We start from the raw sequence: 72089 nt of genomic DNA, 5'->3' as shown, positions 1-72089 counted from the left end.
TTTGATGTGGCAAGAAGAAATGGTACAATACGCAATAAAGGGTTTGTATGTTTACACTCCAATCTGTCTGTACTGCAATGGTAACAGCGCTCTTGCGTTGGCATTATTTTGCCACACTACCTTAAAAAAAACCCAATGCATCACTCATCATAAACGATTTCATTGGCTATACTTATTTTCTTACCGCTTTCGCTTCGAATTGACTTCAGTACCTTTTTGCACAGCGACAAGATCGGACGTGTTTTTTTTTTATTCTGCGGCTGGTCGCTACACTACTGTCAACAAACCCTGAATTTACAACCAAACAATGTGTTACACATTGTAAGTGACTTCATTGGCTAACCGATATTTTACAATTCTGTCTCTATTGATGTGAGTGTGCTTGTCAAAATGTTTGAGTAAGATTAAAAATGTTTGTCAGTTTCAAAACGCGAACCAGTACTGTGGCCGTTTAATATTTGACGTGGCAAGAAGAAATGGTACAATACGCAACAAAGGGTTTGTACGTTTACACTCCAATCTGTCTGAACTGCAATGGTAATAGCACACTTGCGTTGGTATTATTTTGCCACACTACCTTTAATAAAACCCCAATGCATCACTCATCATAAACGATTTCATTGGCTATACTTATTTTCTTACCGCTTTCGCTTCGAATTGACTTCAGTACCTTTTCGCACAGCGACAAGATCGGACGTGTTTTTTTATTCTGCGTCTGGTCGCTACACTACTTGCCCTGAATTTACAACCAAACAATGTGTTACACATTGTAATTGACTTCATTGGCTAACCGATATTTTACACTTCTGTCTCTGTTGATGTGAGTGTGCTTGTCAAAATGTTTGAGTAAGATTAAAAATGTTTGTTAGTTTCAAAACGCGAACCAGTACTGTGGCCGTTTAATATTTGATGTGGCAAGAAGAAATGGTACAATACGCAACAAAGGGTTTGTATGTTTACACTCCAATCTGTCTGTACTGCAATGGTAACAGCGCTCTTGCGTTGGCATTATTTTGCCACACTACCTTAAAAAAAACCCAATGCATCACTCATCATAAACGATTTCATTGGCTATACTTATTTTCTTACCGCTTTCGCTTCGAATTGACTTCAGTACCTTTTTGCACAGCGACAAGATCGGACGTGTTTTTTTCTATTCTGCGGCTGGTCGCTACACTACTGTCAACAAGCCCTGAATTTACAACCAAACAATGTGTTACACATTGTAAGTGACTTCATTGGCTAACCGATATTTTACAATTCTGTCTCTATTGATGTGAGTGTGCTTGTCAAAATGTTTGAGTAAGATTAAAAATGTTTGTCAGTTTCAAAACGCGAACCAGTACTGTGGCCGTTTAATATTTGACGTGGCAAGAAGAAATGGTACAATACGCAACAAAGGGTTTGTACGTTTACACTCCAATCTGTCTGCACTGCAATGGTAATAGCACACTTGCGTTGGTATTATTTTGCCACACTACCTTTAATAAAACCCCAATGCATCACTCATCATAAACGATTTCATTGGCTATACTTATTTTCTTACCGCTTTCGCTTCGAATTGACTTCAGTACCTTTTCGCACAGCGACAAGATCGGACGTGTTTTTTTTATTCTGCGGCTGGTCGCTACTCTACTTGCCCTGAATTTACAATCAAACAATGTGTTACACATTGTAAGTGACTTCATTGGTCAGTCGATATTTTCCACCGCCTTAGCTTCAAATTGGTTTCACTTGTTATTCGCACCGTGAGATGATCAGACACGTTTTTCTGTACCTGACCATTAGTCACTTCACAAACAATAAAACTAAAACACAAATGATCACGCCATGAGCGGCTCATGGAAATTATGTTAGTCATGTTACGAAATATAGCACGACTTGTTTGGATGTACTTTTCTGTGGTCACTCTTCAATTACATGCGTCTTCAGTTCACTCTTGTGATATTTTTTGTAAAGGATGTATTTTTTCTATGGATGTGATTGTGTAATGTTCTATATGTTCTTTTATGTTTTCAGTGATTTTACTTTATATCTATATTTTAATTTAGATGTATAGACTATGTAGTCTGAAATAAAGAATTCTTCTCTTATCTTATGTAAATGGAATGAGTGTTTCTTTGAAACTTTCATAAGGAAAATGTGCCATAAAAACAAACGTACGTGTCGTCATATTTTTAAAGTAGGAATACATGATCTCTCTCTCTCATTGTAGTTTTGATTTATACCCTAATGGAATATGTTACCGTTTGAAGATACCTCTCCAAAATTGTGATCAGTAGTCACCATAATTACGTGAACTGTTCGTCATGTCATTTTTTTCAAAAGTTTACACTCTAAAAAATTGTAGAACGATTTTTTTTCTTCCATCAGTAAATCTTTGTATGAAATAAAAGCTTGAGTTTGCACAATTCTGGTATCTTAACTTTAGCAGCAGAGGGGCTGTACAGACCGAAACTTTTTGCACAATAAACCCCTCCAGGAAACTATTCCTCGATAGAGGGCTTATTTCGACGAAATAAACCCTTCTATTCAGAATACAGGACAAAAAAAAATGTCCCCCGAAAACTCGAAGAGTTTCCAGGGACAAACTCGTTGAGTTTGCACTGACAACTTGGGTTACTTCAATAAATCTGAAACAGTTTCCGTGGCGGGGTCGTTATTGAAAAATCCATGGGTCGGGTCCATCCCCTCTGCTGCTCTGGGAAATGAGTTTCCAAGGAAAAACATTTTTATGTTAGCGGAATTAAATCATTGACAAATAAATAATGGCAAATATTGGAGAAGCACATACGACTAGATTAGCTCGAGAACGTCTCGAAGCAATTCAGAAATTTCTTCCTGTCCGTGATAGTGTCAGACAAAAATTACAACTAAGACAGCAAGCACGGGAAGGCTTTGCAGAGACTACGGAGGAATTATTTAAACCCGTGACCAAAGCTACTGAAAAATCCGCAGCTGTTACCAAAGAGGCTTTAATAGAGCAAAGGAAAATTTTACAGGATATTTCAGCTGGACTTAAACCCCCGCCTCCACCCGATGAAGTTGTTGTGTCAGTACCTGCTGGTAAGCGAGTAACAGGGAGAATTACTGACCCCGCCAAAAGATTTACGCCGGATTATATTGAACTTCTTAAAAATGTACCAGAAGAGAAATTACCTGAGACAATACTGTTAGGATTGATTAGAAGAGATGTGTCTTTAAACCCAGAACACGGTTCTATGACAGATGATAATTTTATCAAATATTCGTATCGTATACGTGAAAATAAAAAACAAATCAGCAGGGACGATACAAAATACGATAGACTTGTAGATGCTATACGTAAACTTGAAATTCCACCATCGCAACCTCAAGAAGAAAAATCACCGTTGCAACACACAGAACGACAACAATATCCTTCACGGCGAAGAGCAATAGATCCTGACCTAACTCCGTTAAGTGAATACGAGGCTGCATCTGAAGGAAGTCCGCGGGGCCAAAAATTCAAACAAACTAGGTCGCCGATAATTAGCTTAACAACATCTTCTGAAAGTTTGCCTCAAGACATTTTATCCCCAAGAATTGTACCATCAACAGGGGAGGGTTTAGGATCCGGTTTTATTGCCTGCCCTAATAATATCATCGATGATGTATCACGGTTGGAAGTTCTCATCGGAGGAAGACGTGCCGGAAACAATTCTCCGGAAATTATAAATGAAGCCGCAGATATCTGTCAGAGACTATTTCAGCGTGGCATCATGGATATCAGCATCTACCGGGGGCTCATTGATGAACTCGCAGACGGTTACCACAGCGACTAATAATTAAATTTGCTAGCAAATTCAGTTAGATAAACAATAATTAAATAAAATGATACTACACGATTCTTTTCGCAGACCAAGAAGTGTCAGAGTAGTAAACTCACGATTACCAGTATACGAGGTTGTTTACGGAGATGGAGTCGGTGATGTTGTTAGGGATTTAGTCACAAGAATCGCTCCGAAAGCTGGACCGTTAGCAAAACAATTCGCGATGAAAGCCGCTGATGTTGTCAAGGATAAAGCCATTGGCACTGTTGGTAGTCTTGCCGGGAAAGCATTTCAATCAATCAAGGATCGACTAGCACAGCTGATACGAAAAAAAAACCCAGTCGAGAGGTTGGTGCCAGTAAAACTACCATCCACTGAAGCTATGCCGGCAAATGTTAGTAGCGTAGTAAATAAGGCCGTAAATCAGAAATTAGCTGAGATCGCAACAGCAGGAATTACCTCCAAAGCGTTGCAAGATAGTGTAACTGCTAATTTGATAGCTGGTAGTGGTTTCCGGTGACGATAACATTTTAATTAGATCATCACAAATAATAATAATGTTTGCACGAAAATCCAATGACGCGTTTGATATGTCCAAACCAGTACTTAAAGATGATTCTGTACGTGATTTTCAATATTATTCTTATGAAGCACGTGATCCTAACCAACGCGGAAGAATTGAACTACAGGTCCAGGATACAAGTAGATACTTCTTGCCCGCTGAGGCCTTCATCGAAGTTGAAGGTAGGCTTTTAAAGAATGATAACACTAACTACGGAATCGGCGACCGAGTTGGATTTGTTAACAACGGCATCATGGCGTTATTTAAATCCGCTATTTACATGATAGATGGAAAAGAAATTGAAACAATTCATGATAACGTCGACGTTGCCACAACAATTCTCGGGTTGGCGAGATACTCGGATGATTACACCAGATCAGCCGGACCATCAATGATGTTTGCAAAGGATATAACCGACAGCCCCGAGAACAGGAATGTAACAATGAATAATGCCGGTGACGCAGTTGCATCGATGAACGAAAATTTTAATTTGGGTTTTGCAACACGTAGATCGATGTTAAGTGGAGATGAAGAGTTCTCAGGTGTGATTCCATTGTCTCACATCTTTGGATTCTGCAGAGATGTCCACAAGGTCATATTCGGTGCCAAACACACAGTTGTACTTGTGCGAAAACCTGATGATAATGACGCTATCTGGCGAGATGCTGCTGTTGCCCCTGGTCAGGTAATACTAACTAAACTGTGGTTGTGGATGCCAGTGTTGTCTCCGTCAATCACCGAAGAACAACGACTGTTGTCTTTCATGGACACGGGCGGTAAATCACTGCTATCCTGGAAAACAACAACCACAGACGTTATTCAGGGTGATAATGGTGGGTTGTTTACATGGCATATATCATCGCAACAAGGAGTATCAGCACCACGACATATTTTCATTGCATTTCAATACCGTGCTAGAACAGATAGCCAGGAAAGAAATCCAATGGTATTTGATACACTTGGAGTTTCTGAAGTTTCGTTGAGAATAAATGGGCATCAGGAGCCATCTGAGGATATATTAATAGATTTCGAACATCATCGTGTCGCACGCGCGTATCATCGTCTGATGTCATTTATGGGGCGCGACCTTAATGTAGACACTGGCCTGCAAATATCACAGCGAGACTTTATGAGTTTATATCCGATTTATTACTTTTCGCTGGAACATCTTGATCTGGTTAAACAATCTGTTGTCGACCTACATTTCCGAGCTCGTGTAGGTGTTCCTGCTGGTGGTTACAGAGCGATTGCTGTCATACTCTCCGATAAAGCAATGCTGCTTGAAGGTGTTGGCGGACGAATGAGGGTCATCGACGCTCCAATCGAGAATATGTAACGCAATTAAAATCAAACTTAGGATATAATGTCATACAGTCATGTTAATGTCACCTTGACTTCCGGTCAAACGAAGAAATTGCAATCAAAGAACGCAAGCACGTGCGGGACATCAATAACACTAAAACGAGATCAGATTACTGGTGGTCCAAACAAATTGTCGTTGACTAATACTCAGCTTAAACATTTTAATAAGGCACTAACAGCAAAAACCGGTGTCCGACTTGATTTCTCTGCTGCAGCTATCAAGGACATGACTAAAACCGGTGGAATATTTCCTCTTCTCGCAGCAATACCGGCGTTGATTGCCGCGGCAGCACCAGCCGTAGCAAAAGCCGCAGCACTCGGTGCAGTTGGAACTGCAGCTGGAATGGCACTAAAAAAGGCAACGGGAAAAGGATACAAGAAAAAAAAGGGACGCGGTCTAAGACTACCAGGAACTCCACCATCATGGTATCCAAAAAAATTCTAACGCCGTTGAGCAATTTTGATTTACTCGATGCTGTTAAAAAATTGCGTGTAAAACATTTCAGAGGCGTATTTATGCGAGATCAATTACCGCAACGACCGAATAATCCAGAAACTGGCATTATCAATCTCGACAACAAAGATGGTCCGGGAACTCACTGGGTTGCTTACGCGATCGATCCACGTGGAATTATCTATTTTGATTCGTACGGTTTAGCACCGCCAGTTGAGTTTCTCAAGTATGTCAGCAGATTTTCTAATGTTCCAGTGTGGCAGTCGACGTTACCAACACAAACATTAATTGATCCGCCCATTTGTGGGAGGGAGGTTTTAAATGTTCTTGATGCAATCTCAAGAAATCCAGCAACTCCTCCTCATAAAGTAGTGTATGAATATACCGCATCGAGAAATGCTAGCATTTGAAAAACAGCAATAAGAATAATGGTGGATATTTACGGAAGACCTTTCACACGAGGAGGTAAACCAAGCACAGATGCTGATCTCTCAAAATATGCGACCAAAGATGAAGTCGATAATCTTTTGAATATAGCTGGAGTTGACCCAGATGAAGTTGCTATTTTCCAAGACAGGCAAGGAAAACTAAGAACGAGCAACATTAAGTGGAATGATATAATTCGCAGAGTTCTTGGAGCTACCAAGGATAACTTCGTTGCATTTAGTGATGGCGGCCGGATCAAGGACTCGAATATATCAATCGCAAGCATCAAAGACAGTATTGATAAAGGTGTTGATAAATGTGTGAAAAAAGCCGGTGACACGATGACAGGCGAACTCAGCATGAGCGGCAACAAAATAACCGCGTTAGCGAATCCCGAATCCGACCAGGATGCGTCAAACAAACAATACGTGGACATCGTCAACGGTAAACTAAATACGCTGCGTGCAGAGCATGATGTTCACGTGGGCGCGTTTACAAGATTTCGAAGAAACTTCGTAAAAACTGATGAGGTCGTGGATAAGTTCTTTGGGACTCCTCCAGTCGTCGATGTAAAACTCGCTGATGTAAAGACCGACATTAACACGATCAAACAAACACAGCAGGATATCGTATCGGGTATTCCTGATATCGTTAACAAAACCAGTTTGATTAAAGTTCCCACTGGAGTTACTCCGGGGCATATCACCAACATCGTATTCACGGTATCATCGGGATTCGCAACATGGTCACGACAAAATAACACTATCAAATATACAGCAACAGCCACCGGTGTTTACAGGTTGTCTGTGTTTTCAGCCGCTAAATTTGAAATCTTCACAACATATCCTTGGAGACATTCCACCGATAAGTATTCCGGGGTTTGCACTGTAATACTAAACAGCGGAACCGAGGAAACATTTATGCTTGAAGCCGAGGACGATAGTTTAACAGCAACATCTTACTGGTTTTGTTTGGAATTCGTCGCTGCAACGCCTCAATTGGTTACCGCGTAATTGAATAATGTCAACGACGCCAGATGCTCAACAATATCGATACAATCAAGTCCGTGAGTGGCAATCTGAGTTAAAAACTGTCATCGAAGTAACTAGTCAAAAAGTAAAAAAATACAAGCGCCGCATAACAGTGCTGGATATTATGGTTTATTCAGTATCTGCCGTTGTTGCATCTGCCGGAGCAATACTATCAGCGGTCACTCCGGTAACTGCAGCAGTCGCCGCCACGATCTGTGTTTCCGCGGCCACAACAACAGCTGGAGTTTTCGGCATCATAGCAAAAAAAATATCATCATGTGCTAACACAAAATTACACGATTACACGACAAAATTAAATACAGCCACGACCGCATATCAGAAATTATCATCGCTGATATCATCATCGTTAGACGTGCAAAGTAGCGACGCTACGATATCAGATTCTGAATTCAAACTAATGTCAGATGCGTACAATGACTATTTGAAAACTAAACAAATAAATAATGTCAATAGAACTGCTTCAACAAATAGTCACAAACACAACACCGGTAAGGACCACAATGATCTCAGTGTCCTCGACGACACCAGAATTCGGTATTAATTTTCGAACTCCAATTCCAGTGAGTGAAATCGCGTTAGCAAAGCTCAGTGTGAATCACAGCTGGCCCAATGTTAGGTCGGCATCATTTGGTGGTCTGCAGCCAAATAATTCATTCGTGTTCGGGAAAAGCAAAGCCGACTCCGGCGAACAGGGTGAACTTGACTGGAATACAATTACACTTCCCACTGGGAGTTATCAGATCGAAGAAATCAATAATGAGATACAACGCCAAATAAAACGAATCACCGGCAAGGAAGCCAAAATATCTATAACAGCTCATGAACCAACGCTGTCTGCGGTCATTGAAATCTCAACGCCAGGATACGCCGTGGATATTTATAACAGCTCAATCCGAACATTATTAGGATGGCCAAAGGCCCCCGAGGTTAAACCTCGTCCACCAAAACCTGAAAAATCGGATTTTATGACCTATAAAGAAGCACTACACGACCTCGAGTACAATTATTATTTACTCCTTGCAGATCAATTACTAGCAAGAAAAAGTACTTTAATGCCCGATACTTGGAGTATAGAAGCTCCACGTGTTAAGGGGGGGCAGGAGCTCCGTGTTTACCGTCTAGATGATATAGAATCTGAATTATTTATTCCGATCAATCTAGTACATAAACAACAGCTACAACTCCTGCGAGTATATTTCCAAGATTATATTTCTGATTTAACAAGTCCGCGTGATAATATTATCACAACCATAGAAAAACTAAACAAACTCGCATCGGCCATGGAAACTATAAATCTAAGAATAATTCAGGCTTTACTGGATCTTAAAGACTATATCGATGATAATTATAGACAGATAGCCAGAGCAGATTTTGCAATTAAATATGGTATTCAAGTGAATGATATTTCAGATTTTAAATTTCCTGGATATAACGTGCCCGAGCTGAGAAAATCAGTCTCTGATCTCATCGATCAATCTTTCGAAGATATTCTTGCCGCGTACGAACGAATAAAACCACAACCTGTTATTCTCAAGCACGACAACAGTACAGCATCCGATGGCAGACACATCTCACCCGGGATCGTAAATATCACAGATGTTATTGCGGTCAATCTTGTATGTGACGTCATCGATGGCAGTTACAGCGCATCAGATACTACGACGGCACAACAGGGGTTTATCCTGTATACGTTCACACCAAGAGACCCCCCTGGTTTTCTGATTGTGCAAGAACCAATCAATCCGGTCTATCTACGGTGTCATAACCCGTGGTTGTCAACGATAAATTTCAAACTCACCGACCAGAGGGGGAATTTGTTGGACCTGCGTGACGAGACTGTTAGTATAAACTTACTGGTGAAGTCCTAAGTCAAGGGATCCATAATATTTGTAATAGTTTTTTTTTCTGCACTGATCCATTTTCGTCATTTTATCGTGCAAATACCCTATCAAAACCAGCATAAGTTATCGTTGAAAGTGCTAGCACGCATTTAAAAAAAAACGGTTGTGTATAATGTATCAACCCGAGTACATTCATGCACGAGTTCATATTCATGATAAGCAAATTCTTTACGAGGCAATAAAAACCGCATTTCAAATACAGACATTCCCAGAACAGTATTTCCCCGTTAAAATAGTTATTGACGTGTATGGTGACGAAGACTTCTTGTTAACTCCGTCACAATTAACAGAGCTACAGCAAAATCATATGATCATAGTTTGGTGTCAACGAGAACAGATTATGAACTATTCTCATTCCTGTATTGATGTTGAAACGCTTAAGCAAATCCTGAAAATCTGAAAGCGCCCTTCACTTGAGAAACTCTTTGAGTTTCCAAGGGCAAAAAAAATAATACACTTTTTTTTTTACCCGTGGAAATGTGCTTTACACTCCAAGCGGGGGGGGGGGGGCGCTAGCGTTCTCAGGTTCTACTTTCACTTTGTGCTGTGAGTCACACGCTATGCGGTTTATACTTCCTTGTCGGCCTCGTAGTCAGAAACACTAGTATTTTTGTCAGAAATGCAAGGCATTTCCGTGTCTAGATTCTTTATATAACCTTTTAACCGTCTCACCCTGGTGCTAATTAATTTTCGAGTCTCATACTCTTGTGACAATCCAAGACGAATCTTCTCAACTGCACGGCACAGTGGAATAAATTCAGATACCTGATTTTCAGTTATCCCGGCAAGTGATCTGTAAACACGATCTTGCAAACCCTTAATGAACCTATAACGAGCAGGGAGATTGTTCTTCCCCAAGCGTGATAGCTCATTCAAGGATTCAAAATCTGACATAATTGTTTCAGTGTCTAGTAAAATATTAAAACCTCGCTGTTGTAATTCTTTAATTTCAACAAGTATGGTATTTATATTTTCGTGATTCATATTATTATATATTTTTATATTTTTAATAGAAACACTTTGCATGAGAAACGCTAGCTTTCCAAAACAAAACGAGACAGTCGGAAACATTTATCCCCTGCAAGGGCCTAGATCGTCAAATAACGTTCTAGAACCCCACGAGGACTGCTTCCGACATGACAATACAACATGTAACACGAAACACTTTATCCCCTGCAAGAGCCTCTAGATATCTATAGGCTCAAGAGGACGTGTTTAGTGAATTGACAAGGACAAACATATAACACGTAACTTATCCTAAGGACGGACCCCTCTGACTGCCAAGTGACTCAGAGGCACATTTATTTACAAGACGAGACAGCCCTGGCTTCTAGGATCGAGTTCTCTAGCAGGCCCGGCAAACATTTATTTGACAACACAAACAACCTTTACCTCTGATTCGAGTATCACAGCAAGCAAAGGTACAATGAACATGTAATCTTATCCTAAGAGACGGTACAGAACAGACAACCTTTACCTCTGATTCGAGTATGACAGCAAGTAAAGGCACAATGAACATGTAATCTTATCCTAACTTATCCTAAGACCTTATCCTATGACGACACAAACATACACAGGTGGGTCATTTTCTACGGTCAGCAGCAGAGCAAAACCATCCATTGAATCGACCATTGGATGGTGCACAAAAGACACCCGCCATTGGCGGATTAAATTTATGGTTTTGCTTGCGCGTGCTGACTTTCGATCGACCCAAAGGTCTTAGGGAGCGATTTCGTATATAACCCAACTGTTACTTGCGAGTTGGAAATTCGCTCTAGCAGTGGGCGGGACTTGTTTAAAATATTTTAATTGTATGTTTTCTTAAGCGCGGTCATATAACAAGCACAGAAGAGCAAAACAGTCGGATATATTCAGTAAAACGAGGATATTGTTTGTAAAAAAATATATATTCTACGGTAAATAAATGATTACATGTTATGAACTCGATAAAATATTTTATCAAGGTGGCTTTCTTAGGGGGAGCAAATCCTCTGACCAGCAACGACAACTCTGCAAAGCGTTACACACTCTCGGAGGAGTTATCGTCGTTTGTGTCAACGATAAGAGTTATATAACAGAATGAAATCTTCTGTTTGAGCTTCTTTGAAAATGCTGTTTTGTAGATCCCATCTGCGACATGCTGTACAGAAGGTGGACAAATACCGAAATACCTACCGGCTGCGCTCATTGATTGAAATATTATTTCTTCACGAGTCTCAACATTCACAGATTTCACTGCTCTTCTTATAGCTGTTTTACATTTAACTCTTCCTCGTATGGTATTCTTGCTCTGAGTGATCGCTTGAAGGTTTTCAATACTGTTATCAAGTCTGTTCCCGTTAATATGATCAATGACAAGGCCTTTAGGGATCTCTCCGTTAAAAACCTCATAGACGAAACGATGACATAAATACCTCCCTTTCCTAACAGTAAATCTTAAATAACCAGCATTATCAACTGTACCAACTTGTTTCCTCAGCCTGTAGTTTCTCACTATGCCATCTCGGTTTGCCTCATAATTTGGAATAGTTGGATGTCGGACGAATTCTTGATTCATTATACTATAAGCAAATCATTGTCTAATTCATAATTTGTCTGAAAACTTATTTATGTAATCACGCTCGCATTTGAGAGCGTTATCACAGTCTGGATTTTTTTTATCATAATACCGTTTTAGTTCTCGATAGCGTTTTCCACCACACGCTGAACATAATTGCGTTTTTCCTCGTACTCCAATGCCGCATCTGATACACGGTATCGGTCCTAGACTCCCACCGCGGACCTGTTGAGCATGTTGTCCACAGTATTCGCCTCTGCAGGGTTTGCTACACGGCGCTGATGAATTTAGTTTGATCCACTTGCATTGGTTCATCATATAATATATTTGTCTATTTAAATATTTGTCTTAATTATAATAATGGGTTTTGAAAGACTATCCAGAATAAAACCCATATCAGGTTCTAGATTCGATCTTGACCGGTTAACCGCTGATCCACGACGAAGAGAGTTAGCAGAGGTAATTGGTGTTATCAAGAATGCCAAAGAAGAGTTTCGTCGTGATGGTGCCGCACACACGTGGTCTTCGTATAAAATTATCCTCGGAAACGCGAGCATTTCTCGTGACCGTATCATTGATGCTACCATGAACGATACAATCGCGCGTAACATAATTGGGTATCTCGACGATAGAAGATATTTCGTACAGATAAAATTTATTGTTGGAGTCGGCGAGGGAACGTGGATTATCAGAGACAAACTAGACCCTGTTCTTGATGCCAGAGGCGTTCGTGGAAAAACCGTTCTGTTAAGTAAAGACTCAAAACCGGGAGTACTTGTTGGGATTGATATACCATATTATGCCAGAGCGTATCCTGTGACCGCAGTTGTTTATGGAATTTATCCGATGAAGAAACCACGCGTTGATAAACTCAAACCGATGAAGGTGTCGGTGTTGAATTGTGTAGCTGAGCGAGTAATGGAACATTTTAAAAATGCAATGCGAGGAAACGGCCTAACACCGCTAAGACAAACTAAAATAACAGCGTGGGCGACACGAGTAGCGGATAAAGGAGCGTCAATAAATGATGTTGCTGAGCTAGAGCGATTACTAAAATTTCCTATAACGGTTTCATCGTTAACCGGTGAGGTATTGTATGAGTGTAAATACAATTCCCGTGGAACACCAATAACTATTATCGATCATAACAGTCACGCCTGGACTGACTCGGTTAGGATATTTCCGCAAGACCGTGTTGTGAAGTATTATCCGGAATTGCAAAGCAATTCTGGGAGCATGTTTGATTTTATTTATCAGATAAGTAAAACCGATCCAGTGTCTGTGTGGTTATTCAGAAGTAGCGAAGATGGAGAATATGATCAGTTTGTGAGACCCAACGGGGAAATATACAGAACAATGGCGTTACAGCAGGAAATGAAAAAACTCGCAGAAAAATATCATGCTGGCAACACTGATACGTTACTGACACACTGTTTTACTGTCCCGGGTGTTGTCGCGCATGTAGCCCGGGAACGAAATTCATGGAGACCAACTCCGAAAAGTTTTCTTGCTGATATCCAGCAGAGCTGTGTCGAATACGGACACGGCGGTTTGTGGAATACTCAGTATGATCACCGCGGTATGATATCCGTGGACATGACGGCGTGTTATCCAGGAAGTTTCCTTGGGCGTGGAGAATGCAGCGAATATTTTAAACGGTTTGGCCACGCTGGCAATACCATGACAAGAGTAGCTGTCAACGGTGTTTTACCCGATTTTGACTTGACCGGATTTGCTTGTGTGTCGTCGTTTAAATTCGCTAAGGATTTACATCCTGTGTGTTATGTTTGGTTTGGCAGACATTTCGTTGAGAAGCGATGGGCACCGATAGTGTTATTGCGATACATGCTTGACAGTCGAATACTGTTGTCGCTGACGGTCAGCGAAGCGATTATATGTTATTGTCGTCAAACCGAAGTTTGGTTGCCAACTCCAACGCCGGTTACGTTAGAAGAAGTCATCGAAGATTGGTCACGAGAATATCCAGAAACTTCTATCGACGCTATCATCAAGAAAGCTCCTGAAGTACTTAAAAGCAAACTCAGAAATGATGAAAGCACAGCAAAAGAGCTAGGACGAAGAATAATAGGGAAATTCACTCAAGGTGGAGCGTATGATCATAAACAACATCACAGTCGATTAATCATGGACAAGACTGAATTGGATCTTATTGTCGCTGATGCAGCCACGAACAACATGTTCTGTAACCGCAAAGATGTGTTTCTGTCAAACGGGGAAAAACTAGGGACTGTTTTTAGTTATATTGACGGAGAATCATCTCAGTACACACATTTGAGATCTTCGATGCTAGCTTATGTATCCATAAATTTGTTGTCGATGATTAATAGATTCCCTGTTGTCGCAGTGAGAGTTGCAACGGATTCATTTTATATTGATAAAAAACACTCAGCGCTGTTGGATAATGTTATATCGGATGATCCATCGTGGGGCTCGTGGAGAATAAAGAATGAAATGTTACAAGGATATTGTGAATCAGCTGACGTTGAAATCGTGGATGAGTATCGCAGCGCAGAAATGTCTTCGACGGTTTCGTTGTCTCCGCCGGTGCACGATCCTGTTACAAGACACAAAACAGTTTATCTGAACGGCCCTGGTGGTTCTGGTAAGACAACTCGGGCGATTGAATTATTTCGCGGTTCTGACTTGGTCGTGCTGACTCCCACACACAGACTTGCCAGGGAGATGAGACAACGGGATGTTAACGCGTGCACGTATCACAGTTTTTTCAAATACAGCGGCGGCACGTGGACACCTGAACGAATGGGTAAGAAATATATTCCCGAGAAAATCATCTGGGATGAGATAGACACTGTGCCGTTAGATATATTAAAACAGTTTCTGGATTGGTTGCAAAAGAAAAATACCGCAGTGGTGATGTGCGGCGATCATGGTCAACCACCCCCATTTACAGGTGAATCTCCACACGAGTGGCTGAAAACTTTTGTAGATTATTATGAGGAAATAACTAACGATGTTAGAGCACTCGATGAAACGCTGAAAGAGTTTAAGGCACTGATCAGGCTACAAACCAATAAAGTCCAGTGTGAGATAATGCGTGAAATAATTCCAGAGACTTCGCTGAGCGACTTTTGGGAAACGTGGAAACCAGGTGATTTAATTGTGGCAAGTAGAAAGATAGTCAGGGACACACTTCAGCAGCGGTTATTTCAGTTACATCAGAAGAAATTTCCCATGTTGCCAGTGCCGTTGTGTTATAGACCAGCTGATACGCGATTGCAGAATATTGATGTTGATATTCCAGGGCGCCTGACTGCGTCGGGTCCGGAGAAACAGAATTTAGTATTAAATGATATTGTCACAGTTGATGTTGATGCTGTTGAACAGGCACTGAAAATGAGCAAATCCCCGTGGACGCTAGGATACGCTATGACCATCCACAGTTCGCAGGGACTAACTATTTCAGATACAACAGTTTGGATTGTTGATGATCGCATCGAGTGGTCAAATTTAGTTTATTTAGCCGTGTCAAGAGTAAGAAGGATAGGTCAGTTACGAAGAATTGTATTAGATGATGTTGTCAACGACAGCTCAATCGCTGATGACACAATAAGAAAGAAATTAGCCGGTTACAAACAGAGCGACAAAAAAAATGGTAGAGAGTTTGATCCCAAACAAAGTTTGGATGTTGAATTTGTAATACAATTACAACAACAGCAGAATAATCACTGTGCGAGTTGTAATTGTTTATTGCTGTGGCAGTATTCGAAAAACGACCCAAGGCAATTCACCGTAGATAGAATAGATAGCAGTCGCGGTCATACACGTGAAAATGTGATGTTGACCTGTCTTGAGTGTAACCGACGCAGAGGTGTTGCTGCAGTTATTTAAATGATTGAATCACTTCAGTGCGGATCACTTTAGTGATCGGGGTGGTAATTGTGTATCCTCGGGAATCACCTGAAGTTGCTCGCGTTTAAATCCGCGTTGAGGAGCAGTCGAATCTAATCTGTAGATTGCGTTTCTCCCAGTTGATCTGGTTATGCTGGATATCTTATGTGTAGTAACACTCCATGTGGGATCGGTTGCTCTTTTTTTTCCTCCTTCTAGTTCGCCTGGTTCGTATAAATACCTAACGGTGACATTACCCAGCAGTGGGGACGCTAGCGTCCCTGGCTGCGTTGAAACATTTTGTTGCTGTTGTCCGCGTTCACTGACGCGGGGTATATATTTTTTTGTGATTGCATTTACAGGTCTCATGTTTGTTGTTCTGGTAATTTCATTATTCAGTGCGGCTATCACGTTTGGCAGTCTTGCAACCCATTCACGAGATCTCGTATCGTAAATGAATTCCCTCGCGTACTGGTATCCGAATAATCTCTCAGCGAGTGTTCTATTAAATCGCTCAACAATTGCCTGATCCCGATGAATTTCAGTATGTCCTCGTCGTATGGTAACGTTATGCTGCTTTGTCAGTGATGACACCGCGCCCTGAAATTCCTTGCCAGGATCAACTTGTAATAATCGTGGCCAGTTTAGAGGTCCTCGTTGATAAATTCGTTTAAACGCAGAGGCGACTTCGGACGCTGTTTTAGTCGCTAACGGTTCTGCTTCTTTGTATCTACTGGCAACATCAACTACTGTTAGCGCGTATTTGTATATTTTTCTACGGACAGTATCATGAGGCAGGAATAGTATGTCAGCCTGATGAACTTCATTGGGCACACTAACATCAAAATGTGCAAAGTTGATTTGTCGAGGTGGTGGTAAGTAGATTTGCCATATTGCTTGTTTTGATAGCCAATTTTTGGCAACCTCGCGTGTTACTGATGCCGCGTTGGCGAGTTTATTAATTGCTGAGTTACCTCTCCAGTATCCGATTGGGGAATAATAAATCGCTTGCATTTTTATTTAATTATCCAGCGCCTAATACTAATTTAGATTTCATCGCTGATCTTACTAACCAATTAGCGAGTGACTCCTTAAATGATTTATTTTTTATGGCGCTTAGTGCATGAATTAATTTCACATCCGCGATATGCCTGTCTTGTAGATCTTTACTTCGATAAGCAACATCATGTATGTGACACGCTGCGTCGATAGCGTTTATCGGATACTCTCCCGGTTTTGGTTTAGATTGTTCATCAAGTCTGATATCTAGTCGGGTCCCTGGACCGCAGTAATTGTATCCTGGGAGATGTTTTTCTCCGGGATACTTTGCCCAGGGAGTTCCGGGGAGCTTTCCAAGTTTGGCTGCAATGTCACCTCCGCTAAATTCTCGCTTTTTTTTTGAAATCTAAATTTTTTTGTGCCACATCGCGTACACTTACCAGAAAGTGCTTGTCTGTTATTTTTTGTTGTAATGGTTGTTAGATCATTCGTAGGGGTTCGTGCCTTACACTTCACACAATATAGATCCATAATTATTATTCTTTATATACAAATGGAAATTACAGATTTTTCTGCGACAAAAAAGAAAGAGCCAGTTAAGCATAATTCAGTGCTACCAAACTCTATCCGCGCGATTATAATTGGGCCATCCGGTTCAGGTAAAACACAGCTGTTGCTGAACTTGATAATGAAGTGGATGAAATGGGATAAACTGTATTTGATAGCTCCATCTGTAGATGATCAACGATGCTATAACGTTATAAAAGATTTTAATGAGAGTGCAAGCGCGCTGAGTAAAGACGGTGAGGATGTTGTTGAATTTATCACTGATATCGAAGAAGCCCCCAGCGTCGAGGATCTTGATGAATCAATTAACAACCTAGTAGTGTATGATGATGTTATGTTGGACAAGCAAAAAAATCCCGCAAGAATATTTTCCCGGGGACGTCACAAAAACACTGATGTGATTTATGTTACTCAGCGTTATACACAAATTCCTAAAGTAATCAGGGATAATTGTAATCTTCTTGCGATATTCAATGGAGTTGATACACATACACTGAGAAATATTCATCAAACCTGGTGTGGTGGCGATATGGATTTAAATAAATTTAAAAATTTCTTCAGTCATGCTCAAAGAAAACCTCACGGATTTGTGACAATAAATTTACACGATCCCAGAACAAGATACCGTATTGGACTTGATACACTATTTGCAACATAAAAATGTTTTTCCTTGGAAACTCATTTCCCAGAGCAGCAGAGGGGATGGACCCGACCCATGGATTTTTCAATAACGACCCCGCCACGGAAACTGTTTCAGATTTATTGAAGTAACCCAAGTTGTCAGTGCAAACTCAACGAGTTTGTCCCTGGAAACTCTTTGAGTTTTCGGGGGACATTTTTTTTTGTCCTGTATTCTGAATAGAAGGGTTTATTTCGTCGAAATAAGCCCTCTATCGAGGAATAGTTTCCTGGAGGGGTTTATTGTGCAAAAAGTTTCGGTCTGTACAGCCCCTCTGCTGCTACTTTATCCGGTTTTGGAACTGCAATATGTCACGCAATTTTTTTCTTTTAACGTTAGATTTACAGTTTTTCAGAAAAAAGACAATCACACGGCTTTTTTTAAGAATGAAACAAATGACATTGCACTGTATAACCCTGCCTATGGTTAACTCTGAATTCTAAAGTCAAAACATGGTTTCAGGAAAAAATGTAACAATGTTTGTCCTATATTCTCTCAGTTTACACTGAGGATAGGACGAACATTGTTACATTTTTTCCTGAAACCATGTTTTGACTTTAGAATTCAGAGTTAACCATAGGCAGGGTTATACAGTGCAATGTCATTTGTTTCATTCTTAAAAAAAGCCGTGTGATTGTCTTTTTTCTGAAAAACTGTAAATCTAACGTTAAAAGAAAAAAATTGCGTGACATATTGCAGTTCCAAAACCGGATAAAGTTAAGATACCAGAATTGTGCAAACTCAAGCTTTTATTTCATACAAAGATTTACTGATGGAAGAAAAAAAATCGTTCTACAATTTTTTAGAGTGTAAACTTTTGAAAAAAATGACATGACGAACAGTTCACGTAATTATGGTGACTACTGATCACAATTTTGGAGAGGTATCTTCAAACGGTAACATATTCCATTAGGGTATAAATCAAAACTACAATGAGAGAGAGAGAGAGATCGAGAGATCATGTATTCCTACTTTAAAAATATGACGACACGTACGTTTGTTTTTATGGCACATTTTCCTTATGAAAGTTTCAAAGAAACACTCATTCCATTTACATAAGATAAGAGAAGAATTCTTTATTTCAGACTACATAGTCTATACATCTAAATTAAAATATAGATATAAAGTAAAATCACTGAAAACATAAAAGAACATATAGAACATTACACAATCACATCCATAGAAAAAATACATCCTTTACAAAAAATATCACAAGAGTGAACTGAAGACGCATGTAATTGAAGAGTGACCACAGAAAAGTACATCCAAACAAGTCGTGCTATATTTCGTAACATGACTAACATAATTTCCATGAGCCGCTCATGGCGTGATCATTTGTGTTTTAGTTTTATTGTTTGTGAAGTGACTAATGGTCAGGTACAGAAAAACGTGTCTGATCATCTCACGGTGCGAATAACAAGTGAAACCAATTTGAAGCTAAGGCGGTGGAAAATATCGACTGACCAATGAAGTCACTTACAATGTGTAACACATTGTTTGATTGTAAATTCAGGGCAAGTAGAGTAGCGACCAGCCGCAGAATAAAAAAAACACGTCCGATCTTGTCGCTGTGCGAAAAGGTACTGAAGTCAATTCGAAGCGAAAGCGGTAAGAAAATAAGTATAGCCAATGAAATCGTTTATGATGAGTGATGCATTGGGGTTTTATTAAAGGTAGTGTGGCAAAATAATACCAACGCAAGTGTGCTATTACCATTGCAGTGCAGACAGATTGGAGTGTAAACGTACAAACCCTTTGTTGCGTATTGTACCATTTCTTCTTGCCACGTCAAATATTAAACGGCCACAGTACTGGTTCGCGTTTTGAAACTGACAAACATTTTTAATCTTACTCAAACATTTTGACAAGCACACTCACATCAATAGAGACAGAATTGTAAAATATCGGTTAGCCAATGAAGTCACTTACAATGTGTAACACATTGTTTGGTTGTAAATTCAGGGCTTGTTGACAGTAGTGTAGCGACCAGCCGCAGAATAAAAAAAAACACGTCCGATCTTGTCGCTGTGCAAAAAGGTACTGAAGTCAATTCGAAGCGAAAGCGGTAAGAAAATAAGTATAGCCAATGAAATCGTTTATGATGAGTGATGCATTGGGTTTTTTTTAAGGTAGTGTGGCAAAATAATGCCAACGCAAGAGCGCTGTTACCATTGCAGTACAGACAGATTGGAGTGTAAACATACAAACCCTTTGTTGCGTATTGTACCATTTCTTCTTGCCACATCAAATATTAAACGGCCACAGTACTGGTTCGCGTTTTGAAACTAACAAACATTTTTAATCTTACTCAAACATTTTGACAAGCACACTCACATCAACAGAGACAGAAGTGTAAAATATCGGTTAGCCAATGAAGTCAATTACAATGTGTAACACATTGTTTGGTTGTAAATTCAGGGCAAGTAGTGTAGCGACCAGACGCAGAATAAAAAAACACGTCCGATCTTGTCGCTGTGCGAAAAGGTACTGAAGTCAATTCGAAGCGAAAGCGGTAAGAAAATAAGTATAGCCAATGAAATCGTTTATGATGAGTGATGCATTGGGGTTTTATTAAAGGTAGTGTGGCAAAATAATACCAACGCAAGTGTGCTATTACCATTGCAGTTCAGACAGATTGGAGTGTAAACGTACAAACCCTTTGTTGCGTATTGTACCATTTCTTCTTGCCACGTCAAATATTAAACGGCCACAGTACTGGTTCGCGTTTTGAAACTGACAAACATTTTTAATCTTACTCAAACATTTTGACAAGCACACTCACATCAATAGAGACAGAATTGTAAAATATCGGTTAGCCAATGAAGTCACTTACAATGTGTAACACATTGTTTGGTTGTAAATTCAGGGTTTGTTGACAGTAGTGTAGCGACCAGCCGCAGAATAAAAAAAAAACACGTCCGATCTTGTCGCTGTGCAAAAAGGTACTGAAGTCAATTCGAAGCGAAAGCGGTAAGAAAATAAGTATAGCCAATGAAATCGTTTATGATGAGTGATGCATTGGGTTTTTTTTAAGGTAGTGTGGCAAAATAATGCCAACGCAAGAGCGCTGTTACCATTGCAGTACAGACAGATTGGAGTGTAAACATACAAACCCTTTATTGCGTATTGTACCATTTCTTCTTGCCACATCAAATATTAAACGGCCACAGTACTGGTTCGCGTTTTGAAACTAACAAACAGTTTTAATCTTACTCAAACATTTTGACAAGCACACTCACATCAACAGAGACAGAAGTGTAAAATATCGGTTAGCCAATGAAGTCAATTACAATGTGTAACACATTGTTTGGTTGTAAATTCAGGGCAAGTAGTGTAGCGACCAGACGCAGAATAAAAAAAACACGTCCGATCTTGTCGCTGTGCGAAAAGGTACTGAAGTCAATTCGAAGCGAAAGCGGTAAGAAAATAAGTATAGCCAATGAAATCGTTTATGATGAGTGATGCATTGTTTTATTTAAAAGGTAGTGTGGCAAAATAATGCCAACGCAAGAGCGCTGTTACCATTGCAGTACAGACAGATTGGAGTGTAAACGTACAAACCCTTTGTTGCGTATTGTACCATTTCTTCTTGCCACATCAAATATTAAACGGCCACAGTACTGGTTCGCGTTTTGAAACTGACAAACATTTTTAATCTTATTCAAACATTTTGACAAGCACACTCACGTTGTCGAGTAGCGTAGTTTTCTGGAGTACGTACGTGTCCCAGCGACACAGTGCCGTCTCTAGCTCTCTTGAAGACACCAACTGTCTGTTTTATTTTTCTTGCAACTATTTTCTTTTGTGGTAGGGTTTGAATCGAAGGGTCGTCAAGATGCATGAGGTGTTTAAGACGCAACGCTGTCGTTGGGTTCCTATATGCTTGGCTTTCACTTGCCTTGTGAAATATACCAAGTCATTGTCACAACGAGAGGTAGAGAGGGTATATATGGAAAGAATGAACTTGGTTAAATCATTTCTGAATCAGCAATCGAGATGAAACGATCGCACGATTTCAGTGAGAGAGAAGAAGAACGTAAGAGGCAGCGAAGTGACGTATCGCCTCACACACGAAAAGAAGTGTTCGCTCAAATAGAAGACATGAGCGAACCTGAACCAACACCTTCCACGTCTGCGACCAGACAGAGAGAGTCTACTCCAAACCAAAGTTCACCAGTCAACCCTGAAAAGTACTATCACATTCGAGAGACGGAAAAGCGCTCCTCTAGAAAATTTAGAACCACGGCTTACACCTACACGGTGAAGTTTAAAGATTTCAAGTCCGACGTACCGTTGGAGAAAGCAGAAGGGTTCATCACCGAGATGTGGGATTCTTTGCTCACCACACTCAAGCGACAATGTCAACCCAAAGAAGACGATCGCTTGACACTATCCATACAACACGACAGCTTGAAATCCCCTGTTTGGATCGAGTTTAGCAGACCCGCAGAACTGACCCCTTCCAAAGTCATGGACAAGATACAACAGGTGCAACAATCCAATGACAAGTTTGTCATCACCGATAGTAAAGCCACACTGAAAATGGCTCACGTCTCTCTTCCTCAAGGGACAGGACGCAAAAAGGTCTTATTGGTGGACGACCTTCGCAACACCAAAACAAGTCTCGTCCGAATTAACAACCCTCATGACCAGATGTGTTTAGCCCGTGCCATCGTGGTGGGACGAACCTATGCCAACAAGAACGACACGGTAGAATGGAAAAGAATCTGGAAAACTATTCAACAATCCGACCGAGCCAAACAACGAAATGAAGCAGAACTCCTGTTACAACAAGCCGGACTGTCCAAAGACACACCCTGTGGCATTCCTGAGATGCAAAAATTGCAAGATGCCCTAGCTCCACGCTACACCTTGAAAGTGCACCCTCAAGAAATGCGCGGGCCTCTGTTGTTTCGAGGCCAACATTTTAAGGACGGAAAATACATTCACCTTTATCATCACGATGAACATTTCGATACCATTACCAGTATCACTGCATTCCTGGGATATGTTTATTATTGTGAGAAATGTGACTATGGTTATAATAATCGAGAGCAACACAAACATTGTGGATGGAAATGCTCAGGATGTTTGGCCTCTCAACCCTGTCTGAGCGAAGAACCAGTGCCTTGTTCAACTTGTCTGCGCACGTTTGTCAGTCCTACCTGTTACCAACAACATTTGAAGACGCAAGGTTCACAGAAGAAATGCGCTTGTCAACTGCTGAGATTGTGCCCCGCGTGTGGACAAGGCATACGTACCAATAGCGTCAAGGCACACGTATGTTCAGGAAAGAAAAAATGTCACATTTGTCACCACATCGTGGACTTGGAACACCAATGTTACGTGCAAAAATACCAACCCCCACCAGAGAAAGAGGCCGGTCACAAGAAGAAAGGCAATTTCATCTTTTTCGATTTCGAATGCATGCAAGAGACTGGCATTCACATTCCTAATTTCTGCGTGGCTCATCGAGCGTGCGAGAAGTGTATTCAAGAACCTATCTTCAGTTATTGCCCTCACTGCAGCAAAATTCCTGGAGGGCGTGAAAAAATCTTTCGAGGACCAAAGACGCTAGACGATTTTGCCAAATGGGTCTTAGACCCCATCGACAAGACATGGAGCAAAGAGGACATCGAACGTTACCGAGATTGTCATCGCCATGCCACAGTGATGGCTCACAATTTCTCCGGATACGATGGACAGTTTCTTTTGAGGTACTATACGGAACATGGCACCGAACGTCCTAAAGTCACTTTGAACGGAGCCAAAATCATTTTCATGCAAGTGGGACAAGTGCAGTTTAAAGATTCGATGAGTTACTTGGCCATGCCTTTGAGTCGAATGCCTAAAACGTTTGGAATGACAGAAATGGCTAAAGGGTACTTTCCACACTTTTTCAATACGGAAGCCAATCAACATGCCGTTCTACCCCATTTGCCTGAGGCTCACTATTACGACCCCGACAACATGCGTACCGAACAACGAGAAGATTTCTACGCTTGGTACCAGGCTCATGCCTCTGACCCCTTCGACTTTCAGGAAGAAATGTTAAAGTATTGTCGTTCCGACGTGGACATTTTACGACGTTGCTGTGGAAAATTTCGAGAACTGTTCATGGAACACGGAGGGGTCGATCCTTTGAAAGAAGCTTGTACCATTGCCAAAGCGTGTTCCTTAGTGTACCGCCAACGATTCATGCCTCAAAAGACCGTGGCTGTCATCAGTCCTCAAACGACCAACTATGTCAAGCGTCAATACTCGGTCAAAGCCCTACGCTGGTTACATTACTTGTGCGACAAGGAAGGCAAATGGATTCAGCATGCCCGCAACGGAGGAGGCGAAAGGACCATCGGAACGTATTCGGTCGATGGCTGGGACTTAAAAAACCCCAAGATCGTGTATGAGTTTAACGGTTGCTTATTTCACGGATGTCCCGTCTGCTACCCTGACCGTGACACTAAAAATCAGTTTTTACAACGGACCATGGAAGACCTGTACCAGGACACTTGTCAGCGACGCTTGAAGTTAGAACAGCAAGGATACCAAGTGGTGGAAATGTGGGAACACGAATACGATCACCGTTTGAAAATCGATCCCGAGTTTAAACGTGTCGTGGAAAGTTACCAGTTCATGGACCCGTTGAACCCGAGGGATAGTTTGTACGGAGGAAGGACCAATGCCACCTGTTTGCTGTACCAAGCCGACGAAGAGAAAGGAGAAGAAATCAAATACTTGGATGTGTGTTCGCTGTATCCCTACGTGTGCAAATATTGTCGCTTTCCTACAGGGCACCCGCGATTGCTGACGGAACACATCGACCTGGTCAACATTCGACAATACGAAGGCTTGATCAAGTGCAAAGTTTTGCCTCCCACGAACCTATACCATCCCGTCTTACCTCACCATTGTCCAGGCAAACTGATGTTTCCCTTGTGCCGTACTTGTGCCGAAACGTGCAACCAAGATCAGCCTTGTCAGCACACCCAGGAAGAACGTGCCTTGACGGGAACCTGGGTCAGCGTAGAATTGTTCAAAGCTATGGACATGGGATACCAACTGTTAGAAGTGTACGAAATTTGCCACTTTCCCAAGACACAACAATACCACAAGGGTGACCCTACTCAGAAAGGCATTTTCGCAGACTACGTGGATGCCTTTTTGAAACTGAAGCAAGAAGCCAGCGGCTATCCTTCCTGGTGTCACACTCCCGAAGACCAAATAAAATTCAAAGAGAAATACCTGGAACAAGAAGGCATCACTTTAGACCACATCGAGAAAAACGAAGGCAGGCGATCGTTTGCCAAAGTGATGTTAAATTGCTTGTGGGGTAAAATGGCACAACGACCGTGTTTACCCAAGACGGAATATTTGACAGAACCTTCCCGCTACTTCCAGATGATTCACGACAAAACCAAATACATGAAACACGTGGACGTCGTTCGAGAGAATTTGATCTTGGTCAATTACGAAGAAGATCTGGACTTTGTACAAGACGACCCTTTTGGAAATGTCATCATTGCGGCTTACGTGACAGCTCATGCTCGCTTAAAATTGTACGAATCTTTAGAACTGTTAGGGGATCGCGTCCTGTACTTTGACACGGACAGTTGCATCTACATCGATCGACCGGGTCAGCAACACCCTAACATCGAAGGAGACCGTTTAGGAGCCTGGACAGACGAACATCCTGACGACAAGATTCTAAGTTTCGCGAGTGGCGGTCCTAAAAATTACGGCTACGAATACCGGGACCCACAAGGAGAAGTGCACACAGAGTGTAAAGTGAAAGGATTGACTCTGAATTATCGTACCAGTCGTGTGGTCAACTTTGGCGTATTGAAAGAAGCATTGCAGTCTGGAGAGGATGCAAAATTTAAAGTGACCACCTACCAGCCGAACAAGATTGTACGTTTACCCACTCACCACATCGTCAGTCGACCCTTGGAAAAAGTCTATCAAATCGTGTACCAGAAGCGAGTGCGACTTCCCAACCACTTTACTTTGCCGTACGGTCACATCAATATTGGTCAGCATATAAAAAAGGACAACGTCCAAGACCAACAGTTCATTGTCACTACTAAGACCAATTGAGAAAAAATGAATCCCTTCAAACAGCAAGTATAGAGCGTAAGACTCAAGTCCAACGAGAAACTCAGGTGTGATTCTTTGCCTCACTATCACATCACCAATGCAGTAACACATCTTAGTTATTTATGTACTAACGCCATGACAAACTACGTGCAGCTAGTGAAACTTCCAGACCACAAAACTTTACCTTATGGACATACTGATATCACCCAGTATAAAAAGGGACGACTTCCAAGAACGACACTTCATTGCGAGGACAAGCAACGAGAAAGATGAATAAATATACGCAGATGAAAAAAGAGAAGGAACAAACATCACTGACCTCTTTCACTACCATACCGTCACAGCAAAGTGCGTCCAAGAAGGGAAAGGATTCAGTAGACCTACAGGAGTATTTTAGCATCCAAATGACTCAGACAGCGACCTCAAGAAAATTTAGAACGACAACTTACACCTACACGGTGAAATTTAGAGACTTCGCGTCTGACATTTCAGCCGAGGAAGTAGCAGGTTTCATTACGGACCTACTTGACTCACTGTTAGAGGAACTCAAATGTCATTGCCAAGTCAAAGATCGAGGTCGTTTGAGCCTATCTATGTATCGCGACAGTTTGAACTCACCTGTATGTCTCGGATTTAGCACACCTGCAGAAATAACTTCGTCCAAACTTTTTAGGGCTATTGAAGACGTGCAGTCGATGAGAGGAAAATTTGACATCAACGAAGGACAAGTAACCATTCATATGGTATACATTGTACCTCCATGGGAAGAAGACGATGACTGCACTTGATCTGCTTACTGATAAGTGTACCTAGCACGATGGATATAACAACCGATTTATGAATGAAACGGATTAAGTGATGGGAAATATCTACGCTGGGACACAAGTGCTAGCTGACCAGATTTTTAACAACGTGTGAGACGAATAGAGAGAGAGAGAAACATGAACTTTGTCCTATTTGATTGCATGTTACTTGTTTTGTGTTAGCTTTTTCTTATAAATGAACATTAAATGTAAACAGGTTTACTAGAGCCAAGAACTAAATAACTAGTAAATAGGTTTGTTTGATGTAGAAATGTTTATGTATTAAATGGATAGTGCTTAGACCAAAGCACAGGCCAGAGAGCCCATGTATATACTTGAATAAATGTTTTGAACCCATACAATAGACTTTTCTTTTTTGAGCCATTATTCTCTCTGTGAGGCTTGTTTTAGAACATTTCTGTCGTCTTTTCTGTGTGTTTAAATGTGTATTTGTATGTTTGTCCCTATCTACCCTTTGTCCTTACAAATACATTAAAATCCCTATAAAATGTTTTTGACCCTATAAACCTCATGACGTCACCCAAAGTTCAATTCCCATTGACATCCAGGTGACATTCCCATGTTCAATTTCCATTTACGACAAAGTGCAAACCCCATATTTTAACGTTAAAGTCCCATTGACGTTAAAGTACTGGTCCTGTTCAATTTCCATGTTCAATTCCCTTGACGCTCTACAGTTCCATCCATGTTAAAATTTCCCATGTTAAATTCCCCTTGACGCCAGAGTGAATCGACTGTTTTTGCATGGTAAGTCCACTTGACGCTAGGGTGACCCCATATACTACTGGCATGGGTCTATAACAGTTATAGTTCCTAAACCGGTGTTTTTATGCCTTGGGTACCAACTCATAACCATTCAATATAGATTCTTAAATAACATCGTAATCAATACCTTGCAGTAGCGACAGGGAAGTATAGACTTCACATGCCTTGCCATTAAGTACATTTTGTAATAATAGGTCCAGTGCTCTCTTGGTCATTTCAAATTTTCAGGATTTTATTTCTTCAAAATGTGGATAATATTTATCTTCTTTTTCTTTAAAAAGGGGTAATAACCTAATATATTTGATAACATCAAAACCTGAATTTTTGAGTAAAGTGGGGGAGTGTTTTCCGCTTGCCAGTTCTAATCCTTTTCATCTAAACTGAATTTTCCTTTTTTCCTTTTCTCTGCAACAATATTTGCAGTTTGGCTTTGCATTTGCGTTAACCTATCCATTCTTTCTCTCTTTTCTCTTTCTGCCATTGCAATTGTCTTTTGCCTCTTTCTGAAACTGCGTTTCTCTTTCTTCTTTTTCTTGCTGCATTTGTCTCTCTCTCCTCTTTCAGCAACTGCATTTGTTTCACTTTCTCTCTCTGCAACTACATTTATATCTTTCTCCTCTTTCTATAGTTGCATTTGTGTCTCATCTTTCTCTTTCTGAAGCTGAATCTTTCTTAGCTCTATTTCCATTTTGTCTTTAAATTTAAATTCTCTTAGTTTCATATCAGAGCCAGACAGAGACTTACGAATCAAATCCAAACACTTTCCTCGAGAAAATTCTTTCCTGCCAAATACTGAACTAAAATACTTTTAAAAAAAATGTTTCTATGTTTATTAAAGAAGCCTTCGCCTCAGAGAGTTCACATTTGTTTATAAGCTGGAGCAATTCATCCTTTTTCAAGGACTCAGGTGAAGGCTAAATACTGCTTCGTTCGGAATAACACACTTTCGTTTTCTGAATCTAGATTAGACAGGAAAACGACATCACAAGCAGAACGTTAGTTATGCTTTAGATAGGGGTCGGTAGCCTATTTTACAAAGTTTGCGACTTTTTCCTGGATTAATTACAAAATGAACGAGCGTGTGCCACCTATAAGAGAGTAACACTGATAAAATCAAGATTTTTGTCTGCCTTTTGCGTGTCATGCAAAACATCTTGACGTACCACCTTACGGCACGCGTGTCCTAGGTTGCCGACCCCTGACATAGGTACTTGGTTACGGCAGAGGCATATGCGTGCTTCTAATTGCGTCAAAGGTCCAGCATAATCATCTTGGGCAATATAGTAATTGACAAGAAAAGAAACAACAAAAGTTACAATGATCAGTTACGGTGTACTGCTCTATTATTTTAATGTTGGCACATACAAATATTAGAATATTAGAATATCTTTCTCTTTACTTCACGAATGAAAAGGACGAATACGAATTTGTTCGCAGAGAGAGAGAGAGAGAGAGAGAGAGAGAGATACCGAAGGTCGTCAAAAGGATCAAATAGCTCAGGTCCATAATGAAAAGATATCCCTGAAGGTTAGGCCTATCACTTCACAGGAATCTCAACTTTACAACAGCACGCCCGTAAGAGTTCGTCTATTCTGAAAGCTGAACTATTGATATAAAAATGCAGAGCGCCTCAAAGTTTGCAATACTGGGGTTAGTAGGACGTACCTATCAGAACGCGTGTAATATAAATTTTCAAGACCATGTTTTATAGCTTAAAGAACTCTGGTACCCTGACCGTTGACCACTTCTATACTGTTTGTTGTGAGTGAAAATGAGATCTTTAAAGTAAACCAGACTACCTTTTAGATAGACCATGGCGGACGAGTAAACTCGCTCCCTGTTATCGACAAATAATTTTAATATGTTTTCATTCCCATATTTTCACACGTGAGTAATCCTTTAAATAAAAATTTTCTTGCCTAAATATCGAATAAATTTCATTTTGTGGTAAAGAAGAAAAAAAAAACAACGATACGATATATTTTAACTTCACCACTTGTTAAAATATCATTGTTTTTTTTTTTTTTGTAGCTGTTTAACTAAACAAGGGAATTAACCAAGTACATACATATATGAAGCGCCGTAGCGGACAAAAGCTGGTCGAATGAAGAAGTTGCAGTTAAAATTTCGATGTCGTATGTCGAGAAATCCAATATCACGTGTTGGATCAAATTGCATTACCTTGAAGTTCCATTTTCTAGTTCGAGAGTTCTGATTTTATATGTTGAATCACACAGCGGTGGTTTAAAGTTCTATTTCCTATGTGGACTTTTTACAGTATATATTTTGAATGTAACTCTTTGTGATGCAAGTTCCATTTAATATGGCGAGTATTTAGATTTCATCTGCTGAATTTCACAGCAACAAGATGCAGTCTACTTGTAAAATAACGCGCTCCGTTCATGAGAGCATAGGAGTCTGACGTTTTATCAATAAAGTACGACGAAATCTCTGATTTGAAATTACCGTATGAATAATATATTACCAATAAGGTGATTTCATGTTGTCAGAGATTTCGCTGTACTTTATTAATAAAACATCAGAGTCCAGTGATGAGAGCGACCTCTAGCAAAGAAATTCATAGTAATTCTCGACCTGTGAATGGTAACTTTCAAACTGTAAATGCATGAAACGTAATGGCGCCTCATAATTGAATACACGAATGCTGTATCTTAATACTTGATATTATTTTAAATTGTTAAAGTGGACATTGTGAAATGTTACTTTTAACACGAACACATCATTTCAACATATAAAAAATAACAATTCTGACAAGCACAATGAAATGCCCAACCACCGCTGTGTAATTCAACAGACACAATCTAAATCTCAAGATACGAAATAGAACTTTCAGCACAATCAATGTGATTCAAATTTAAATTCTTGACATATGACATTAAAATATCAACAACCGCCGTGTAATTCAGAAGATACAATCTAAAACCACGACATTAGAGATCGAATTTTCAGCTAGCGCTGTGCAATTCAACAGATGAAATCTAAATACTCAACATATGAAATGGAACTTCCAGCAAAAACTCTTTGAGCCAATGTTTAAGTTAGGAATTCTTGACGCATGACATTGAAATTTCACCCACCGCCGTGTAATTCAAACTGCACAATCTAAAACCTGGATATAGAAAATATAACTTTCAACCACTACTGTTTCATTCAACAGATACAATCTAAAATCTCGACCTAGAAAATGGAATTTTAAGGGCAAGCATTTTTGATACAACACGTGAAATTTGAATTATGGGCATATGACATTAAAATTTCAACGGCAACGTTTTGATTGGACTAGCTTTTGTCCGCTACGGCGCCTCATGTACATAGTAAAAGAAACTCTCTCGAACATTTGCCACTCTGTACCATTGCGGCTGTCTGGTAATTTACTGTCCAATTTTGAATATTACCCATACGTTGCCAAGCTAATAATACATTGCTGTATGTGAAGAGTAGCCAAATAATCACAAAACACTTGGGCCTTTACTGGCAGATATTGGTTTTCCTCAGATCAACTGAATTTAGTCACACCACTATGTTTTATTAGAGAGTAGAAATTTTGCGGTGTATGAGTTGTCAGGGAGAATCTCTGACTGGAACAAGTCGTCCTCCTTGGAGAACTCCTCTGCTTTGGTCCTCACCTCAGCTCTCACCTGTTGTTCCACGCAGATGTACGACTGCGACGTCGGCCACATCCAGGCTAACCTCCTCGGCTGGCGGCCTAAACCAGGTGAGATTAGCCGATGGATCTCAAGACTCTTAACCCTCGGTGAGTTAGTGACTTTCAACCACTACTGTTTAATTCAACAGATACAATCTAAAATTGGGCAATGCGCAAGACATCTATACTTGCACAGGAAGGTAGACGCTCCGGCCCTCCACGAGTCTTTCAGCTATGGATAAGTAGTGCGATGTTAACAAAGCATCACTGGGAGGAAGAACTTCCGAGACGAAGTCAACGGCCAAGATGAAAGGCTGACAAACAGCTCAACGGCTTGTTCGTGACCAAGGAGAGCCACCAGATTGGAGGAAATTGGCTGTGGTCAGGCCTGGAGAGGGTTGGGCTCCGCCAGGCGACAGCTGCCCTAGGCACACCACATGAAAAATGACAACCATTACCCATCCCATATCGGCTCGGTCGTCTCCCGGTTCAACAAGGGACGCGCCTTCCGTCGTGCACCAGGGCGGAGGTGGAAAGTATATGACTGGTGCTCAGAACAGCAAGATTCGTGTCAGGAACAACATCACCATTGGCAGCTGGACTGTAAGAACACTGAGAAGAACATGAAAGCTTGAGGAGCTTACATATGAAATGAACAGACGCCACTTGAACATCCTAGGACTCTGTGAGATACGATGGAAGAACATTGGAGATGCAACTATCTTGGAAGGACACAAACTGTACTTCAGTGGCAAAAAAGACAAACATGAGCAGGGAGTTGGGCCCCTTGTACACAAGGAGAGTGTGAGTACTGTCATGGGATGTCGGCCTGTATCCAGCCCGCTCATCACCATCCGCCTCAGGGCAACTCTATTCAACATCACCATATTACAGGCATACGCCCCAACATCAGACTATGATAACGCAGATGTGGAAGACTTCTATGACCAGTTACAAGAAATTGTGGATAAAACACCGAAGAAAGACATTCTGCTTGTGCAAGGTGATTGGAATGCCAAGATAGGCGAGGACGCTTGCATCAGCTAGAAAAGAACATGTTGCTGCAATGCACAGACAAATGAGAGAGGACTGAGGCTCCTGGAATTCGCTAGTTACAACGACCTTATGCTGGCAAACACCATCGGCCAACACAAAGTATCCAGAAGATGGGCATGGCACAGTCCAAGCGGAGACCATCACAGTCTCGATTACATCGTGGTGAAGAGGCGCCGACAGTCAAGCATAAACATCGCCAAAACTAGAAGCTTTCCCGGAGAGGACATAGGAAGTGACCATGATCTGGTGAAGATGACTTTCAGGCTACATGTAAAGAAGTTCAAGAAAGAGAGCCACACAAGAATACAATTTGATCTCGAGAAGTTGAAGGATACCAAAATAGCAAAAGGGTTTCATACAATGATTGGAGGGAAATTTGCACCGCTCACTATCCTCGATGCTGACAATACCGACATGGACACTTTGTAGACATCGCCCAGTCAGGAAAATCCGGGTCACAGCTGAGGTTCTAAAGCTGTGTAACAAGAGGAGAGAATTGAAGAAGAAAAAGAATGATACAAAAGGGGCAGAGCAGTACAATGCAGTTAACTGGGAAGTCAGGAAAAGCTTGAAAAAGCGACAGAGAACTGGATAGAAGAAATGTCCTAAGTACTTGAGGCAAACTTGAAAAGGAACAACAGCAGTCAAGTATACCAACTAGTCCATGTTCTAACAAGCACAAAACAACGGTGGTTACCTCCTTACAGGACAAAGCCGGAAACTGCCTCACAGAAGAAAAAGATATTCTGAAAAGATAGACAGAGTACTGTGCATAACTTTACAACCACCGAGTCATGAAATATCCAGAATTGCTGAACGTTCCTTCAGCAACTAGTAACGACAACCACGCTATCATAAGCGAAGAAGTAGAAGCCGTAGTGAGATCACTGAAAAAGTGTAAATTAGCAGGAGTGGACAAAATCCCAGCAGAACTAATCCAAGCTGGGGGAGAAGCAATGATTAGCGCCCTCACAAACATCTGAAACAAGATCTGGCAAACAGGAGTATGGCCATCGCCATAGACCCAATCACTGATCATCACCCTCCCCAAGAAAGCAACTTGCAACAATGTCAAAACCACCGTACAATCAGTCTTATAAGCCATCTAAGCAAAGTCATGTTAAGGATACTGCTGAACAGACTAAAACCACAGGCTGAAAAGATCATTGCCGAGGATCAGGCGGGGGTCAGAGTAGGGCGCAGCAGAACAGAGCAGATCTTCGACCTCATGATATTGTGTGAGAAGTACCTCCAACACTAGCAAGATCTGTACCACGTCTTCGTGGATTTCAAGAAGGCATTTGACAGGGTAGGGCATGCAGCCTTGTGGGCTACCATGAGACTGCAGAACATCAATGCCAACCTCATCACAGTAATAAAGCACTTCTATGACAAGGCCACCAATGCAGTATACTTATACGGCAGCATAAGGGACTGGTTCAGAATGACAGTCGGAGTGAGACAAGGCTGTCTGCTCTCTCCCACATTATTCAACATCTTTCTGGAGAGAATCATGGCAGACGCTCTTGACAAACATACAGGGACAGTCATCATCGGAGGCAGAACAATCACCAACATACGTTTTGCTGATGACATTGAAGGACAAGCAGGAAATGAGCAAGAATTAACTAGCTTAGTAGATAGCCTTGTCAAAACCACTGTAGCCTATGGCATGGAAATTAGTGCAGAGAAGACCAGAATGATGACCAACATCATCAAGGGCATCAGCACTGACATCTAGGTCCAAGGTACAAAGCTAGAAACAGTCCACAGCTTCAAGTATTTGGAGGCAACTGTAACAGATGAAGGATCGAAGCCTGAAATACTCTCCAGGACTGCACAGACAACAGCAGCGCTGACAAAACTGAAGCCCATCTGGAAGGACAAGAACATCACGCCCAGCTCAAAAGACAGACTGATGTACTCACTGGTGATCTCCATATTTCTCTACGCCCGCGATTCATGGACTATAACTGCATACTTGGAGAAAAGAATACAGGCTACAGAGATGAGATATTCCCGAAAGATAATCGGCGTCATATATTGTTACGTGTTTAGGCTTGAATAAACAGTAACACAGAAAGTGTGAAAACAGCAAGCTTCTTAAAATCTAACAAATAATTTATGTCCCTGGAAAAATTCAGTAAAAATGAAAACAGAAGAACTTACGGTTTCAAGAATCAAATCCAAAAATAATCCAAGAATAATTCCACGAATTAAATTGCAAAAGACCTAGCAATAAATGTTCTTGTAATTTCAAGTTCGAATCTTGATGAAAATTCCAAGATGGGTGACGACGACGAATGCTGTAGTCAGTACTGTCCTTATCTACAGTTCCTTGTAGAAATACAAATAATGGCACTCCGATGTTGGATGTTTTTCCAAAATTTCTGCGTAAGCACTCCTCAAAATATTTCCAGAAAAATTTAAACCTTTTGAAATCCAACTGATCTGAAGAAAAATATAACTCAAAATCTGGCTACAACAACTAACTTGACATCAGTGTAAAAAGACCAAAACTGAGAAATCTCTCTCTACGCATCTCTTTTAAAACTAACAAATGCGCAGTAATGAAAAACCGGAATTGCGAAACACAGGGCCACGTGACCGTGCTTACATATAAAAAATAATGTACACAGAATATGGCCTTGATTATACCAATGATTTTATTCTGAGAATAAAAAGTTTAAAAAATTTTGTTCACATCTTAAAGACAAGGTCCCATCATACCTTGGAAACAACTAATCATTTTAAAATAAAATACTACTTGTTTACGAAGGTTGTTACAAATTGTGAACCAAGGACAGGATTTAGATCAACACCTAGTGTTTTCAAACAGAATGATTCAGGTCAACCGATTTTCTGGAAAAAATATCATCTCCAGTGAATAAATTTACATTAAAATAGCATATAATAGAATAACAAATTTAAAACTGACGAACAATTAAATTAAAATAAATATGAATTAAATCAGATATACGCAACACATACAAAAACCATATCACCAGTGAACAAATACGGCAAAGGATAAGACAAGACATTGGGCCTCACGATCACCTCCTGATCATTGTGAAAAACGGAAACTGCAGTGGTATGGGCATGTCTCACGATCATCAGGACTTGCCAAGATAATCCTACAAGGCACTGTACAAGGAAGAAGCGAGGCAGCAAAGAAAGAGGTGGGAAGATAATATTCGAGAGTGGCCAGGCTTGATATTGAGCGACTCACTGAGAAAGACGGAAAATCGGGAGGAATGGAGGAAGCTGGTTGTTAGGTCTTGTGCGGTGCCCCAACGGTCTTCCAGACTACGGGAATGATGATGATGATGATGATGATGATGATGATGATGATGAGTTAGAGACTTGCCTGTCCAAGTTTTCTCTGACTCTTGCTACCTCATTTCTATATTTGGACATTTATGTAAGGTCTGAGTTCACTGTCTATCGAAAGGTTGGAATTCGCCGACCATTTGGTGTCGGCATAGGGTAGCCGCTCACTAGGCAGCCTAGCCAGCTTGCTAGACATCACTATCACACTTCAGACATCGTAGCGATATGACTGATTTTTTTTAAAGCAACGTTAAAAATCCACGCATGATGCACTTGTGAAAGGTCCCACTGGACAGTTGGCATGAACCTAATTATCACAAGCCTAGCATTCATAAATTCACAGAGAAGCTAAATATATAATGTGGTTTAGAGTTACTTTGAGTTAGGCTTGGAAATGGGTTGGCTTGTTGGTGACTGCCTGTCACAGTTAGACGAGCATTGGAGATCAAATGCGTAACTTGGGCTGCAAATGAGCAGCCGACTTGGCTTACGTAATCACATATGTCTGCTACAGGGGGCAGGGGCCAGTTTTTATGTACAAACTTAATGCCGCAATCAGCGACCTAGTATAAAAAAATCATACAAAAGTGAGGTCAAAAAGGTCCATATTTTTAGATACCTATATTAAAACAAAGCATTAGAATATTATCCACTTGACCAGAGAAGTCAATAGCAGTTCATAGCAGAATAAGTTTATGCACCCCAATCCCAAATTTATACCGCCAATTTTCATTTCCGAAGGTCATTTAAGACACCATGTGATGCTTACATTGCAAACACAAGCCCTTTCTTAGATGACAATTCTGCAAAACAGTGTTTACTAAACAGGCTGATGCAATTGAAAATAGTTGTCATCCAAGCCGTTTTTTAGATATTCTACTTGCCCCAAACCCATGTGTTTACTGTTACGGGAGGCTAGCTCTTTTTCCTAGCCGACTATTGGTATTTCACTATCAACATACTGCAGAGTAACTATGGAAGGTGTACATACCTGACATCCATTTCAAGAACAACACAAGCACGAAACACCTAGTTCACAAATATAACCATATCTTTAAACAGCAAAGAATAATACCTGAAAAAGGCATTTGCCCCCGCCCCCGCCCCGGAATTCGGATGTGCTATAATATTTATGTAGCCTATATACGAAAAATAAGAAGCCCGTCAAGTTTTGCCCTCCCCCCCCCCCACGAAAAATGTTGAATTAACGTCCCTGGACCCTAACACCTACAGAGGTAAATATCTAAAAATCTAGACGGTCATGGGGTGATGAAAAGTATGCTAATTTGTTATAGTACTAGTGAACTTTATTCATGCATAAGGCACATACTGATTCTTTTAGACGCATTGTCACAGGAAAATATTCAAAATAGCTCTTTCCTGTCAAAAATGAATGCAAAAAAGAGGGTTGGTGTCTACAAAAATCATTGTTTTTTTTGTTTTTTTCATCTTCAGTGTAAAATTGTTCTCATTTTTCTGCAATAGGTCATTATCGGATGAAAATTCACCAGATAAACTGTCCAGTGAGACCAAACAGCTTCCGGAAACTATCACAGCAGAATTGGCGTCATCAAAACCGGCAACTGTGAGCTTCAGTCATATACCCGAGACTTTGTATTTTACTGACGTACGAATCCGAATGCACGGACGATTAGGATACAGAAGTTATTTTAAAAAATTCGTAGACGATCATTCGTGACCGTGTTTTATATGGAAGAAAGTGCAGGTCAGCCACAATACCGTTCTGTCTATTTTTCAGAGTTACCAAACTCGTTTTAAATTAAAATCCCTTTTAAAGAGACTGTACGGAATGGATTGAAATTTGACGTAAAACAAAATAAATTTACGACGACCTATGTTACCGTATATGAAATACATTTTTTGGTTTTGTGTTTATTGCATACTTGTACAATGCACTATATAATTGTCCGAGTACTTATAGGACATGAAAAATGTAACACGCTGTTGTTAATGTTGATGTGTGCGTGATTGCACTGGGCGCAGCCAGAGACAAATCAGTAACCCTGCTGGTGCATCCGTGACAAAAAATGATACCAGCGTTTTACTTGTACTCGGAACGTATATACATATTTGTATTACCTAGTAAAAAGGTAATTTCGATGAATTGTAAACAACAGGTGGGTAAAACATACTCATCATGTAATATAATAATGTGAACGTGCAATCGATTAAGAATTGAGGTCAGCTGAAATTTTGAGTTTCTTTCTATTTTTGGCAGTGTATAAATATCTCCATTAATATGTAAGGACAGACAGTAAAATTGTTTGTGTTAATTTGACTGTGCAATGATCACAATTATTCCAAACGCACATGCAAATCGCCAGTAATGACTCGCACATATAAATAGTGTATTTCGTAAATCTGAGAACAGATATTTACTCTTGTATAGTTTCAGAGAGACCAAAGAAGGATGACAAATTTATCTTTCCAAGTTTTCTTTATTCATTTGTTTTATGCTCTTTTAATTGCGAAATAATACATATGAAAATAAAGAGCTTCATTTAGAATACTGTATTATATCAAGTTTGTGGTTTATTGCATGCAGGACGAAAATCATGTTGTCTACACAGGATACCGCTCTCTCTCTCTCCATACATGCATACATATGCCCTTACAGAATACGGTTACTGTACAGAATACATGGCAATATTCTAGGACATATAATAATTCAAAGTTCATAATTTTAATATTAACGAATTACTTGACTAATAATGTTTTGCTCTACTGGTCATAGACAAGAAAAGCTTATGGTAATTGTCTTTCGTCCCTTGATTTGCACAATTATGTTATCGCCACTCCTCAAACACTACTTGGAGGATTGCCATGAACGTTCATGTACACATTCATTCCATGGCGGAATTAGTCCTAATGAAATTGGTCCTGCTCAGACATCCAGTATTAACGTCATCTTGAATTTTTTTTATTATCGCTATTTGACCTGAAGAGATGGTCATATTAACTTGGCATTTCCACAAAAAGACTTCCTATGATGTCTGTTTGGGTCTAAAAAAAAAATGGCGCAGATCTGACATCCAACATGGCCACCAAGTCAGCCATCATGTCATCCATGACTAAGTAAACGTATGAATGTGTATCAGTGAGTACCCTGTATCTATGATAAACTACTCATTCATGGGTACCCGCACACAGGGGCAAGGGGGGGGGGGCACTCCTCTTCCACCATTTTATCGCTAAACATGCTTTGACCTATATCTGTTAAGCTTGTTGGCTGATTTCATGTTTGCCTCACCCCAGAGAAAAATATGCGGGTACTCCTGGAAGTTCTCATCCGGAAAGCCTTGTTTGTTGATGACTGTGCTATGGATCACAAGGCATGTGATCTGCAGGCAATGCACAACAAGTTTTCCAAAGCCTCCAAGCTATTCAGCCCCACAATTAGCAATTGCAAGACGTAAGTTCTTTAAAGCCCCAAACACCAGTGTGCCATAACCAGTCATAACAACTGAAGTCACACCATCTAAAAATTGTGGACAGCTTCAAATACCTAGGCAGTGTCATCTCCAACGATGCTTCTCTTGATAAGGAGATCTCCACAAGAATCAGTAAAGCAATTCAATCTCGTAAGGCTTCACAGCAAATTACTCGACCATCACAATGTTACCCAATCTAGCAAGTTGAAGGTGCATAATGCAGCGGTCCTCACCTCCTTGTTCTACAGCTGTGAGACATGGACTGTATACCGCAGACACATCAAGATAAATTTCATAAATTTGATAAACCCTGCTGTATACTTAAGATCTGATGGCATACCTGCCTCAAAATCATGGATAAAGCCAAACCAAAATCATGGATAAAGCCAAGCCAAAATAATGGATAAAGCCAGGACAACAACTTTCGAGGCAATACTGATCAAGGCCCAACTGCACTGGTCAGGCCATGTCATCAGAATGGATGGCACCTACTTGCAGAAATAGAACTTCTTTGGGGAACTGGCACATGGCCGAAGAAACCAAGGCTGACAAAGCAAGCACTACAAGAACCAAACCCGCTGGTGTGCCCTCACCTGTGAAATGTCAACTGACCTTTGAAAATGAATACCGGAGCTAGATGGAGGAGGTCCCAGGGCATTGCCACAGCTTAGCATCCACCCCTATAACTACAACAGACTTCCAATGTCCCATCTGTCATCCAATATGTAAGTCAGGACGGGGAATGCAAAGCACTGTGCCACATGTGACTGCATAGAAGCCATCCTCATCAGATGTGAAGGACTACCATTAAGAAATTTTGAGATGGTCCTTCATACATCAAAGGTCTCATTACTCTTTATTTTCACATATTTTGTACAGCAAAGTCAACTAAAATTACCTGCAGAAACAAAGATTACATACAAATCTTTGAGTAAGTCTGTCATTACTGATCATATCTCCTTTTATCATATGAATTTAGGAGATTTCAGGTATAGAGTTGGCTGTGTATTTCAGTCATGAGTCATGTATTAACAGCATGGTCGTTTCAGATTGGCTGATCAACTGCAACAACCACTGATCCATGCTTAATTGTCTGCATGATTATGAATGCACAGATTCAAGATATTTGTGTGAAATATTAAATTTTGGCCGGATTTGCACAATCACACATCTTAAATGCAACTCAGCGATAAACTGTACACTTTTATGGCTCTCTTGTACAGTTTTATAGTGAGGTATCTCTATTTAATATAACTCATTATAAGGCAACTTCAGGTTTACCAGTGTACACTTTTATGGCTCCCTTGAATTACAGTAAACTGAGAAAACAATATGCACTTATACGACTTTCTTGAATGGCAGTATAGTGAGTTAACAATATGCACTTATACGACTCCCTTGAATGGCAGTAGAGTGAGGTAAAAATATGCACTTATTGCTCCCCTGAATGGCAGTATAGTGAAGTAACACTGTATAATGTACATGTACCAAAGGCTGGATTACCCATTAAGCACACTAAGCACCTGCTTAGGGCACCAGCCAAGAGGGCACCAGAAAAAAAATCAACTGTTGATGATTAAATTCAAGGAATTATATACGACTATTTGATTTAGAATGATTACAACACTGATATTTTTCCACCTATTTAGCTTTTAATATTGTATTTTTGAGTTTCACATTTTGTAGGAAGGGTAGGAGGCACTGTAATATTTCAGTGCTTAGAGCCCTTGAAGCCCCTTCTCCAGCACTGCATGCACCCCCAGTACTATTTTATAGTCTATAGAATCAGTCTAGATGTGTTGGTGTATTGATGGAAACATATAAAAATTGGGACGAGTGCCGTTGGTGAATAGTGTCATGCAAGGTATAGTAGGTCACATTTCATAATGAAAAGTATAAAGTAAATTGTTAAATTAAGTTCATTTTTATTACTTTTGAACAAAATGTATGTATCCCATATGACAGGTAGAAATGGGAATTTACTTTCCTGCAGACCAAAGGTGTGACAACAGTACACCACAGTTTAGTTTCTAAAATGAAGCAGTACAATATTTATTGGAGGTGGCTTAATAGGGTGAGTCAAGGCTTGTTTTATCAAATTTAAAATATGATTTACCAGTCTAGAATAACGTATTCAGTTTCACACACATTTACATGTTGGTCCATGGCCCAATACACACATTTAACTTGTGGTTTATGGCCCAATACACACATTTAACTTGTGGTCTATGGCCCAATACACACATTTAACTTGTGGTCTATGGCCCAATACATGTTGGTCCATGGAAAGAATTTAGTTCCTTGTGACCATATACTGGGAAATATTCATAATGGATACTATTTGCCACATATTCAGACATCACTCACACATCATTTCGAATTTGTACCATTGTCGATTTTTTGTCAATCAATATTATATATTTAACTTTTGTTCAGGAAATCAACTAATTTTCATTTAAAAATTAGTTTTCTGCTAAAGCAAAAGTCAGAAAAATCTGAATTATCAAAACCTTTTGAAACAAATGGTGAAATTCATTAAAAAAAATGTAATCAAATGATAACACATGAGTGGATACATAATATCATAAATTTTATATATCCTCATGTTTTGTAAGCAGTGCAGGTTACATGTTTTGAAACTATGTTGAAAATTATAAACATGCCATAAATCAAAAATATGAGACAGTCATAGTAGAGTTAAAATGGTTGCAGTTCCTTTCAGCATTATATGAATTCAAAGGCATTCTAGAAGCAAGAACAATATGTTTGGAAATCATGAAATGTAAAGGATTGACAGTCATACTGAACTCCTTTCCTTTACAACAATCTATACATGGAGAAGGAAAAGAAAATAGTTGTAATGGGTGGATGACAAGCAATATGCTTTTTAACATATGCTGTACTAGTCCCTGACAAGTAGAACTGAAAACTTGGAAGAAATCTAAATATCATTAATTTGGAAATTATATTAGAGTCTTGTTAGAAAATATATCTTTTTATCTGCATATTAATTTGCTTTTTTCTGACTCTCACCTGACTATGTATGATCTGAATGATAAATATTTTAATTGTATATTTTTAATCAAATTATGTTTAAGTTTAGCAAAATTATTTATCATCTATATAATAAATATTTTATATAATAAATATTATGTTTAAAATAAATTATATTTTATGTAGAATATGATACAGTATGAAATTTTGTTTTATATATATATATATATATATATATATATATATATATATATATATATATATATGTGTGTGTGTGTGTGTGTGTGTGAATTTACTGAAATATATAAGGCATATACAATAGATAATTGAGGCAGGCTTATGAACTGACACACAGATGGATTAATATTCTCACACTTTTTGTAATGTGTGTGTGGATAAAGAAATATCACTACATAACTATGGAATACTGGTTGGAATTAAATATTGCAAATTTTGCAAGAGTGAAATAATTGCAATTTCTTTCCACCTCAATGTTATCAGGATTTAGTTTATGCTATACACAGTAATATGTAGTGCAAAGTTTTAACATACTGCAGTTGCAGTTTACAACATCAAGGCACCATGCTCAACAAAGAAATTAAATTTGTTAATGGATTCTAACTATATACAAAAGGGCAGCCTTGATTATGAAGGAACCATGTAATAGAAATAAAAAATGTTAAGTGACTGATACTTTGTTATTTTGGGCACATAAATATGGGTTTTGAGAAAAAAATATAAGGATTAAAATAAACAAATAAATGATTTTCTTTTTCAAAATAGTCATAAATAATGAACTCAAGTTTTAAAATAACATTTGGAATGAGTGAAACAGATTAGCTGGGAATTTTCATTATTATTAATTTTATCATCCTATGCCCTTTCCTGACATTTCCTTATATCAAAGGGTTGATTACATTCAGTTTTAGCAATTTTTATTTGATTAGTTTTCTTTTGTTGATATTGACATTTTAAGTTGTTGTTTTAGTATTTTATGCCATTTTTCAGCACAAGATAGGCTATACAAGGCAGCCAGTATTAATGATGCAGGCAGAACCTGAGAAAACCCCCGGAAAGAATTACCAACCCATGAGAATCTACTGGCAAGCTTTCTCACATACCCACATTGGCCAAGTCTGAGACTAGAATCCACGCAGACTGAGGTGAGATGGCAGTGATCTGTCACGGAGAGCACTTTAGACCACTTGGCCACTCAGGGCCCCAATATTTTAAGTGAAAGTAGAATAGTAATTAAAAAAAAAATAATAATGTAGATATTTGTTTACATGTGGTATGTAATGGTTCCCAAAAGGTTCAGTACTGTATCAAAAATGGACTTTTCAACAATTCCAGGATGAACATGGAGGATCGCTCATTTTCAGCATGTATCAAATAAATGTTGTTTTGCAGCATGTTGATATGAATTATGTTTAAATCATTCATGCATGAAACAAAATCATTAATTTTAACAACATTTCAGATGCTTAAGTGAAAATTCTGTGAGAAATAGATGCAGATATCATTCACGATGCAGTACAGAATTAAAGTTTATTTTCAGCACACAGCAACACATCATACACCAGTATATTTGAACAGACAGAAAACAAAAATATAAAGAGCTTAAGTTAATTTATGTAATAGTTTCAGTGAAATAATATATATATAAACATTTTATCACGACATGAAGTAATGAAATTTACAAATATTTATGTACATGTTCTTATGGGTACAAACAATCCACTCAGTCACATGGCCGAGAAACAGCAAGTGACTATTTCAAAATGCTCACCCAACTGAGCAAATGGCATTTGAAGCAAGTAAAACCTGCAGGTCACATGTCTTGCTGGAGTACAGGACATTTCTCTTGCAGGAGCAGTACAATTCACATGTCTTGCAGGAGTAAAGGACATTTCTCTTGCAGGAGCAGTACAATTCACATGTCTTGCAGGAGTACTGGGCATTTCTCTTGCAGGAGCAGTACAATTCACATGTCTTGCAGGAGAAGTAGCTATCAATTATGAATTGTTCGAACGAGAACAAATACTGCACATTAAAACACTGACAAATAAATGTTCTTTTTAATTTAACCAACCCCAAAAATCTGATTTAAATTTTTCACGAGTCATAAACACAATTTGTTTAGTGACAAAAATGATGGTCCAACTTTACATGCAAGCATCAAGTTACCAGCACTATACAGACTACAAATGAGTTTCTGTATCAAAAGATAAAAATATTATTTAAAAGTCTGTATCCTTCCTTGTATAAAGACTAATGAGATTAAGTAACGTCAATTAGAAGAACAATCTTGACCACTGATGAAGATCCATTAGAAGAACAATCTTGACCACTCATGAATATCCATTAGAAGAACAATCTTGACCACTGATGAACATCCATTAGAAGAACAATCTTGACCACTGATGAACATCCATTAGAAGAACAATCTTGACCACTGATTTATATCCATTAGAAGTACGATTTTGACCACTGACAAATATCCATAAGGAGAACAATCTTGACCACTGACAAATATCCATCAGAAGAACAATCTTGACCACTGATGAATATCCATTAGAAGTACAATTTTGACCACTGATGAACATCCATTAGAAGAACAATCTTGACCACTGATGAATATCCATTAGAAGAACAATCTTGACCACTGATAAATATATGATAGAAGAACAATCTTGACCACTGATTAACATCCATTAGAAGAACAATCTTGACCACTGATGAACATCCATTAGAAGAACAATCTTGACCACTGATTTATATCCATTAGAAGAACAATCTTGACCACTGATGAATATCCATTAGAAGAACAATCTTGACCACTGATGAACATCCATTAGAAGAACAATCTTGACCACTGATTAACATCCATTAGAAGAATAATCTTGACCACTGATGAATATCCATTAGAAGAACAATCTTGACCACTGATAAATATATGATAGAAGAACAATCTTGACCGCTGATGAACATCCATTAGAAGAACAATCTTGACCACTGATTAACATCCATTAGAAGAACAATCTTGACCACTGATGAACATCCATTAGAAGAACAATCTTGACCACTGATTAACATCCATTAGAAGAACAATCTTGACCACTGATGAAGATCCATTAGAAGAACAATCTTGACCACTGATTAACATCCACTAGAAGAACAATCTTGACCACTGATGAACATCCATTAGAAGAACAATCTTGACCACTGATTAACATCCATTAGAAGAACAATCTTGACCACTGATGAATATCCATTAGAAGAACAATCTTGACCACTGATAAATATATGATAGAAGAACAATCTTGACCACTGATGAACATCCATTAGAAGAACAATCTTGACCACTGATTAACATCCATTAGAAGAACAATCTTGACCACTGATGAATATCCATTAGAAGAACAATCTTGACCACTGATAAATATATGATAGAAGAACAATCTTGACCACTGATGAACATCCATTAGAAGAACAATCTTGACCACTGATTAACATCCATTAGAAGAACAATCTTGACCACTGATTAACATCCATTAGAAGAACAATCTTGACCACTGATGAACATCCATTAGAAGAACAACCTTGACCACTGATTAACATCCATTAGAAGAACAATCTTGACCACTGATGAATATCCATTAGAAGAACAATCTTGACCACTGATAAATATATGATAGAAGAACAATCTTGACCACTGATGAACATCCATTAGAAGAACAATCTTGACCACTGATTAGCATCCATTAGAAGAACAATCTTGACCACTGATTAACATCCATTAGAAGAACAATCTTGACCACTGATGAATATCCATTAGAAGAACAATCTTGACCACTGATAAATATATGATAGAAGAACAATCTTGACCACTGATGAACATTCATTAGAAGAACAATCTTGACCACTGATTAACATCCATTAGAAGAACAATCTTGACCACTGATGAACATCCATTAGAAGAACAATCTTGACCACTGATGAACATCCATTAGAAGAACAATCTTGACCACTGATTTATATCCATTAGAAGAACAATCTTGACCACTGATGAACATCCATTAGAAGAACAATCTTGACCACTGATTAACATCCATTAGAAGAACAATCTTGACCACTGATGAACATCCATTAGAAGAACAATCTTGACCACTGATTAACATCCATTAGAAGAACAACCTTGACCACTGATGAACATCCATTAGAAGAACAATCTTGACCACTGATGAACATCCATTAGAAGAACAATCTTGACCACTGATTAACAGCCCTTAGAAGAACAAACTTTACCACTGATGAACATCCATTAGAAGAACAATCTTGACCACTGATTAACATCCATTAGAAGAACAACCTTGACCACTGATGAACATCCATTAGAAGAACAATCTTGACCACTGATGCATGCTATTCTCTCACTTTGTAATTATTTTTTAACAAATATGCATGAAATTCTCTTACTTTGTAATTATTATTAACAAGCATGCATGAAATTCTCTTACTTTGTATTTATTTTTAACAAGTATGCATGGTAAATATTTAATTATTGTTAACAAGCATGCATGATATTTAAATAATTATTGTTAACAAGCATGCATGAATTGAATTACTGTTACCAATTATGCACTGTATTATGGTCAACAATTATGCATGATATTTAATTAATGCTAATAATTATGCATGGTCTTTGAATAATTATCATCAACAAGCATGCATTACAACTTAAGATATAATAAAGGAGTAAGAGTCACACTATAAAATGAACAAAACATTTAACCTAGCTTCTGCTCATAAAAAGAACAATCTATCAAAGCCCTTAAAGCAAGTATCAAATTTATAGTCAAAATGTCCCAACATTTAACACAACACAAACAAAGATATGAGGTAATTATCTCAAGAATTTACACACAATCACAGTTATTTATAAATATATTTAAACAGTCTTTCCAGCAATCCTTTGTGAAAAGATGGATAAAGTTTCACTTCTTTTCTAAAGAAAAATTAGGGGTAAATAAGGATATAAAAAGAAAAAGTATCAAATTTATGAAAATTATAGAAAAAATAAACATCTATTTAATTTATCTTTGCAAACATGATCAAAGCATGTTCTTACTAACAGATTAGTTGCCTATATCTAAGGTGCTCTCTGTTGTCTTAAACACCCAGTACCATTCCAATGAGACCATCTCTGTGTCTAAGTTGCATCTATCATCTTAAACACCCAGTACCACTCCAATGAGACCATCTGTGTCTAAGTTGCGTCTATCATCTTAAACACCCAGTACCATCCAATGAGACTATCTCTGTGTCTAAGTTGCATCTATCAACTTCAGCACCAGCTCTACACCAATGAGACCATCTCGGTGTCTAAATTGCCTCTATTGTCTTAAACATCCAGCTCCACACCACAGAGACCATCTCGGTGTCTAACCTGCCTCTATTGTCTTAAACATCCAGCTCCACACCACAGAGACCATCTCGGTGTCTAAATTGCCTCTATTGTCTTAAACATCCAGCTCCACACCACAGAGACCATCTCGGTGTCTAAATTGCCTCTATTGTCTTAAACATCCAGCTCCACACCACAGAGACCATCTCGGTGTCTAAATTGCCTCTATTGTCTTAAACATCCAGCTCCACACCACAGAGACCATCTCAGTGTCTAAATTGCCTCTATTGTCTTAAACACTTAACCCCATACCACAGAGACCATCTCTGTGTCTAAGTTGCCTCTATTGTCTTAAACACCCAGCACCACACAACAGAGACTATATCTGAATTCACTTCCCTAGGACTGTTCATGAAGTGTGTAAAAAAATTTTAACATAAAATTAAAGAAAAGATGGGCTATTTTTGGAAAAAATAGAGAAAAACATCAAGTCAGGCCAAAAATTCATAAAGTAGGAAAAACTAGGGCTGCTGGAAAGAATAAAGCTTTAACCCAAATAAAACAAGACATTCATAAAATCCCCAAAGTTAGTGTCTATGAACTCTTTAAGTGTTGTTGTTTTTGTTGTTGTTGTAGGGTTTAACGCCATTTTTCAGCACATGATAGGCTATACATGGCGGCCAGTATTAATGGTGGAGGAAGAACCCGGAAAAACCCGGAAAGAACCACCGACCCACTTTAAGTGTTGTGATAATCTTACTGTTTATTTTACACAAAAATGAATGCCTATAAGAAAGTGGGCTTTACGTAATGCAAGGATCTGAGAATACATTGCATGAGCTAATTAAAATAACAGATTTTATTGGTAGAAATTTTTTTCATAATGTTTTCTAGAGGTATGCAGATTCAGGCCAGACTTTCTTTGGACATCTCAACTGAATCACCCAGAACATTTCCATCTGCTTCTTGTAGATTCTTTGTCAGTCTGTCTGCCATTGGAGTGATGGAGAGAATAAACCAACCAAGAATGGACAAAATACCTCTTGCAGTGTTGATATTTCGCCATTGGGAGATATGTTCCTCTACCTTCTAAAAGTAGAAAGCAAAATAAATATGAAAATGAATGTGCTATCCACTTGTTTGTATATATAATATAGGCAAACCTGTCAGCAGCAGCCACCCAAAAATAAAGCCAAAACTGACTTTGTTCACAGATGACCTCAGTGGATAGGTTCACTTTCAAAATTGGTTTTTGAGCAAATACCATGCACTATATATCATTATTATTATTAATGTAATTATTGTTTACATTTTAAATAATGTTTTAAGTGCACTATTGAACAAAATCATCAAATACACATAGTTCTCTCCCAAATGTATGTTCTGTGCAAGAGTATTGTATCCTGCTCAATCTAATCCATCCTAAAAATGTAACTAACTTAAAATAATCCTAATAATGTAACTAACTTAAAATAATCCTAAAAATAAACTAACTTAAAATAATCCTAATAATGTAACTAACTTAAAATAATCCTAATAATGTAACTAACTTAAAATAATCCTAAAAATAAACTAACTTAAAATAATCCTAAAAATAAACTAACTTAAAATAATCCTAAAAATAAACGAACTTAAAATAATCCTAATAATGTAACTAACTTAAAATAATCCTAATAATGTAACTAACTTAAAATAATCTCTGATCTTAGCTTTTTTCATGCACCATGAAAACGCACATAATATATATTTCACTACTTAATTACAGCTTCAATATGACTGTAAAACAGAAGATTGACTCTTGGACTGGCCAACTTGTACAAATTAGGCTTGGAAATAGCAGATCACATTTCAAAAACAAATTGTTTTCTAGTGAATCACGTTTCTCCCCAAAGTCTTCCCTGATCACATTAATATCAGCAATGTAAACCTGCAACCTCTCAAGTCCAGCCCAATGAAAAGACGAAAATGTATCTTTTCTGGATGTATCATATAGACAAAGGGCAATAACTCTTACCCAATTACCTACCTCTTACCACTGCTACTAGGTGTTTGTTGCGCTTTTAAGCTGAGTGAAGAATCAAAAAGGATGCTTGCATAGCAAGTAGGGTGGCTGGGAGCATCTTTAAGTAATATGACTAGGTAAGTATTCCCTGAGAAATATAATCACTTAAAAAAAAATTGGTTTCTTCAATGTGAATACATTTCTTTTCATATTAACATTAAGAGAATAGGTAATACGAGTAGGGAATACAGAGCACCTACCTCAGTATTTTTCCCAGGAAGTGCAAGGATGAGAACAAAAAATCCCCCTGGCATCAAAGGGGGGTGGGTGAGGGTGGTCAGACTGAGTGATAAACAAACCTTGGTGTCAGACCTGGAGTGGTGGTGTCTCTAATGCACAAATGAGGGTAAAGCAAAATACTGATACCTATACATTCTAGAGAAGAAAGATGTAATTTCCTATGTGAAAAATAGCTCGCTCTTATACTTTAAGCAATTCAGCATTTGACCCATGATCACATTATCAGGTGAAGATAATTACTGAGATTGTCTTACCCTAAAAATTCACTGGCAAATCCAGCAACGCAAAGAGGTTGTGTTGGTTGAAATGAGTCTGGTGGTCAACTGGGCTGCAGCCACAAGACCCACCAGATTCAAATTTTGTCTCTTCGGAGCTATATTCTCAAGATAAAACTGGCTGACACTGCATGCATTGGGTTTTAATTGCTCTCATTTCATAGGCCAAAGTCCCCATCAAATTCAATGCAGCATTGAAAAACCCATGGAGTTGCAAGAACTCTCTTTCTGATATTGTTGAAATGAACTCCAAATGTTCAATCCTTATGGGACATGAGAGTGGCCTACAACATTGAGACTGGTTATAAACTCCATACCCAGGTAGATACAAACTGGATTGTGTGAAGATTCCCCCCACCCCCTTTTTACAAGAAAACTGAGATGATTCAAAAGAAATAGATCAGTGTCAATACAAGCCAAAGAAACTTTCATGATGCTGGGTTAATAGGGACATGAAAGTATGAAAGTAGGCATCTGTGAAATCATGACTGATGACATACTTGCCCCTACAGATCTTGCTGTCTCCATCTTGAACCTAAAAGGAAGAATAATTCATTGAGGCGACTCAGTTCTATGATCAACCAAAACTTGCTGTTGACCTTTCAATCAGGATTATAATGAATAGAATCCTGTGCATTCTGCTTTGCATACAATTTCCACTGCCTGTTTATCAATGAGTAACTGTATCTCCTGTTGAAGAACATTGTCCTTCTCATGATCTGACAGAACATCTGTTAGAAGCTGGGAGAAAGAAGGGTGAGGGTTGAATAAATGAAATCTGGAGTCCTTCCTAAATGACGTGATCACACATCTGTTTTGTGGAAATAGGTTGATCCAACATGATTGGAATTTCTGGAGACTAGGACTAACTGGTACACTATCCATAGGTAGTGGGGGTGTTAAGCTACGAGCAGGAGACAAAGAGGCTGGGTGTGGAGAAGCTAGATTTCTTGACTCCCCTGTTAGGGTGCCTACTAGACTGGTTTGGCTACTGTTCGCTGGCATAAGGATGAAATCTGAATGGCACTTGGGATGTAAAAGATCAATTTTCCTTTCTTGCCTATTGTCCCTACATTGTTGTAGGAATGGCTGAGTTTTTAAAGGAGGATACAGGTGAAGCATTAATTTGGAAGGGTAGTTCTTGAGCTGTCTGCCTCCAAACTTCTTCAATTTTGCACCCAAGCAGCAATGGTGAGCCAAATGGAGTCATCCTTAAAGCCAGAGCATGGCACACAAAAACACATCAACATAAACACACTCTTATCCACTTTATAGCAAAGTACATCAGACATGTTAATCACCTATACATTTTTAAACTAAAGCAGAGAGTTCAGTATGGTAGGCAATGGAATATGTCTTGTACCAGAGAGATGAAAATGTCACTGGTACTTGGCTCTCAGAAAAGAAAGCCTTAGCAATCCCCTGATCACATATATGTTCTGATAGTCTATCATTAGTCTCCTTGATTTAGTTGACTGGGATGCAGCCAGAAGGATAGAGACCTTTCCACATCATCAATGTCGGCTGTTGTTTTGACTTTATAACTAAACATGGTGGTCGGTAATTGAGGGCATTCCAAAGCTGGCAACAACTAGTTTATCTACTCAAAGGCAGCCTTATAACTAAATTCCATCCTCTCCATTGCTAGACTGGAATGGAGTTGTTGCTCAGGAGTATTTTTTCACACTCACTGTGAGATCCACTGTTCATGACTTGTTTCCATCTCTGGATAAACCATTCCCTATGGTAACCATGGTGCAATGCCATCATCTCTATATAACCCATGGCTAAATACCCTGCAGGTAAACAAAAAAACACAGGAAAAGCCAGCTCCATCGGACAATTTTGTCATAGTCGGATGAAGAGCTGGTTAGCTGGAAGAATAGTATGGTTATGGAAGTTAGTCTGGTTGGCTCCAGTACTGGTTGTGCCATGAGCATGACTGGATTGACTGACTTTTATACACGCATAGAAGTTGGCATGGTTATACAGATAGATCTATAACTAAGATTCCTGTCATTTTACATGGAGGAAGCCACATGCACGGCTATCTACCCTTAAGACAATTTAGGGAAGGCTAGGCTAGATGGATGGCAAGTGCAGATCTGGATGACTTATACCCGACAAAATTGACAGCCCCTGAAAATGAAAAACCTTGGACCCAAAAATGTTTCTAGTATTGATAAGTTATTCGTATGCTTAGGTTTTTGCAGATGTGAAAAAAGACTGCGTGCTTATGTGACATGAGCAACAGAGAGAGAGAGAGTTCTAGTTCTAGTTCTTGTTGTTCTAGGGTTTAATGCCATTATTCAGCACAAGACAGGCTATACATGGTGGCCAGTATAACTGGTGGAGGAAGAACCCTGGAAAACCCAGGGAAGAACCACCAACCCACGAGAAGCTATTGGCAGGCTTTACCATGTACCCATGCTAGCCAAGCTTTGGACTCAAACCCACGCAGACAGAGGTGAGATGGCAGTGATCCAGAATGGTGAGAGCTTTAGACCACTCGGGGCCCCGAGAGAGTGAGAGAGAATGCAATTAGTGTCTATATAATTGTGTACAAAATTAGGAGAGCTGTTTTTGATTCTTCAGATTTTATTTTAAATACATATATTTAATGAAGAATATATGTCCTTACCAAAAGCTGTGTCCTGTTACATGAATAAATAAAGTTGCTCCACACTGAAATACAATACTTATAACATGAAAAATCTAAGGAATGAGATACAGTACTTTGTTTAACTTTATGATAAGTCCGCTGGAATTATGAATGATGCTCCACAATGTTTAAATACTCCACATTATTCATAATATTCACAGTTGAAGAGCCTGGCTTGAGGAAGGCTTGGAGTATTGTCTGCCGTTTCTAGCCACCTTCTTCAATGTGCTGATGACTCCATTTCTTGTGTGCAGGCAAATAACAATTATGTTTAGCAATCACAAAGTTTTTTCATTGACTGACAAGATTAAGGGTATGTCATATTACTGCCAGGTGTTTAATCATCATCATTTTCATCATCATATTCATTGCTTTCATCAATGGCTGCTTTCATAAACCGAACACAAGCTCACTCTCCCGGCAAAAACATCATCAAAATTATTTAGGCACTCAGATTCAAGGTCCAGTCATAATTCACAAGCCAATCCAGCCAAAGGAATATCGTCCTCATTGTCATCCCTTACTCATGTTATCAATGTCCACATTAATAGGGAAGTCAGCAACTTCAAAGGCTTTTAGAATAATGCTTTGTCAGCCTCCATTGGCAAAGCATCAAATGTTAGGCTACATGCCTGAATAATAATAACCAAATAAACAGTCATTCTACATTGACTTACCTACAAGCATTTAGTTATTAATACAAATAATTACCCTTGAAAACTTGCTCATTTGTATGGCACAAAGACTTCAGACCACTTGAGTCCTTGTGACATTTTCCAGATAGCTGTCTCACTGAACAGACCAATACAGCAGCTGCTAACCATAATTAATATGCATTTATCTGGAATTTAAAAGCTAAAAAATATTTCCAAGTTTCAACTGAGTTTTGGTTTCATCATGGTTTTTTAAGCATAAAATTGAAATCAAAATTTGAGATTAAAATTTATTTTTGCATTCTGAGTTGAAGTGTTTTGGTGTACTGGTGAAAAAATGATATGATCAATTCAGGACAAGAAAAACAAATTACAGTCTTGGGATTCCAGTATACTGAGGTTTCAGTTTTGAAGAGTTTCACTATGCTAGTTCTATTGGATCTGAAAATTACCCCATGCACCCATACTCACTGGCCCAAAGGTCATGCTTGGACATGCAAGGGGTCTTCTGTCCCCTGGACTGCCTTAAAATGTAGAATCGCAATAAATTCGGCCATCACATGATATTCACTTTAGTCTTGCGTAATTTCCCTCACTTCTATTTGAAGTACCACACACACTGTGTCTTCAACCAATAAATTACACACACTGCAATGGGAAGATGTACATTTGGTACACACCAGACATGACTCGTTTCTTCCCTTGCTCTGAATATTTGCATTTGTTGTATTTAGTAGATATGATTCACTGAACTAATAAAATAAAGAAAACAATACATAAATTAACACATTAAATTTTTTTGGCTACAAAAACACTATAGCATGCCATCCATGAAGCATGGTAATAACGTATCTGCCATGCGTCAATGATCTGGTCATTGTACTGTTGGAATATTTCTGGTCCCCAGTAGACTGTTTCTGGCTGTTTTCTCTAATCTGATGAAAGAATGCATACAAAATTATTTTAATTCTGAACCATAAAACAGTACATGTATGTGTGATAGACAGCCTTTACAATGGTATTCTGGCCTACTGCCTGTAAAATCACATGTATAGGGAGGTACCAAATACTATATTGCTGTAGGGAAACAATATTTAAAAACTCAAGGGGAGGTTACGGGCAAGAGTTATTGCTCTTTGTCAATTTGGTATGTACAGAAAAGACTAATTATCTTCTTTTAGTGGGTCTGGATTTAGGAGGTAGCAGGCTCTTCTAATGTTAGTGTAATCTAGGGAATGTATTTAAAGGAGAAATATCTGGACTAGCTAGGTGCTCAGCTTGCCAAGATCAAAAGACACTCAACATATGTGATAGGAATCCAAGGAAGCTTCAGAACTTCCTACTTCCTGTAACTAATTTAAATACAAGAAACAGAAGCAAAAACAATAAAGTTATAAGTAAAGGTAATGAAATATTAAAGGCCAATGATAATAAAGTAATTGTAACTGGACTCAAATATTAAACAGTGCTCTTTAACTGCAGTACTTTCTCCTCCAGCTGCAACTTGTGTGCTTTCTCTGCTTCTCCTTCTTTTCCACTTCTACTGAATCTACTAGACTGTGACATAAGTGTAATTGTCCCTTTCACTTCTGCTTCATCTGCTGCTAATTTGCCTGATGACACCCATAATATTTCAGCCTTTAGCACACCACTGCTTTACATGAAACCTGTCATCGAAACTACACCCCCATTGGTGATCAATGAATTTGTAAACCACACTGATAAAGCTGAAACTGGCATTTGTGATGCAGTGAACAGTGATGACAAAGAATTAAATGATGTTTGTGCTGACCTTATGAATGCTGACACTGAAATAGCAGGTTCATGTGATTTCATGAGCTACAAATTTATCTTGCACGCTATACAAAGCAGTATGCTTCAAGGTCTCATTTTTTCCCAGCCACTTAAGTCTTTGTCTTGTAGCCAACTACTGCTGAATGTACACTTTCCGGACAATTTTTGATGATCATTCATTAGATATGCGCTGTGCTAATGAACCATTCCTTATTTTACCCAAAACTACATGAAAACATTTTAAAATGTGAACTAAAGCACGCATGTTATAGCAAAATCCAAACAGACATCTTGCCTAATATACAAAACCTTCACCAAATGAAGATCCTTCTTTGCACAATGACCAATGTCTCCAAGCATTTTGAGGTATAAACTGTTTCTTAAAATTCTCAGAAGAGTGGAGGTGCTGCAGCAAGCTGGACTAGTACAGTGGAGAATCAGGAATGATTCCCAGATGAGGCTAGGAAGGCTGACATGTTCTTAGGTAAGATACTTTAATCTAATTACCCCAATAACAAAAAAAAGCACAAGGCAAAGCATCTTAAAGAAGACATAGGCCAATGAAGCCAAAATTGCTGTGAACTGCCGACACATGCCAATAAATTAAAATTCTTGAAACACTTACTCTAAAAAGCACTGATCAGAAAGTGTTAGAACTTAAGGATCATCTCCACGGTACAGTCCTTTTAAACCAATTAATTTACTGAGAGTCAATGCGTAATGTAATGATGAATTGCACACGAAAAAATTGGAATCATAATATGGAAACAAATAAAATATTTGATAAAAAACTCTACATTCCTTTCAGTTCCCAAAAATTTGTTTTACATCAAGGCAGGAACAGGTGAAAGTAGGGGCAGATGAATGGATGGACATACATGTGAATGGATGGACAGATGGACACACAGACAAACCAGCATGTACAAGTGTACTGAACAGAAGACTTATATTTCATCATAAAAAATCAGTCTTTGATGATGCCCACTGATATAAATGATGATGTGAACCACTAGACTTTGAATATACCATCAAAAGAAACCTTATGGCATCCTCAAAATATCTATTATAACATGATTCCTGTCAGAAATGCTATTTCATTTACTGATATCACATCATGTGATCTGTGATCATTCACTGCACTGCACTGTCATTACATAATTCACTTTTGCATGACGTTAGCATCAATGTTTTTTGATGCCATGTGAAAGTGCAGATTCACTTTTCAGAAAAGATCAAAGAGTAAAAGACTGGGTAAATGCAATAATGTAAAAAATATGTTACAGATTTGTAATAGTAAATAACTACATTGTAACAATTTGTGAAAGTAGATGAATATAATGTTACGATTTGGAAAAGTAAATTACTACACTACAACAATTTGTAGATGCATATACTGTTACAAATTGTGAAATTAAATGACTACACTGTTACAATTAGTAAAAGTTTCTGGTTTTTATGTCAGCCAATATATACGAATGCTGCAAATAGCAAAACAATAATTTACAAAAAATACCCATTGACACATCCAGTTATCAATAAACCCTTATTTCATAATGTATTCATCATATTGTAAGTTTTCTTACTGTAGGGTTATCCCAAAGGACAGTTCTGTTACTCAGGTAAAGTCTATCTTCAAGGGAAGCTGCACTGAGGCTCAGAATAAGAGCCGCCAGGTAGATTATGACGGCAACAGCACCCGACTGCAGAGTGACGGCACGCAACAAAAATTTCTTAGTGGGATTTCCTACATCAAATCTGAAAAAAGGATATAATTAAACAAATGAGTATGTTACATAAATGCAAAGTACATTTTTTCCTTCACAACATTTAAACGAGTACATTTATTCATCATAAATTAGCCAAACAAATTAGCACATACCACAGTTATATCCTCCTGCATTTTATACAATTTTTACCACTCAAACATTAAACATGCCAAAGCTATTTTCAAAATACTTCCCAATAATATGGTATAATTACAGTTTCTATTTAGAAATCAAAATTGGCTAAAAAGAAAAAGCTCAAATGTGGGGAAAATTCAATACATTTTAACACAGCTTATCAAGTTAAACAAGATACCATAGCTGAAATTTATGGATATATATTTAAATATTGTGAAAAATATATACAGATCCTCACTGATTTTTTTTACAAAGATTTTGATATTAATAAAACAAATGCAATTTATACAAAATCTGCTTGACATAGCAGCACATGCCATGTACCTACTATTTCAAACCATTAGGTCATTTTTCATTTCACAAACAAAATTCAGGTCAAATTGAGATCAATTTTAAGTGAAGTATTTTCTGCTAAACACCAAACAATATTAGATGATTTTGTTCTTGCACATGCATATTTTCTCCTATTTTGGAATCAGAAAACAGCCTTTTGAACAGAGGACCAACATAGCCTTCTATTGCTAGGGGGACCCCATGTTCCATTAAGAACTCAGTAAATAACTCCTCTGGATTTATAAAATTTGTGTCCACAAATGAGTTCTGTTGTAAAAAAGAAGTTACCTTAGTACTGGAGTTAGTAAAACAAGCTAATTCAAGGTTTATTTGTTTTATCACTATGACCAATATTAAAATCCTTTCCACACAGCCAAAAATGGGCATGTAGCTGCCCTTTAATGGAACACTATATTATGTAGTTCATGTATTCATCTTTAAACCGTTTTTTTAATCTTTTTCTAACTCATCTATGAAATTATTTGACAAACATGTTTGCTCTATCACACGCGTAGACTAGAATAAATCTGACTTGACTTTTAGTGCCAAATACCTACTGCCTGGTTCTGTACCAGAGATGAATTAGAACAAAGAATCTGTGAGCAAAGATTAAAAATGAGAAAACCAGCCTGTTCTCTCCTAACTAAGCCATAGAGCTGCTGCAAATAGAAACCGAGGTCAAACGTTTGAAAGTAGAAACCAGCATGTTTCTTGGAAATAGGGCAGCTGCTATAAATAGAACATAATACTGTTAGGAAAGTGCATGCAAGTCTATGGACAAGCATACTCTAATGTCATAGATATGTAGAAGCCGTCTTGTTTAGAATACGGTCTGTGGGATTAATGGGATGTTAACGAAAATGAGAAAACAAAGTTAAATTTTCTTGGGAGGGTGGATATACCGAAAACACACAATCCAAATACGTTTATACAAAACATGTAATTTAGTGAAATAATGCCTAATGAGTACACCAAAAGCGTACTGGTTGGCATCTATGTAATACCGTCTATGGTTGGCATGTATGTAATACCATCTATGGTTGGCATCTATGTAACACCATCTATGGTTGGCATCTATGTAATACCATAAAGGGGAGCAAAGGAGTACAATGCATTATAGCAAGCCCACATTACTATGCGATAAATAAAATAAATGTTACTAGTGAATAATGGTAGTCATGACCATACCTGCATTATAACAAGAACCATGTTAGAATGAAGAATATTATAGTGATGACATGTTGTATCATGAAGACTGCACAAACAACAGTTACATAAATTTTCTTTCGCGATACAATGATGTAAATTACTTGCCATTTACACAAAGGGAACCAAAAAGTAGTGCCATTTTGTGACAATTATTTAGAGATTTGATCCTTAACTACCCCAATTAAAGGACAAATAATGATTAGAAATATATATGGCTCCCAAGCCTTAAATTTAAATGTTTGGAGAAATTTATTTTCGTTTAATATCTAAAATCAGCAAAATTCTCCAATGCAGAGAATGTATTCAATCACTTACCTAACTTGTCCAAGCGCAATATGTATATATATAAATGTCCGAGGATCACACATGCATCTCGTTAAATGAAAACTTGCTCTGAAAGATTAACACTCACCTATCACAGGCCGATACAGTACACAGTGCCAGTAGAATGTAGTACATACATTGTACTGGAAGCGCTACTGGCTTGTAAAAGAGTAAAAAGTTCACGTTTCCATTGTACAAAAGAACATATGCCATCACAATATGCCAGAGTGAGATTCCTGCAATGAGCCCATGGCAAAAAAGGCAAAATGTCTGTAGTACTTTATGGGTTCTGAGAGCAAATGCAATCGTTGTATTCTTTGGGGCTTCTGGAACTTGTTTTTTCACAGCCTGCTGCTCTGCTACTTTCTTGGCAAATTGTCCTTTATTCTCACTCTTAAATCCACCTAAAACAGGAAATTGAAAAAAATTAAATTCATAAATAGTCCAACATTTTAATTAATTCAGTGTTACTGTGAACTTTATTTATGTTTTTGTTTATGTAACATCAATGTACAACACATGCAATAAATAGCTCACTCATATGTTATAAATATATATTGATGTGATGTGTCTTGGTGGCACCACACAGACTGCATAAGTGTACACTAAAGGGTTGACTGCTGACACAGTCTAAGATCTGAATGAACATGTGGAAGGAGAGAGACAGACAGGAAGTGAGGGAGAAAGAGAGCAGAGAAGAAGATAAATTAAATAGGTCTAAATATGGAAACATAGGCCTGATTAACACACATACGGGTGGATATATTTTCTAAATGGAAAATGAAAGTAGTTTCAAAAGTGATATTGCCGTTGTGGTGAATTAATTTTTCTCACATTTATATATTTTAACATCTTATTATGAAATATTGAAATACAGCTCATTAGTATGATTACACAAGCTAGTTGGGCTCCATTACCTGCCAATCACACCATGTACCCAATCTCCATGTAATTTGAAAGCTCGTTTATAAATGTGTGCACATTTTATAAGTGCTTTGGGGTAGGGGTAAGGATACAGACAATGCCATTCCAAAATAACATAATTTTTATTTACATAAGACAAATGTACTTATCATTTCACAACAATCAAGTTTTTAAGCTTTCAAATACTGTAATTATTTCAATCAATATATCACTTCACAAAATTACTGTGCTGTACTTCAGTGAATCAATGTCTGAATTTGACAGGTTCTTGTTAAAGGTTCAATATTATAATGAAATGGGTTACTTGTTTTGTTGTTTTAAATACATCAGTCTATGTGCATTCCTAATAATCTAGTTCTGATACATGTCAGCAGAAGACATATATGATCAACATTCACTAGGAAATCATTGCTATTTCCATCACTTCCCTACTACAGTAGAGCTTCGATTATCCGTCAGGGTACAGGAAAGAGACCATAGCAGATATGAGAATAGACGGATAACATAATGTGTGTACATTAAAAGTATTAAACAATAGACCGGGTCATCAAAAAATCATAATATCTACATATGTACATGTACCTGTTTTTAATATTTTGACATACAATGACCTTAAAATTAACAGAGACTGACAGTTAATAGGGTGATGGATAATCTAAGTTCTACTGTATTACAAATTAAAATCATAATTAATAGATTACAGGAAAGATTGCACGAGATTGTCCTGGTTTTCAATAATGGAAAATTCCAAACATGGTGTCTTCACACTGCAGAGATGCTGACCTAAGATGATCTTAATAATTAGCTGTCTTGGGTTTACCATCAGTAACACAGTGTGTTACCATTAATAACACACAGAAAATGGTAGAGCCTGTAATAATTAGGACTTGTGAAGTTTACTTCCTGGCAATCCATATGTTGCCTTCAAAATGTCACAATGTTTTAATAACATTTTAGATGACAACTTTACATGTACTAGCATGTTCTATTTGAGAATTACAATCATTTGTCTTCACAGACAATCAACACTGTCAATTTTATTGGCATCATATCACAGGTACGATTACATATATTAACATGTCCTATCTGAGAATTACAATCATTTGTCTTCATCGACAACCAAGACTGTCAATTTTATTGGCATCATATCATAGGTACGATTACATGTACTAACATGTCCTGAGAATTACAATCATTTGTCTTCATCGACAACCAAGACTGTCAATTTTATTCGCATCACATCATAGGTACGATTACATGTACTAACATGTTCTATTTGAGAATTACAACCATTTGTCTTCAAAGACAACCAAAACTGTCAATTTTATTGGCATCATATCACAGGTACAATTACATGTACTAACATGTTCTATTTGAGAATTACAATCATTTGTCTTCACAGACAACCAAAACTGTCAATTTTATTGGCATCATATCACAGGTACGATTACATGTACTAACATGTTCTATTTGAGAATTACAATCATTTGTCTTCACAGACAACCAAAACTGTCAATTTTACTGGCATCATATCACAGGTACGATTAATCGCTGTATGATTAAATGATATACATGTAATCATACAAAAGTTACAGAACTAACTTACAAACTTGGCATACTGGCTTTGTGTTGACAGCAATTTCCAGGTGTCCCACATAGCCTTAGTGAATAAACTAGGCAGCTATCACAGAACACATTAACAGCTTCAAAACTGTTTTATAAATCATTCTGCTCTTAAAAAAAACTTGGAGATTATACTAAGTTTATCAATTTTATAAAGGGGTACATTGTGTTGGCATATTATATCCAAAATTAGTTTGACTTGGTGCTTACTGGTACAACAACTCAGGAAGGTTATTTAGTGCTGAGGCAATTGGACTAAAGTGCCTTGCTGAGGGACATTCCACTGTTTCGAACTTACACTCTTTCAGTCAGGAGTCCAGCATGTTAACCACTCATAGCTCCTCCAAAAATGTGTTACAATTATAATAACAGCCTGTGCCTTTTAACATGAATTGTGGCTTGTCTGTGACTTTTAGATTAGAGGTATGTGCCTAATACTGTTGTGAGTAGTCCTGTGTTCAGTTCCTAGAAGTGACTGCTGCACTAAGCTGCATCTAGCATTTACTACACAGAGTACCCTCAAAAGAGAGACAAAAAGTACATCACCTGAAATGGGAAACTGCCTTATACCATCTACACCTGCTGTCATGTAATGTGCTGAGTCTGTGCAGTTTGTTAGGAATTACCAGTAGAACATAAAACACGGACCCTGATCTGCATGCAGGAGAATTATGCTATGGCAGATCTGGATCTTTGCTGTTGGCAGTTTGACTCAACTTAAAAGTGAGTATATATGGTAATGAAGTACATTATACACATAGTTTGTCACTACCCATAACCATATAAGATTTATAACAAAAAATGTTATAATGTATGGTGTTATGGTAAGAGGTTGCCATACCATCATGTCAATGATAAGCGTTTCTTATTCACACTCAAAAAATTGCCCAATGATGTTCAAAACACTGTAAATCTCATTGCAATTAATCAAGATTTTCTTCCATAATTATAACATATTTTGCAAAACATGTAATAAAGTTCATGATTCCATAAGTATCATATGCAAGTAAGCAGACAGGTCGATAGGCTGGTAGTTAAAATCAAAGCAAAGCATCATCACAGATATACTCACGGCTTGTTTCAATGAAAAGTTTCTCCATAGGCTGACTCTTAAGCACAGCAGACGCTGTGGAATACGGTATCTTTGGCAAATCTTCCGCCTCTTTATCCTCCTCAGTAACAATGTCTTCCTGGATATCTGTCAGATCTGCAGCAAGTGTGCTATCAAAGAACTCCTCACCTGTACCAGCTGTTGTTTTCTTGACCTTTTTCTTGACTTTTTTCTTACGAGGAGTTTGACCTTTTGTGCTCTTAGAAAGAAGACTAGCTTTACTTCCTGCCACATCCTATAATACAGGAAAATAAATGCAAGTAAATTTCACTCTCATACTAAAATGTGTCAAATCCATAACAATTAGCATAAGAAACAAGAACTACACTACTACCGGGCATGCAAAATGCTCCAATAATAATGGGTATCCCCTACTGCCGGATCCTATGTAAGAAATTTATGTTTCACCATTGCAAGTTATAGGAAAGCAACTAAAACTGATCTACATTCATTGTCATACTCAGCACAAAAACTACAAAGTTTGTCATTTGTTATAACACATGACCTACTGTTTGAAGCCCAATGACCAGTCTATCATTAAATAACATGCTGACATACAGTAATTGCCTAATACTGAAGCATTTGGCAAACAAATGTGTGTTTCCAGTTGGCCAACCAACCTTGTTTCTCACTGACAACAATAGCACTTTTTCCCCCATGGTAAAAAACAATAAAATCACATTAAATATATATAATTTTGAAACCACTGCAATAGGAAACAAATACTGGGGTGGGTGGGGGTGAGGACTTAAATATCATGCTGACATACAGTAGTTGTCTAATACTAATGTATTAAATAATATGTTGACCATCTTTGGTTGTTAGTCATATCTGCTTCCACACCAGGAACTGTTTCAATAAGATTTTTCTTGCACAAGGAAATAAATACACTGTTTCTTTTATTTTGAAGATAACACTGTCATGCCTTCGAAATTAAAGTGAAGACATTATAGGAAGAAACGAAATAACATGTTTATAAAGAAATTATACCCTAGTGCAAAAAAAAAGGGTATGGTGACCAAGAGGATACCTGCATCTGATCAAATGAGTCAGCCTGAAATAACGTAAAAGGCTGAAAGAAATTGACAACAGGTAGTCATGTTGGAAGAATTTTGTTTTCTTGTCAAGGATGAGAATGGCATATGAACAGATAAGTCTATGTCTATCTCTAATCTGCATGCTTGAAATAAAAACCAAAATGTCAGCACATAAAAAAATGGCACCACCCTATCAATGACAGACCTCCAACGATGAAAAGATCAGGTTGATAGGTGTATCAGTATATAATGTATCATAATCGATCATATTGAAAGATTTGTTGCTAATCATATTGATATGCGACATAGATTTATCACTTCAACCCAAATAGCACCTAAATTACTGCCAAGTATACAGGACATTACTGTTTTGAATATGATTCAGCATTGTTTTGAATATGATTCAGTATTGTTTTGAACATAATTCAGTATTGTTTTGAACATAATTCAGTATTGTTTTGAACATAATTCAGTACTGTTTTGAATATGATTAAGAACTGTTTTGAATATGATTCAGTATTGGTTTGAATATGATTCAGTACTGTTCTGAATATGATTCAGTATTGTTTTGAACATGATTCAGTATTGTTTTGAATCATTCAGTATTGTTTTGAACATGATTCAGTATTGTTCTGAATATGATTCAGTACTGTTCTGAATATGATTCAGTACTGTTCTGAATATGATTCAGTATTGTTTTGAATATGATTCAGTACTGTTCTGAATATGATTCAGTGTTGTTCTGAATATGATTCAGTATTGTTTTGAACATGATTCAATATTGTTTTGAATATGATTCAGTATTGTTTTGAACATGATTCAATATTGTTTTGAATATGATTCAGTATTGTTTTGAACATGATTCAGTATTGTTTTGAACATGATTCAGTATTGTTTTGAACATGATTCAGTACTGTTTTGAATATGATTCAGTACTGTTTTGAACATGATTCAGTATTGTTTTGAATATGATTCAGTATTCTTTTGAATATGATTCAGTATTCTTTTGAATATGATTCAGTACTGTTTTGAACATGATTCAGTAGTGTTTTGAACATGATTCAGTACTGTTTTGAATATGATTCAGTATTGTTTTGAATACGATTCAGTACTGTTTTGAATATGATTCAGTATTGTTTTGAACATGATTCAGTATTGTTTTGAACATGATTCAGTATTGTTTTGAATATGATTCAGTATTGTCTTGAACATGATTCAGTATTGTTTTGAATATGATTCAGTATTGTTTTGAACATGATTCAGTATTGGTTTGAATATGATTCAGTACTGTTCTGAATATGATTCAGTATTGAACTATATTTTAAACATATTATTTTGACACAATGTTAAAATTGCTCTACTTTAAATATGAAAAGATTTTTTAACAAAATTATATTAAATTCACATGTGTTTATTCGCCTCTCAAAAATATTTCAAACAAGCTATGCTCACCTCCAGGTTTTGATGTCAATTATTGCCCAATTGCTCACGTGCTCCTAAAAAATTTCAAACACAGGCCAAGCGCAGTCTCTTCAAAAGAAAAGTCATCTGCCCTAAAATAAAATCCACTTCCCCAACAAGGGCATTTTTTTTTACTATAGTGGAACCTGTCTTGAGAGACCACCTGTCCTGAGAGACCATATTCTCAATGCACATATTTATTGAATATATAGCACTGTGACCTGTTATGAGACACCACCTGTCTTGAGAAACCATACTTTTTTCGCAGATAAGGTGGTCTTTCACGACTGGTTCTATTGTATTATGTTGACACACTGACCCCATGTTCACATTCTACTATAGTGCAAGTCACATGGGTCATGTATGTGCATTTACTCATTTTAAATCAAATATTAATTGTTCGTTTAAAATTTAACACTAATTTTCTTTAACCAAAGTCTATTCAATCCTGATTACTGAGCGCTCTGCACCTTAACTGTCACCAAGAAACTTCCAGACAAAAATTATTTATCGCCATGGTATTTAACAATGGTGGCCCTGAACTAAACTTTGGTCAAAATAATAGCACATTAAGTAGAATCATCACAATCAAGGGCAGTACAAATTTGTTTGAGGCCCCGAGTGATCTAAAGTGCTCACTGAAACGGATCATTGCCATCTCACCTCTGTCTGCATGGGTTCGAGTCTCCAATTTAGCAAATGTGTGAGAAAGCTTACCAGCAGCTTCTCGTGGGTCAGTGGTTCTTCCTCCACCAATAATACTGGCCGCCATATATAGCCTATCGTGTGCTGAAAAATGGCGTTAAACCCTACAACAACAACAACAACAAATTTATTTATCAATATGCAAATGTTGTCATTGTGACATCACATCACACGACACTCAATCTGGATTGTACTGGATCACACCTTTAGGATCATTTCGTCCAAAAATGTAATTTAACACTGATTTTGATGTATCCGCCTATTGGGGCATCTAAATAATGATTTTCCAAAGGAATATGGATGTATACAAATCCAAATGAAGTGAATACTGGCCACTTAAAGGTATGTAGAATCAAATTCTAAAAAATGACACCCATTACTGAAACAATCTGTGCTGAATGCCTAAATGACCTGTGTGACTTACACTATAAAGAGAGGCTTGCAACAATTTCTGCAAGCTCAGGTGATAAATTCTGTATAATTGTGATTTCAGCTTTGTCTTCAGGTCAATGTACCTTATATATACATGTACTTGCTTATAAGTCAAAACTGCAAACAACAAAGATCCTGATCTGCCATACATAATGTACCTGCAGATCAAGGTCAATGCTGTTTGTTCTACAAATTACCCCTAACAAAATTCACACACCCAGATCTGCCAGTGCATTATTCAATGGCAGATCTGGATCTGTGCAGTCTGCAGTTGGTCTGGATTTATATGCAACTAGACAATGGAAAGTTTGTATCTCATAATGATCTATATGTAGAGACAAGTATTCAGTGGGTTGGAGCAACTTTGTTTCCTGAATGTTACAAAAGTCTCCATGTTTCTCAATCAAAAGTGAAAGCTGAAATGAAGTTGAAGAACTATTGATATATCAATCAGACAAAGTCAGTGACTTCAAGTTCATAATTAGTTCATTGGATATGTCACAATTAGAGACAACATTCACTAAATGTCAACAGAATCAGTGGCTATCAACTCTTTAACTAAATGGACTTAAAATACTGTAATAATCTTGATTCCTTTATGTGAGAAAACCAATGATGCTAATCCCCTAGCATCGAATAAGTACTGGTCAATATATTTAACCAGCAATGCATTAACAATTTAGCATTAGTATTGTTTATTATTATTTATGTTGTACAAGTGAGTGCTAATTAAATGTAATCAAGAAATGTTACCCATGCTGTTTTCTTTCTTCACAGCTTTAATACAATTAAGAAAGGATCTTCATATTGTGGAGGGACCTATAGAATGGGCCCAGCAGGGAGATGAGTATTAATGTGATGTGATGTGATTTGGATTTTTAATGTAGCTTTAACAATTTTTTAGTCATATTGCTACGATGTCTGCAATGTGGCAGTTCATAGTGATGTCTAGAACTGGGGCATCATGCCGCAGACATGTAGCATGATGTCCTACCCAGTCACATTATCCTGACACTGGGTCGACCAGTCCTAACACTAACCTCTTAATGCTGAGCGCCAAGCAAGGAAGCTGTTAGTACCATTTTTGTAAGTCTTTGGTATGACTCGGCCGGGGATCGAACCCACGACCTCCAAGGTGGATGCTCTAACCACCAGGCCACCGGAGCGGTCGATGAGTATTAATAATTTGGCAGTGTCTTTCAAGAACCTGAAAATAACAATGCTGCATTTCAATGGTGGTTTAAATAATTTTTTTCATGCGAATTAGATAAAAAAAATTGTTTTCTTAGACAAGAATGACAAGCATTTCACAAATCGGGTCAAATCTAGATTTAGAAGGGTCCAGATAGCTGAACTATTAGATCCATTTTTTTAAGCTTTTGCTGCTCATGTTTAGGCAAATTTACTTAGTACCAGGAGAAAATCAAAACTCAGACAGCTATGGATGGGTAAGTTTGATTGTTTCTTTATTGGTTATAGAGTTAATTTTTTCTTGTGGAGCCATTAGAACATTAGAGCTATGAGTCAGTCCATGTTCAAACACATCACCTTGCTGAAGTTTCTCTGTACATATAATGGTCATTATCCTATCAAAACCTGCACCGAAGCTGGCCCTATATTCACAATTAAAACCCTTCAACTTGAGGGCACTCTCAACTCGGATTTTGGTATCTAAGACTGAATAAACTGATTTATACACATATGATTCACCTTAATAATAATAATAATAATAATAATAATAATAATAAAAATATTGTGAAGTGAAAATATGTTATTTCATGAAATGGAGTCAATATATAATGATCTGGAGAAATCTGAATCTGAGTGTATACTCAAATCTAGGAGTTATGTGATTATGGTACCAGAATGCGTGTTGTATGAGATACGTGAATATCGTACCAGAATGTGTGTTGTATGAGATCCGTGAATACTGTAGCAGAATGCGTATTGTATGAGATCCATGAATATCGTACCAGAATGTGCGTTGTATGAAATACGTGAATACTGTAGCAGAATGCGTGTTGATGAGATACGTGAATACCGTACCTAATGTGTTATGAGATACGTGAATATCGTACCAGAATGCATGTTGTATGAGATACAGGGTGAATAAGGTACCAGAATGCATATTGTATGAAATACGTAAATACTGTACCAGAATGCACGTTGTATGAGATACATGAATACTGTACCAGAATGCATGTTGTATTAGATACGTGAATACTGTACCAGAATGCATGTTGTATGAAATACGTGAATAACATACCAGAATGTGGGTTGTATGAGATACGTAAATATCGTACCAGAATGCATGTTGTATGAGATATGTGAATACCATACCAGAATGCATACTGTATGAGATACGTGAATACCACACCAGAATGCATGTTATATGAAATAAGTGAAGACCATTCCAGAATGCATGTTGTATATGTGAATACCGTACCAGAATGTGTGTTGTATGAGTTATGTGATTAACGTAACACAATGCATGTTGTATGAGATACATGAATACTGTACCATAATGCGTCTTGTATGATACGTGAATGAAATACCAGAATTAATGTTAAAAGAGTTATGTGATTACAGTAACAAAGTCATATCTGAATGGAAGTTTTTCTTTTTCCAATGAGCCTTTCAACCTTTTACAAATTGTGTAAATGTGACAGTCATAAGTATAATGCTGACAGGCATTTCTGCACACTTAAGGTTTCTGTCTCCGATACTGAAGCAAAACACTTATCGAATTCCACCTATTGATGAAAATAAAATACTGCAATGCTTACCATTTGAAATGAGCCAATTGTCACAAGAATATTCTGTTCAAAATAAGATTTGGACACATGGGATACCACCCCTATGTTTTCATGACTCACAATATGTTGGCCTATTCTGTGCACAGCTTCGACAAGATGTCATGTTCACCCACTGAGCTATAGAAATGAAATGCATTACTTTCTACTATTTCTATTAGCATTTCATTCAAGTAATTAGGTCAGGTTTATAGCTACTTTTATAAAATTCAATGTAACAATTTCAATAAATGGCAAAAGATATTAAGCAAACTAAACCCATCTTGTAAAAGATATTTTTAAAATTCAATATTTTATCACAAATAATTAATTATGTGGAAGAGAAACAAGAATGAATAGAATGTAATGTGTTTACAATGTCTTGTTTATGATGAAACATTACTAATGTATTTAGAAACAGAATTTCTTGGGGAATTTCTTGAGAACTCCCTTCTTGAGGCAAGTTGACACACTGGGTAGCAGATCATATTGTACATGTGGGACAACTTCTTGGAAAATTGGAAACTTGAATTAAGATGCAGAACATATTATGGTATACATTTCCATCTTTATATAATGTATTTATTTGTATGATTCTAAAGGATACATAGTAAATATGATTTTCTGGGTTACAGGTTTAAGAAGGTCATGGAGTGGGTCTTCATGTTGACATTTAGAAATCATATTTTCATATGCCTTTCGAGTCGAAATGTGGGTTATTTGTGTACTTTATGAATATCACTTTTCTGAATTAAAGTATGATCATTCTTTCTTGATACAAAATGGATTTCTGACATAGAACAGAACGTAATCCAATGTTTACAGAAATGACGTATCGTTGCGAAGAATTACCCGACGCGCAGAATTGGCCGACATGGTGGTATAATTCATTCGATTAAATGAGAATATGAACACTATACAGAGAAGGTGAACGAGTATTATGGTAAGTCGATTTAAGGCGAAATGACTCAGAAGCGACCTAACGGTATGAAAATATTTGAGTTTTACTCAAAACAATGATCGCGCGAAAACGTGTTTTCATGGGTAATTCGAAATCTGGGAGTAGTCCATTTTGTCGTGTTTAAACACGTCTTAATTAAAAATAACTAAAAGTTCCAATACGATTTATTTACCTCTCCTTGACTTTCTGCACTTCGGGCTGATGATGGCTCACCCTCTTTATCCTCAGTTTTTCTCGGGATCTTTTTTTTCTTCTTTTTAGGGGTAGTTTCAGTCCCTTCTGAAGTAGCACTTTGGCTCGCTGCTGCAGCCTTTCGTCGTCTCGGAGTCGCAGGTGGACCTCCCGAGTCTTGAGTTCCTTCTCCCAGTGGCGTTTTCTTTTTTCTTTTCACCACTTTTTTGACAGCTGCACCTTCTTCTGTATTTGAAGTAGGCGAAAGTGGTGGTAGTTTCGACAATTTACCGTTTCTTCCGATTGTTGTCTCTGCCATGGTTGCAAATAATTTCCAATCAATGTTGGAAGTGGCCCTAAGTTAGGCCGCCTATGAACACGAAAAGATTTATTTTTACACACACACACACCAGCACACACACACACACACACACACACACACGATAAATAAAATGAAACAAAAAGAACGGTTATTCATTTATGATGAAAAAGATAATAATGTATGACTTATGGAAGAGTGAAATTGTCCATAGAAATTGTGGCATAAAATAAAACGTGTGAAGGACTTTATATATATAAATATATATATATATATATATATATATATATATATATATATATATATATATATATATATATATATATTCAGGAACACTTTTCAACTGATCAGAATTTATCGTCTTGTTTCTATACATGAAGACTTTTATGCCCGTGATCTGTCACACCTATTGACTCTGGGAAAGGGTCACTTGTTAGATGACCCTATGATACTGTTGTAGTCATACATGCAAGACCTCGACGCTGATATTTATGTTGTGGGCGTCAAGCTCTGAAACAAAAACATTGTAGGACTAGTACTGTTGCTGCTTTATGGTACACGGTACATTTCATGACGTACTATTATAAGGTATCACGGTACCTATTCTTTTTCCATATTACTCAATGCTAATGTTTTGTGAAATAAATATACTTTCTATCCTACCTCAGCATGCATGTCACACACTGTCAAAGAGAACAATGCTAGATTGTCAATTTGGCAATGACAAAACCAGGTACTCCATCGCATTTAAGAGAGATAACTCCACTGGAACTATACAGGGTTAAGAATTGTCTAGTCACAACACAATTTCAGTCATGTGTACCACATTTTTAAAAAAATCATAACAAATACAAAATATGATCTGGATATGAACTGACATAATCTCGCATGCTAAAAAGAGGCACAACTTTTTTTTATAACCTTAACAGAAAAAGTGCAACTCTTACATCATTCATCAATCACAGCTAGTGTTGTAGCAGCAGAGAGGGTGAACCCACCTCAATACAACCAAGGTACGCAGTATATATCCGGTTACCTTAGAAGAGGAAGGTTCCATTTTGAAAAATAAAGCTTTCAAGAAGGAAGGCTCCGTTGGAAGGGCCAGGGCAAAAAAGGTCTATACGGCCTACCTTAACGGACGAGAGGTTGCACCCTCCTGCTGCTGTAAATTAAATACAATTGTATTTAAATACTGGCCCCAGCGCTGGAATCTCACACAGCTAGATTAGCTCGGGAACAAATAGAAGCAATAAAAAATATCTTCCAGCCCATGATTATGTTAGACAGAAAC

General features: G+C 38.0%; 1 protein-coding gene across 1 annotated transcript; it reads right to left on the bottom strand.

Annotated features, from left to right (window-relative positions):
- Positions 1-43936: 43936 nt before the first annotated feature.
- Positions 43937-70862, bottom strand: LOC149790370 (transmembrane protein 237-like). Its single transcript, XM_089972420.1, has 5 exons — positions 70481-70862; positions 62882-63155; positions 59351-59666; positions 57079-57250; positions 43937-48898 (listed from the first exon to the last, which is right to left on the bottom strand). The coding sequence occupies exons 1-5, from the start codon at positions 70796-70798 to the stop codon at positions 48716-48718; spliced, it is 1263 nt and encodes a 420-aa protein (XP_089828546.1). The 5' UTR covers positions 70799-70862; the 3' UTR covers positions 43937-48715.
- Between the last annotated feature and the right edge of the window lie 1227 nt (positions 70863-72089).

This window comes from Sinohyriopsis cumingii, chromosome 10, assembly GCF_028554795.1.
Source record: "Sinohyriopsis cumingii isolate HCF-2022 chromosome 10, ASM2855479v2, whole genome shotgun sequence".
Lineage (NCBI taxonomy): Eukaryota > Metazoa > Mollusca > Bivalvia > Unionida > Unionidae > Sinohyriopsis > Sinohyriopsis cumingii.
Note: the sequence above shows the minus strand (reverse complement) of the source record. Positions and strands in the feature narration are given on the sequence as shown.

Excerpts from the sequence above, each read along its gene's own strand:
- LOC149790370 (XM_089972420.1), bottom strand. The coding sequence starts at position 70,798 with ATGGCAGAGACAACAATCGGAAGAAACGGTAAATTGTCGAAACTACCA. Across the intron at positions 59,667-62,881 it reads ACTTTTCATTGAAACAAGCC|GTGGATTTAAGAGTGAGAAT; the intron begins GTGAGTATATCT and ends TTCCTGTTTTAG. Across the intron at positions 48,899-57,078 it reads TCCTTTGGGATAACCCTACA|AAGGTAGAGGAACATATCTC; the intron begins GTAAGAAAACTT and ends TTCTACTTTTAG.